Source organism: Dermacentor silvarum, chromosome 8, assembly GCF_013339745.2.
Source record: "Dermacentor silvarum isolate Dsil-2018 chromosome 8, BIME_Dsil_1.4, whole genome shotgun sequence".
Lineage (NCBI taxonomy): Eukaryota > Metazoa > Arthropoda > Arachnida > Ixodida > Ixodidae > Dermacentor > Dermacentor silvarum.
In genome coordinates this window covers 128,569,703-128,641,791 of record NC_051161.1, presented here as the reverse complement: position 1 = coordinate 128,641,791, position 72,089 = coordinate 128,569,703, and positions in this window count along the sequence as shown.

The window sequence follows — 72,089 nt, the reverse complement described above, 5'->3', positions numbered from 1 at the left end:
CTGCCTCAGGTTTTTCAAAGCTCTGAGATGGTCTTCCACTAACCTTGCCGCTCATTTTTCCTTCGTGGAAGCTTCTACATCCTTATGCACATTCCACGCACACAATACGCGAGACTTGTAGCTCCTCACTGCAGAAACCGACAGCTATGATTTGTGGCACGCAGCGGCTTAGCTCAGTGCTTGGATGATGAGAATACAGGGGGTGGTTCCTGGGCGCGCATGAGCTGATCCTACACTTGTTGGTGTGTTATGCTGCTACTTGCTTCGTAAATATATTCTTGCGCACGTCTCTTCACGACAGTAGTCTGGTACACTCTCGTGGTTACTTGTTTATGGGAGGGCACTTACTCCATTGTCCTTCTTGCTGTGGCTGACAGCAATTACATGTTTGTTGTTGTGGACGTGGGTGCCTATGGCAAACAGAGTGACGGGGGAGTGCTGGAGCAGTCCATATTTGGGAGACTACTTGACGAAGGAAAGCTGCAGCTTCCCCGGGACCTGCCACTGCCGAATACAGCCCTGCCGGCTCCTTGCGTTTTCATTGGCGATGAGGCCTTCCAGCTCAGAACTGATTTTATGAGGCCGTACCCTGGGCGAGGATTGGAGGCTCGCAAGAGAATATTCAACTACCGCCTTCAGCAGAGCCAGGCAAGTTGAAATGCTTACTATGCTGCTTTTGTAAGAACTGAAAGCTCATGATTTACCACAAACATTTTTTTACATCACGCAGAAGGTGCGTCGAGGATGCATTTGGCATTCTGGTGACCCGCTGGAGAATTCTGGAGAGAGCAATGGGAGAATGTCCTGAAAACGCAGAGGAGACGGTGAAGGCACTGTGCGTGCTACACAACTTCCTGATGGATGCCCGCACAGGGAGTGATGAGATTTACTGTGGGCCGGGCTATGCCGACTCTGTAAGCCCACAGGGTCAACGGCAGAGTGGCCAGTGACGGCAGTTAGTTGTACAGCCACCCACGCAGGTGGCCCGCACCAAGGCCCATAACTTTGCCTGCATGGCACGATATGTGATATATATATATATATCTGCAGTACTTCAACAGCGCTGCGGGGCGTGTGTCTTGGCAAGATGCTGTGGTTTGGACGTGCAATGCATTGATGCTACCACTGCATCATTTTCGCCGAGAGGCGAACCCTGTTGTATGAGGGGGTACCCAAAAGTAACCGGGATTGTTTTTAAAAAGCTATGTAGTTATTTACTTTTTACAAAACAACCTTACCACCTTCAAAGTACTCTCCATTACACTTATTACATTCGTCCAATCTGAGATTCCATTTTTCGAAACATTTTTCCAACTCGTCTGTTTTGATGGTTGACAGCTCCTTTTTTCCCCCTTCATCTCTTCTACATCGTGAAATTGCGGTCCTTTCATGTTCTGCTTTCACTAGCGGACAAGAAAAAGACAGTCGCACAGAGCAAGGTCAGTTGAGTAGGCGGCATGTGGCAAGGAAGTCGTGCTATCTTTTGCCAAAATTGCCGCACTGAGATGGCTGCGTGAGCTGGTGCGTTGTCGTCGTTGAAAACACTGTTCCCCGACTTCCACAAATGAGGCCTTTTCTGTTGCACACTGTTATGCAATCTCTTCAGTACTTCTAAATAAAAAGCCCAAATAACATGACTCCCTTACACACCTCACCTAGCTCCGTGCGAAATTTTTTGTTTCCTAGAACGAAGAAAAACATGAAAGGACTGTGATTTCACGACGCAGAAGAGGCGAAGAAAAAAAACAAGAAAGGAGCTATCAACCATCAAAACAGACGAGTTTGAAAAATGTTTCAAAAAATGGAATCTCAGATTGGACAAATGTAATAAGTATAATGGAGAGTATTTTGAAGGTGATAAGGTTGTTGTTTGAAAAACAAATAACTACAGAGCTTTTGAAAAACAATTTCGGTTACTTTTGGGTACCCACTCGTATTTCAACAAACTATGATAAATCAGCACTCACCCTGCGCCGAAAGGGTTGTTCGGGCTGTGGAAAACGGAACTTAGTCCTCAGGTGCCCTATCTACGTACCATTGAAAGCGGCATGGCCTGGACCATTAGCAGTGTTAACTGTGGTGGACTGGGTCAAGCCTCCCCAATTAAGGTTCGATCGTACCGCTGTTTTATCCTTGGGCTCTTGTCTATTTTCAATACATTCCACCCCACCGCATGTGGGTTGCTTAGGCAACAGGTCAGCATCGCTTTTCAGGCAGCAGCGAGCGATTGCGCTGGCACCGAGCCAGAACCCACGCTCTTCTCCTGCAAGTTCTTGACTCCGTATGGTGCACAATACCGTCCTTTCCTGTAAGCACTGATTGAACTCTGCCCAGCTTCCATAGGAGCGGACGTGTGCTGTTATCGTGCACAAGCACCATGTCAGTTATCCGGGTTTGTGTCCATATAAGAGGTTGTGCTTATGACCGCTACGACTTCACAGCAAACATTAGTGAGGGCCTCGGTGTTGAGACTGCTGCGCCCAAGTGAACGTGTGAATGCATATTTTGTCAATCTGATGAGCGCCCCCATCAGCCTCCCCATCAGGGAGTTCTATCTGCAATGAACTTCCCTTTGACCTTCGCCCTGACGATGCCACAGGCGTTCATGCTGCTCAATTCAGTAGGCCAACGGCTTCAGCTTGTTTGTTCTTGCTGAAGGGCATCATATCATGCGTGTTTCCTCTTCAACAGGTCTTGAAAAAGCAGCTTTGCGACAAGTGTAATTGGCGTTGAATACTCCAAAGGATTGTACTATCGTGAGCAATATGAGCTCGAACACGGGAGCGCGTGGAAAATAGCCTCAAAACCTAGATAGTGTCATACGTGGATGGCACTGCCGAAACCGGAGGGGAAAGGAGGGGCGCTCTTCCGCTAACTGTTGGCACTCCCGCTTCGCTAGCGTACAAAAAAATGATAAAAGTGGCGTATCCGAACGCTCAGCCAACACCGCCTAGATTTAATACAAGCATGACCTGTGCATCATGGCAGTCTACGTCACAGCCGATATCTCAGCAGCTGCATAGCCTGATGGGTCATTTGGTGTAGCTGTGCACGTTGATGTGAATTGAAATCACCGCTAGCGGCCAGTGACATGCTACAAGCTACCGTTTTGCAGCAATGATATCGAGGCGGGAGTGTGAACAGCCAGCGGAAGCGCGGCGCCCTTTCCAATTTGTTTCCAAAAGCGGCCGCTGCAAATCGGCCGATGTAGGGTTCGAGGCTATTTTCCACGCGCTCGCGTGTTCGAGCTCATATTGCTCACGATAGTACACCCTTGCTAATGTCTGAAGCACGATGCACTTGTTACAAGGGTTGTTCGTTGCGAAGTCGGATGCTTCGTGCGCAGTCAGGATAATCTGGTCACCTTCCCGTTGCCAAGGTATGCGATTACGGGAATCTCCACTTTCATCTTTAACAGCAACCTTGTCGCACAGAAAGCATTTGCACAAAGCATCTGAATTGGAGGTGCACTTGCACAGTTCTGTGCTTGCTTCAGAGAACATTTTGCACATTTCACTGTACACTGTTGCAACTTTATCCACATTCGGAAGTCCCACGATGAGGTCGTCTACACAAAAGGCTTTTTCCAGCAAAGCCAGTTTCCGGATATCGCTCTCGACAAACTGCTAGGTGATGGCGAATGGTAGCTGCTAGCAAAAAAAAAAGGACTGGATGAGGCTCAGAATGGGACCCACGTCATCCTCGTCACCACAGATGGAGATGGGTCACCATCTGGGGACAACCGGTCAACCTAGAGGAATCGCAGCATGTTGTAAACTTCCGGGCAAATAAGCATCTGCACTTTTTGATATCCGCAATTGGAACGACTGGGTGACATAGGAAGACGAGTAGCAGCTGCACAATGTCAATGCCTGGCTTTATACCCTTGAACATGATATCGTTCGAGCAGGGAGGACCAAGCGCGTGCAAAGCAGCTTTGTCGTGACAGCATCTCGACGGACAACTGCACGATGCAGCATATAGTAGCACTTTTTCAACTTGCCCTGCGTGCTCTTTGTTAAAATACGCTCAGACTGCCGTGTCTTAGTGCTTCAGGAGCGGAGACTTGTGAAAATTTATTGAGTTGGGCTTGCAAACGGCGCTCGACTAATCTTCGAGTTTCACTGCCTCAAGGTATCCCTGGAGCTTGTATCGTCAGCGGTGCCTGGTAGCGTCCATCAAACTTTGTGATGCTGTCTTGAAATATTATAAGTTCTGCATGAGCCTTGCCATTTTACACTGTAGATGGGTTCATTCCAATGACACTGTTGTGTGGGACGCGAGCGTGGCTGGAAATCAGCAGACAGAAGCGAGTAGTGCGTCCCTGAAGAACAAGCAACAACTTTTATTTCCTAATCGTACAGCCTCTACGGCTCGGTTGCGCACCCTCGCACCACTTCCCTTTCCCGCACACAACGCGATAAGATTTCACCGAGCCAAAGATGGGATGGGAAAGGGTGTCTGGCTGCTGCTGTGCGACCGTAGAGGCCGCCACATCACTTCCCCTCCTAGTGAGTTAACGAACGTTCACAGGACGACTTAATTTGTTCACAAGTCCATACGACGGGGCGCCCTGGAGGCTCGTCGACTGCGTGTCCTTGTGACTTGGGGTGTTTGAACGAGTAGAGCCTTGGAGGGTGGTGTCACAGGTGGCGTTGCATGTCAAACGGTGTCTGCATCTTCAATGTGCGCTGGCTTCAGCCGATCGAGTGATACCACTTCGTGACGACCGCGCACGTCGATAGTGAACTGCTTGTTACCTCGACGTAGCACTCGGAATGGCCCGTTATACGGTGGTTGGAGTGGCCGATGAACTGCGTCATGGCGCACAAACACGTGTGTGCACGAACCGAGTTCTGATGGTACGTACACCGCGCGTGGCGCTGCCCGTCGCGGTGGCGTAGCGCGAAGGTTTTCCATTATGTCTCGTAGCCTAAGTGCGTAGGCTGCGGTAGCTGTACAGCCGTCTTGCGGACTGCCCGTGAAGAATTCTCCTGGAAGGAGCAGTGTCTTTCCGTAGACCAGTTCGGCCGCGCTGCAGCCGGTGTCTGTCTTGACAGCTGTCCGGATTCCCAAGAGAATGAGTGGTGGTGCTTCCATCCAGTTGCGCTCTTCTGTTGCGGCGAGCGCTGACTTGAGCTGGCGGTGGAAACGCTCCACCATGCCGTTGCTATAATCGGGTGGTAGGCAGTTGTTCTGATGCGAGAAGCACCAATGAAACGTGTAATACTGGCAAAAAGTGATGATTTGAACTGCCTTCCACGGTCGGTTGTTATTATGGATGGTGCACCGAAACGAGCAACCCAATGGTGCAAAAAGGCGCGGGCAACCGTGTCAGCAGTGATATCCACTATAGGTATGGCCTCCGCCCAGTGCGTGAATCTATCAATGCACGTCAGTAAATAGGCATGCTCTTGGCAAGGCGGCAGAGGTCCGACAATGTCGAGGTGGACGTGGTCGAAACGCGCGTCTGGAGGCGCGAACTTTGCCAACGGGGTCACAGTATGTCGATGAATTTTGACACGCTGACATGGTATGCATTCTCTTGCCCAGCAACGCACGTCTCGGTTGATACCTGGCCAGATGAACCTTGCTGTCAGCAACTTTTGCGTAGCTTTGATTCCAGGATGCAATAGCTTGTGAACAGAAAGAAAAATTCGGCGACGTAGATTGGCAGGCACGAAGGGGCGTGGGTTGCCCGTGGAGGTGTCACAGCAAATCAGGTCGCCTGATCCCGGAATCTGCATCCACTGTAGTTTGAGGGCCGTTTTTCTTGTTAGGAGGCTTTTTAGCTCTTCGTCTTCTCTTTGGGCTGCCAGCCAGCGCGTCGAAGTTAGCTCCTTCTGGATCGTTGACGAAGTTTATAGCGCTCCGCGACAGGGCGTCGGCAACGACGTTGTCGCTCCCTTTTACGTGGCGGATGTCTGTCGTGAACTCGGAGATGTGTGCCAGTTGCCGAAGTTCACGGGCCGTGTGCGTGCCAGCGTCCGAACGCATAGAGCGGAGAGCATAGGTCAGCGGTTTATGGTCGGTTAAAATGAACTCCACGCCTTCCAAGAAATGCCGGAAGTTGCGTATACTTGAGTAGACGGCTAGCAGTTCGGGCCCGAAGGTGCTGTAGCGGCGCTCAGTAGGCGTCAGCTTCCTCGAGAAGAATGCAGTCGGGTGCCATGTGCCGTCGCTCAGCTGTTGGAACACGGCGCCGATGGCTATGTCTGAGGCATCGACCATTAAACACTGGGGAATTCCTGGCTGCGGGTATGCCAGGAGAGCCGCATTTGCCAAGACCTGCTTGCTTTGGTAGAAAGCCCTTTTCGCTTCTTCGCACCAAGGCAGGTCATTGGAAGATCCTTGCGTTGCCTTCAGCAGTCCGTGAAGTGGTTGTATGATATGTGCGCATTTGGGCACAAAGCGGCGGTAGAAGTTTAGCAATCCGAGAAATTCACGTAGTTGGCGCTTCGTTGTCGGCAGTGGAAAACCTTGTATGGCCTGCACTTTAGATGGGTGTGGCCGTACTCCCGAGCTCGAAATGATGTGGCCTAGAAATGATAACTCAGGCAAGCCGAGTTCACTTTTGGCCGCGTTGACGGTAACGCCGTGCTCAGATAGGCACCGAAAAACAATCCGCAGGTGCGCTTCATGTTCTTCTGGGATGGTGCTCGCGATAAGCAAGTCATCCAGGTAGGCGTGACAAAAATTGAGGCCCCGTAGAACACAGTCGATAAACCTTTGGAACGTTTGACCCGCGTTGCGAAGGCCGAATGGCATGCGCAGGAATTCAAAGGGTGTAGTGATAGCAGTCTTGGGGACGTCTTCCGGTGACACAGGTATCTGGTGGTATGCGCGCACGAGGTCAATTTTGGAAAAAATTTTGGCCCCATGCAGACCTGCCAGTATGTCGTGAATATGTGGCACGGGGTACCGGTCGGGCGTTGTAACACTGTTCAGCGCCAGTCACCCGATGATCGCTTAGGAACCATGTGAAGGGGAGAGGCCCAAGGACTGGAAGAAGGTTGGATGATGCGCAACTCCAACATATGGTCGAATTCCTGTCTTGCCACCGCCAGTTTTTCAGGCGACAATCGACGTGGTCGAGCGTGAACCGGTGGTCCAGTTGTGGTGATGTGGTGAAACACGTCATGTTTTACTGGGGATCCCACTTGGCGTTGGTGTGTCAGGTCAGAAAATTCGCTGAGTATGGAAGTGAAGCGAAGAGGACCTGCTGGCTTGAGTGGCGTATGTCTTGAAGGCTTGCCTTTTAATCGCTTTGTGACACAGGGTCCTGTAGCCTCCGGTTACGCACGTCGACTAACAGTCCAAAGTGGCGCAGAAAATCCGCCCCGAGGATGGCGATTTTCACGTCGGCTAGTATAAAGATCCATCGCAGCGTTCTCTGCAGGCCCAGACTGACGGTTAGGTAGCGGTTTCCGTACATGGCGATGGCCATGTTGTTGACTGCTTGCAGAGGCGATGTGTTCGGGCGCTTGCGGTCCGCGGGCGATGCTGGGAGTACGCTCACTTCTGCGCCTGTGTCGACGAGGAAGCGGAAGCCGCTGTTGCGGTCGGTTAGGAAAAATACTGATGAGCGACGTTCTTGCATGGCAGAAGCGCTGGTCGCCCTCAGCGCCTGCCCGGGGCGTTTCCCGAGAGCTCGCAGGGTATTACGCATTTGCGTGCAGCATTGCCGAACTTGCGATGGTACCAACATAGTTTTTGGCGTTTCGTAGGCGATTGCGAAGCACCCCGACTGGTTGACCGTGACGTGGTATGGAGGGCGGCCACGGAATCCACGAGACGCGATATTTCGTTCTTCATCTCTTGAAGCTGTTCATGGGGAGACGGTTCGCTTGTGACGGCCGCGACAGATGTGGGAGCTACCGCCATGAGCTTGTCGGCTAACTCGGCCAGTTGGATAGATCGTTCTCATTTGAAGCAGTCATGACCATTCTGACGTTCGGGGGAATTTTCTGTAGAAATATTTCTCAGAGCAGCAGGCTGTCAAGACTTTGCTGCCCAATAATTGCTGCATGTGACGCAGCAGCTGGCTTGGCGTTCTGTCGCCGAGGCTGGCTTCATGAAGAAGCTGTTGTAGCCGTTGGCTTTCGGAGGGCGTGATCCTGCGAATGAGCGTTGCCTTCAACGCCTCGTAAGCGTTGTCTGCTGGTAGAGAAAGCAACAGGTCTCGAACTTCGCTAGCGGTTGATGGGGGCAGACTGCTCACCACATAATAATGGTATTTCGTGGAATCTGCTGTGATTCGCCGTGCAGCGAATTGTGATTCTACCTGAATGAACCACAATGCAGGATCCGCAGTCCAAAACGGAGGCAGTTTGACGTCGACGCCGGAGAGTGTAGGAATGTCGGTGCCTTGAGGTGTGTCCATAGCCCTTAGCTGCTCGTCCGGGTCACCAATGTTGTGTGGGACGCGAGCGTGGCTGGAAATCAGCAGACAGAAGCGAGTAGTGCGTCCCTGAAGAACAAGCAACAACTAACTTTTATTTCCTAATCGTACAGCCTCTAGGGCTCGGTTGCGCACCCTCGCACCACTTCCCTTTCCCGCACACAACGCGATAAGATTTCACCGAGCCAAAGATGGGATGGGAAAGGGTGTCTGGCTGCTGCTGTGCGACCGTGAGGCCGCCACAACATCGAGACGCCAGGTAGCAGAAGGATCGCAGTCGGGAAGAGGAGTCGTGCTGCAAGTTAATGACAAAGCACTCGTAGGTGTTGAACCTTCTTTGAGTTCCACCATTCCCTGAACTGGACGTTGCATTCACGTTGCAGGTGAAGAGTCGCTAACCTCATTTTCTACTGAGATGCGAGATGTAGTGACTGTCGGCATTCGGTAGAGGAAAGTCCAGACTTGGGGCACTCGTTGCAGTCGATTGCTTTGCAAGCTCCCAAAGAACAATGCTCTGGACACCGGATGCCTTTCGGTTGTATTCGGCCGCTGCCACAAGTTCTTCCTTGTAAGCGTAGTCGAACGTTTCCTTGTCAAGGCTGACGAACTCCACGTTCTTTTGAATAAGCTAGCTAACATGAGTCCAACTGGGAGGCATCGGGAACAAAGGCTGCAATTCGTCAGTCAGGAGCGTAATTGTTTTCATGATGCTGGCCCTGACAACGCCATGGTTCTTGCTTAGCTGCTCCTCGGATGCCATTGAGGTTAAAACTTGGAAGAGCAATGACTGGGGGATTTTGGCTCTAACAGACATGTCGCTTAATAAAGACCCTAGCCCAAGCATTTATTCTCATGCACATGCCATGCCTCTTGTTCCCCCCTGTTGCCGCCTGTCGGCAATGATGTTCAACAGTGCTGCAGGTTGCCACGACAAGGTGGCCTCCTGTATGTTCAGACCAGTACCTTGGTGAATGGGCGTGAGATCACGCGCTATAGACATTAGGACCCTATTTGGGACAAACAGCAGATTTATATATCGATGCTTGTGTCATTACATTCCACAAGTTGTACCACTATAGATTAAATGCGTGATTTAAATTTGACAGCGCTTTATCGTTTAGAAGAAAAAAAGATTACGAGACAAAGAGAGGCGAAATATGGATGGCACCAACTGCTAGTTTTCAACTCCTGAATGCAGTGCTTGTGCTACATGTTGCGTCATCTCAATAATTTATTCTGTTAAATGATATTTTTCTTGTGCTTCAAGCAAGTTACACTTCAAAGTTGTAAATGCGAGAGCATAATTTGATAGTATTGTAACCGACAGTTACGACAACCGTTTCTAATAAAACTGATTTATTCTGGGCGAACCTGTGCCCGAGAACTCCAGAGACTCAACGCTCAACAAAAACGCCTGCGAGCGTCGCCTCTTCGAACGTTGTTCTCTTCTTTTTCACCTCCTGTCGCGTGCCATTCATCCGATCCCCGAGCACGAGCCACCGGACTGTCAGCACGTGGTGTGGGTACGTGCGGCGCAGCGTTGCCTTGCGGTGCCCTGTCTGACGCTTGTATTGTAGCGGTTATTTGAGACACAGATATGATGCGGCGGGCGTCTTTTCGGTCTCAGTATGCTGGCGGCAATATAGATACTTTTTGCATTATTATATTTGCTACCTTGTTACTTTAACAGTGTGATCTCTGATGTGTTTATATTTGATGTGATTTCTAATTTTGTCTCTGCTGCTCTGAACCCTTGTAATGGGGCCAGCGGGCTCATCAGGCTGCCAAATGCCAGCTTTTATTCGGCACTCCTATCTCTGTGGGACAAAATAAATGGACTGATTGATGAATGGACCCGAGTTTTAAATATTTAGATGCATACAATTGTAAACAATGCAAGTGCAGCTACCTGTCATGTTTCGCTAGAAATGAAATCTGATCAAGTGCCTTGCATATAAACCAGCCGTGTGCAGCTTTCTGTCTCAATCCATTTTTTTGTAGTGTTCTGGCAATTAAGTTCGCAAAGACGTTTTCCTTGACTATCCCACACTTCTACTTTGGAAAGGCATTGATAGAAAAGTAGCTCAGACTTCTGTGCCTGAAAATGCAATAGTCGCATATTCTACCGAGGCTCATCACCAAGTCGATCACAAAGCGCCACCGTCTGTGAAAGTTGTGAATTGTCACCACTGCCATGCAGCTGCAGTAGTTTTAGTGCGATAGCAATTATATGGATACTTCAACCGGATTTCTGCCGGCGGCGTCGCCATCAGGTTCCGTATAAAGTCCAAGGGCAATAAAATCGTCGACGCGCGCCATATATGCACTATCTTGGAGAGCGAACGCACTGCGGAAAGCAAATGCGACTCCCGTCGCGCGAAAGGCCGTGGGGGTATGGGAAGGAGGGAGGCGGGGTGACGCTGTGCTGCGGCACCAAATGCTTATCTTGCCACCGTGCGCAAGGGGAACTGGCCACTCGATCTCCCACGCGAAAGCAAGAAAGCGGGAAGGCAGCGTGGGAGGGAGGGGGCTTGTACTTTGCCTGACTGTGGCGGTCGCCCACACCGTCTCTTAAAAGCGATCTCCACACGGATCTGACCTTTGTACGTGCTGTGCATTCGCCGCTGTATCCGTTGAAGCGATAGACCGCACAAATCTTTGGCTTGCTGCCAGCGTTTTGACAGTCGTCTGTGGTCATTAAGTATGATCTACTTATGTTTGCTTGTGCGCGCTGACACCACGCTTGTTAATTCAGTTAGTAAGCGAATGTGTCCAAGTTTATGCAGCCGATAAAACTACTGTCCCTACTTCGAATAGCTCTCTACTAATTTGCTATCGCAAATGATGCTTCACCTTTCGGGCGAAACTACATTTTCCTTTAGTTCACATACAACCGCAGGTTGATCCATAATACAGGGAGCCTTTATTTAAATGCACCAAATAAATAACACAGGCAACAAGCAAAAATAAATAAACACAACATTTGCAGCCTAGATAGTCTCCTCTCCTTGAGGAGGCTTTAATGGCACCAAGCTCGTGGGTACAATTCCAGCTTCGTAGTGGTTCAAAATGTCCAGTATATGGATCTTGCATAATCCTAAAAGGTTATCTGCCACCTTATCCAACTGGTCCTTTGGTGATAATAAGAAGAGTTGATTGTTCGACATAGGTACGTGTAGCTCATTGTTAATGTTTTCGAGAAGTCTGTCTGTGCTGTCTTTCTTGCGTTTTGTTTTTGGTGTCTTTTCGAGGAAGAGGTGGGTGCGTTGAGTGAAAAGGCAGTAGAGACAGTCTGTGGAGAAGGCAAAGATGGAAAAGATCGTGGAGAGGAAGAATGAGATGCAGAGCCTGAAAGACCACTAGAGGTAGAAGGGAGAGAATTAATAGTGTTTGTGTGTGTCGTGTCTGTGTGATGTCCTTGAACCATGGGCAGAAGTATTTCCGTTGGGCCTTCGGAATATTGGCTCAGGATTTCTTCCGCAGAATCATCCCTAAATATGTCCATGTTGGTGGTCGTTCTGCAAAAGAACACACTTTAAGTTTCACTTTGTTGGTTTGGAAATTGTGCTTATACTGCACAAGTGTTTGATACATAATGCCTTTTTGACAAGCGGACTTGTCTTCACCAGGGCTACAGCTCAACTTGCTGCCATGATGTAGACAAGCCCAACTGTCGAAATGTTGACTCACTTCTTTCCCTACAGATACCTGCCAATTCTGTTCAACTTATAAAAATGCAAATAATAAAGAAATTGTGATGGTACCTGTACTGCCCTTTTCTGGCAATATAAGGCACTATATGGAAGCACTGCGTAATCAAGGAGCACAAGAGGCATACATGAATATCTTTGAAAATATCTAAAGATACTATAGCTACCTCGTTCCTGCACAACAAAACTGGAAAATTACCTATAAGAAGGGTCAGGCAAGGAGACAATCCAATGCCATTCACTGCATGCGTAGAGGAAATATTAAGGCTTATGAGTGAGGATCAGTGGCGAATATCTTGACAACTTTTGGTTTGTAGATGACACTGTCCTGTTCAGCAACACTGGAGATGAATTGCAAGAAATTATTGAGGACATTAAACCGAGAAAGTGTTACTCACAGGGACTCTAATCATGAAAAGGAAATTTACAGAATAATAAACGTATTTGAGTACACATGGCAGACATTACCAAATCTTGACTGGGAGATTTCCACTGTTGTTAAAAAGAAAAGTGTACAATCATTGCATTCTACTGGTGCTAACACATGGGGTAGAATTGTTGAGCTTAACAAAAGAAGCTGGACTCAGCTTCTCCCCTAGTCCAGCGGAGCCCTGGACTAGGGGCCCCGACCTTTAGCGATTCCCCATTGGGGCAAGGTAAAACTATCTTTGGATTAAAGTTTATCTATGTATCTATCTATCTGTATATATATCTATCTATCTATCTATCAGTCAGCTAAAACATAGCCTTAGAGATTTGTTTCTACTCGATCAGAGCCCCTCTGGAGCGTTGGTTAGGGCGCCACTTATAGCCCAAACAAAGCCAAGTCGCCGATTTTCAGTAGCCCAAATATAGCCACATAGCCAACTCGTCGAAGTCGACACCAATTTTTTTTCTGTAGCACAATTTGACTATATATAGCCAAACCTAGCAACACTGCGTCTGCGCCTGCGGACGCTACGTTTGCAGCATCTTATCTAGATGGCGTCACCAAACTGGCGGAGGCTCGAGTCGTGTCCCCCTGCGTGCTTGCCTTACATATGAGTATTTTTCGCCGCTCGATAGCAAGCGCTTGCGTTAGTGGTAGAGTATCCGGCTCCCACGCAGCGGACGCGCGCTCGATCGCGGCGGGAATCGAGTACTTTTTTCGCGTTTCCGGCGATAGCGGTTACGCGGCGGACGCCGGCGGCGACATCATCGCGACCCGAACGGCTATTTGAATGCGCCCACAACAGCTTACGCTCTAAAACTCCCTGTAGAGCTTTCTGTTGCTCAATACGTGCTACATAAAGGTTAAAAAAATTAAATTATGGGGTTTTACGTGCCAAAATCAGTTCTGAATATGAGGCACGCCGTAGTGGGGGACTCCGGAAATTTGGACCACCAGGGGTTCTTTAACGTGCACCTAAATCTAAGTACACGGGTGTTTTCGCATTTCGCCCCCATCGAAATGCGGCCGCCGTGGCCGGGATTCGATCCCGCGACCTCGTGCTCAGCAGCCCAACACCATAGCCACTGATCAACCACGGCGGGTCTACATAAAGGTGTTTTTCCGAGCGTGAAAGAAGCCCGCGAATGCACGCAAAGAGCCTCGAGCGGCGATAATGCGTGCATTCGCGGCCTTCTTCAACGCTCGGAAAAATACCTTGATGTAGCACGTATTGAGCAACAGAAAGCTGTATCGTGAGTTTTTTATGCTGCTCAACTACTTCCTTCCCTCTCTTTCCTTTTCATCCCTTTAAACCCCTACCCCCGTGTAGGGTAGCAAACCATACGTGCGACCGGTTAACCTCCCTGCCTTTAATTTCATCTTTATTCCTCCTCCTTTCTACAACTTTCTGATTTACATTTTTAATACAATTATATTTCAGAAGTTGATTATTAATTAGGACTAATTATGTATTGAGAGGAATGTACAAAATAATCTGAGTATTTTCAAGCGACGGCAAACAACATTACCTTGGTTCTGTCCAGCCCCGTGGCACTTGCATTTTTTTGAAATATTGCCGCAATATAGTTGGGACGCCCTGCATATGATGTAAGGGAACTCTCCATTTGCGGACGGCCGAATGAACAATCATTTTTAAAGCATTTTTACTCTATCTGGTAGTTTTCTATTTCTTCTTTTTTTTTGCTTCTTCCCTCATTAGCTATCCTGCTTTTATTCCCCTCTTGCATATTCGATTATGAAGTGCCTTATGTAGCATCCAGTCATAATTGATGTCAGAGTAGCTTCCCAGTATAGAGCTAGAGAGCTGATTATGCGGCGTTGCTGCTGCTGCTGCTGCTGATCATTATTTATTGGCATCCCCTTTGAAACGGGGCGGTGACAAATAGGCACCTATCCTGCTTGATTTAATCAGGTATAATATACATGTTGTTTATCTAGCATTTTTGTATACCTCTCATTATTCAAAAATTTACCTTGTACCGCTACCTATGATTTTAAGAGATCAGGTGGTATCCATATTTTCCCTGCTTTTTTTCCACCAGTACTCTAATCGTCTCTTGCTTATCTCTACGGCTGATCTGTTGATGTTTCCTTCCACTTTAAACCCAAGCGCTTCTGTGAGTTGCACGTTACCTAGGTTTCTCGCGGGGTGGATCCCGTCGCATTCCACGAGGATGTGCTGAGTGGTCTCTGGATCTTTACTGCAGCATACACATGCCTCATCTAGTTCCGAATATTTGCTCCGGTATGTTTTGGTCCTTAGGCAAACGGCTCGAGCCTCAAATAGCAAGGCACTGCCCTCTGTGTTATCGCACAGATTTTCCCTTATAATTTCTTTCTTCTCATTCTTGTAAATCTCCATTTTCCTTTTTGTTTCCATTCTTTGCATCCAATTCACGGCCTCTATTTCTCTCACTTTCTTTCTGATGACTCATGGTTGTCCATTTAAAGTTTCGATTACCCTGTACTTGGTTGCTAACTTCCTCTACATCTTCCTCCATTCTGTGTCCACGCTTTTCATGTAGAGATACTTGTGCACTTTAGCCGCCCATTTATTTTCATCCATGTTCCTGAGCCTTTCTTCAGAATTGATTTTGCTCTGTGCTTCTCTGACCTCAAAAGAGGCCCAACTGATGTCACCATGCACTGCCTCATTTGTGGTATTACCGTGGGCTCCCAAAGCCGTCCGGCCTACTGATCTTTGGTTAACTTCCAAACCCGACAAGATATCCGATTTTTAGTATAGAATGGAATTTGCGAATGTTAGCGCTAGCACCATTACTCATTTCCAGATTCCACGCACCACCTCATACTTATTGTGGTCCCACAGTAAGCTGATGATGATGATGATGATTTATTGGCATTCCCTTTCAAACGGGGCGGCGACAAATAGTCACCTAGCCTGCTTGATTTAATCAGGTATACTATACATGTTCTTTATCTAGCATTTTTGTATACCTCTCATTATTTTTCTTTTTCAAAAATTTACATTGTACCGCTGCCTATGATTTTAAGAGATCAGGTCGTATCCATCTTTTCCCTGCTTTTTTTCCACCAGTACTCTAATCGTCTCTTGCTGATCTCTACGGCTGATCTGTTTATGTTTCCTTCCACTTTAAACCCAAGCGCTTCTGGGAGTTGCACGTTACCTACGGTTCTCGCTCGGTGGATCCCGTCGCATTCCATTAGGATGTGCTGAGTGGTCTATGGGTCTTTACTGCAGCATACACATGTCTCATCTAGTTCCGAATATTTGTTCCGATATGTTTTCGTCCTTAGGCAACCGGCTCGAGCCTCAAATAGCAAGTTACTGCCCGTTTGTGTTATCCTACAGATTTTCCCTTCTAATTTCTTTCTTCTCATTCTTGTAAATCCCCATTGTCCTTTTCGTTTCCATTCTTTGCATCCAATTCACGGTCTCTATTTCTCTCACTTTCTTTCTGATGACCCCTGGTTGTCTATTTACAGTTTCGATTATCCTGTACTTGGTTGCCAACTTCCTTGACCTCTTCCTCCATTCTGTGTCCACGCTTTTCATGTAGAGATACTTGTGCACTTTAGCCGCCCATTTATTTTCATCCATGTTCCTGAGCCTTTCTTCAAAACTAATTTTGCTTTGTGCTTCTCTGACTTCAAAAGAGGCCCAACCCATGTCACCATGCACTGCCTCATTTGTCGCATTACCGTGTGCTCCCAAAGCCAACCGGCCTACTGATCTTTGGTTAACTTCCAAACCCGCCAATATATCCGATTTTAAGCATATAATGGCATTTGCGAATGTTAGCGCTGGCACCATCACTCCTTTCCAGATTCCACGCACCACCTCATACTTATTGTGGCCCCACAGTGCTCTGTGTTTCATTATTGCTGCATTCCGCTTCCCCTTTATTTTCAGATTATCTTGGTGGTTGCTTGAGTAATTCTTTCCTTCGTTTATGTGTACGCCGAGGTACTTATATTGCTTCACTATGGGTATTACTTGCTGTTGAATTGACACCACGAAGTTACTCGTGTGTTCATTAAAGATCATAATCCCTGATTTCTCTGTGCTAAACTTAAGGCCTAGATTTGTCGCTGCGTTCCCACAGATATTCGCAAGTATCTGTAAATCTTTTTTATTGTCCGCTAGTAGCACAATGTCGTCTGCGTACATCAGTCCAGGGACCTTCTGTTGCACCATTTGTTCATTACGCATGTAGGATAAATGAAAACCTAATTCGCTGTTTTCCAGTCGTCTTTCTATGCCCTTGACGTAAAGCGTGAACAACAATGGTGACAGAGGGCATCCTTGCTTCAATCCTTGGTGAATTCCCACCATTTCATTTCCTTTTCGGCCTTCCCATGCCACTTGTACTTGGTTGTCTCGATATATCTCCCTCAGCAGCTCCACGAAATCGTCATCTATGCCTTCGTATTGAAGAATATCCGACAACAATTCCCTGTCTACGTTGTCATCATCATCATCATCATCATCATCAGCCTATATTTATGTCCACTGCAGGACGAAGGCCTCTCCCTGCGATCTCCAATTACCCCTGTCTTGCGCTAGCGTATTCCAACTTGCGCCTGCGAATTTCCTAACCTCATCATCCCACCTGACTTTCTGCCGTCCTCGACTGCGCTTCCCTTCTCTTGGTATCCATTCTGTAACCCTAATGGTCCACCGGTTATCTATCCTACGCATTACATGGCCTGCCCAGCTCCATTTCTTCCGCTTAATGTCAACTAGAATATCGTCCTACCCCCGTTTGTCTACGTTGTCATAAGCTCCTTTAATGTCTAGAAATGCTATCCATAAAGGTCTTTTCTGAGCTACTGAAATCTCTATGCACTGAGTTAGTACAAACATATTGTCTTCTAAGCGTTAGTACATGTCTAGAAATGCTATCCATAAAGGTCTTTTCTGAGCTACTGAAATCTCTATGCACTGAGTTAGTACAAACATATTGTCTTCTAAGAGTTAGTACAAACATATTGTCTTCTAAGCGTCTGCCTGGCCTGAACCCATTCTGTAGTTCCCCCAATACACCGTTTTCCTCCACCCACTTCGACAGTTCTAATTTTATGGCTTGCATTGCCATTCTATATATCACCGACGTTACTGTAACTGGCCTGTACGAGCTCGTCTTATCCTTATCTCCTTTGCCTTTGTAGATGAGATTCATCTTGCTTTCACGCCATCCAACGGGAATATTCTTTGTTCTAATCACTTGCTCTATGGATTAGTCAGCAGTGCCTTGCTTTTTGGACCGAGGTTTTTGATTAGCTGTATTGGGATTTCATCGGGTCCTGCTGCCGTGTTGTTAGGGACATTTTCTGCTGCCTTTTTCCAATAAAAGCTTTCTATGCTAAATTTTGATCTCTCAGGCCTCTCTGTTGTTGCTGGATCTGTTGTCTGAACTACGCTTTTTCTCGTGCCGAAGTTATGCCTGATAACGTCTGTGATGTACCGCAGCGCATCATCACCTTCATAGATGTTACCGTCTTCATCCCTTATAGCCGTTTGCGAGTTTCTAGTTGGAGCTCCGAGTGCTTTTATATGGTTCCAGAATCTTTTTGGGGCGCCTTTGTCTCTTTTGTGAATGTTATGCACCCAACGTTCACTTGCGCACTTTAATTTTCTCTTGCACGAGCTCACTCGCAACCCTTTTCTTTTCTCGGTATGTATTCCATCTAAGGAGCACCTCTTCTTGTAATCCCAACTTTTTGGCTTCTCGATGAACCCTAGATGCCTCTTTACGGTCTTCTATAGCTTGTTTAATTTCCTTGTTCCACCACTTATGTGGTTTCCTCTTTCCAATCCAACAATTGTTTTGCCGTGTCCGCCTTATTTCATGCTGCATAACCTCCACCAGTTCCTTATATTCCCAGACTGCTGTAGGAAAAGCCTCAATTTTCTTCTCTATGTTGTTTGCGATCTCTGTTATTTGCTCGTCATTCATTTTTAAAAACTCTGAGGCTATTGGTTCATGTTCTGCGCTGGTATCTCGCCCAAACTTTAAAGCTAAACGTCTATGATCGCTTCCCAGGCTATTTTTTTCATTTTCGTCTATTATCATTTGGTCTAGTTGTTCGTAGACCATTTCTGAGACTAAGGCGTAGTCGATACATGACTGCCTGTTTCCGCATTGCCACGTTACCTGTCCATGACACTTATTCTCCCTGTTAACTACTATAAGGTTCTGTTCATCACACAAATCCAGCACTAGAGAGCCGTTGTAATCAGTATATCCGTCTAAATCGTCCATGTGCGCGTTCATATCTCCCACTAATATCACCTGGCCCGAGTTACTGAACTCATTAATATCGCTTCTAATGCAATCGACCAATTCCTTATTTTTTTTCTCTGCTATCACTACCTGTCCTTAGGTAAGCTACTCCCAGCCACGTCTTTTTACCTTGCCATGTACCACTAATCCATAAATGCTCTTTACATGTCTCGTTTACCCTTCGCCACTTCAGACCTCGCCTAATTAGTACGCCTACGCCTCCGCCTTTCCTTGACCCGGTCATTCTGTTGCACCCTTCCCATAAAAAGTTGTCAGTAACAGGCGGCTGCTCCAAATCTCGTAGATGCGTTTCGGTCAAGGCGTACACGCTAATCGCTTCATCATTCAGTTGCGTTTGAATTTCCAGCCATTTTTCCTGCTTGCGACCACCCTGCATGTTAATGTAGCAAATTTTACCTTCTCTATTCTTATCCTTTCTGCGTCTTTTCCTGACTCCTGGTCGCCTAATTCTGCCCTTTACTGGTGTTTCGCTATGTTCAATACTCAATCCTGCTTCCTGATTGCCTGGGGCCCGCCTAAAAAAGCTACAGCTCGTGCCGCGAATCGACGTCCGACCGGTGTTGCAACACTTTCACTAAAATGTATCCCGTCAACTGCGGCTCCTGGACATGCAGCGCCATCTGTGTTTCCGGCAAGCACTCATAGGTTGGCTGTTATCGTGTGCCTCCAGTGCGTCCTGTGGAAATGGCAGCGGTTAGCGACCACCGTGTGTTGTTTTGCGGTTTCCACAGGATAAATAATATTGACAGCTACTTCAAGAAGTGTTGCTTGTCGCATGGGAGGAAGCTGTATGCGAGTGGGCATGTGTATGGTGTCAAAGAGGAATTACTGAGCGCGACGGGGCCATCCGATATCGTCGGGAAATGCATAGCACAAATGAAATCCGTCGACTAAGAGGTGCTACTGCAGGTGCGCTTTTTATTTGTTTTATTTTCGTATGTGTCAGCAATTAGGCTACCATTGCTCTTTTTTTAGTTATCAGCAGGAGAGAGAATCATAACACAAGCGAGCTGCACATGCAAGGCTGGCTGCGCGAGCTGGTGCACACGCCGTGGCTGTGGCAGTGTTTGTAAATGATCACAAACAGACGGCTTGCACTTATTTGCCATGCGTGTGGAACAAGCCTTCCACCCGGCCGAACCTTCATGCCAAGAAATCTGTTGAGGACCTTTTCCAAGGTAAGAATTTTTAATTCCTGCTGCACTAAAGCGCGATTTCACATATCAGAATGCGATTGCTTACACAGGTCGGCCAGCGTCAGTTGCGATTCTGCAGCGGGTAAACCCCACAGCCATTCTAGCAATTTCCACACATTCAGCGTCCCTTGCGAGAAATTCTTGAAAAGGAGGACGCTCTGCTGGAGCTCGCATCAGAGCTGTTAGAGCAAGCGGCGGACGGCTCAGACAGTGAGCTCCTTGAGAAAATTTGCACAGTGACCGCCACTTACATAACATGACGGGAGGTTGCCTTTACTTGGCCATTGAAACTGAAAAAATGCGACATGCTGAAAAAATCGTCTGTTTTGAAAAAGCATTTTATGAAAAATTTTGTTCCATATACTTTGGACCAGATAATTGAGATCGCCGAGATGACAAAAAGGCAGGCTGCACTGCAAAGGTTTGGGAGCATATTTATACCTTATATTGCTCATTATATTATGTTTTTTGTGATACACACACAGACATTAAAAAAAACATTGGTCATTGCAGATGGCACGAGGAACGTCGCGTACGCCTTTCAAGCTCAACTGCATACCGTGTGAAGACGAGGGTTGCAGATTTTGACGGACTGGCGGAAGCAATGGCGTCGCCGCGATTATTTACAGCTGCTGCCACTGCTTACGGTAAGACATGTGAGAAAGTAAAGAAGAATTAAGAAGCTAGTGGCGGAATCTCGCGTACCTATCTTTGTGCCGCCAGAAGCTTTTTTTTTGTTTACCATGAAAGCGGTTCATTATGAGATATATGAATTTTCCATCCAATTAACTTGTCTGCGTGCCAGAAGAAAGACTGAGGATGAAGCAAGAGACGAACTATCGGCAGCATTGCGGCTTCAGATTTATAAGGTATTTGAAAGGTAATATACTGGGAAAGTATGAATAATTTTCGTAAATATTTATTGCAGGTTGGACTTGTCGTGTCCCCACTGCAGCCGTGGCTGTGCTGTAGCCCAGACGTCATTGTGAAGGGCAACGAAGCAATACACCTGGTTGAAATTAAGTGTCCGTATTCTCCAAAGCACAGTCTCCTCATTGACCACGAAAATCTGGTCAGCTTTGTACCTTACGTTGTGTACGAAAACGGGCGCCTAAGCTTAAAAAGGCGCCAAGCAGGTGATGCTTCAAGCAGGTGATGCTCATGTTTTATATTTTGGGGCTGGAACAGGCTTTCTTTTTTGTTTATTCCAAAAAACAAAGTATAATTGTAAATGGTAACCGGGATGACCGCTTCTTGGCCGAATGTGCCAAAGTTTCAGTAGTTTTATTTTAATTATTTCATAAAGCGACTTGCTTGCCACTGTTGCTGTATAAGCATTCACTTATCCGAGAAAAATTATGTTTGTGCTTTATACTGATAAATTTAACGCTTAATCCGTGGCTGTTCAACTCAGTTCAGGATGGCAGGAAAGTATACGAGGCAGCGTTTTCTTGTAAACTATCTTTGCAGTCAACCGGAGCTGAGTATTTACTGAGAGAGTGTGGTGCCTTAAACTCTTCGCAGAACGGCCAGTTGGGCGTGGCTAAAACCTCTGGATGAAGCAGCTCAGCTTTTCTGGAATGTTAACTTCTAACTTGTGGTGACACTAAAAAAAAGTGTTCCCCAGCTTCAACTTCTGTTGAGCCGAAAAAGCGATAATCGTGAAGTCAGACAGGTGCGCATGTGTGACTTCATTGTGTTGAGTATCTGTGTGTCCCCACCTCTTACATGTTTAGGGTAATCGAAGGTGCAATACAAATTTATTATAAAATGCGAGAGGCAGTAACATTGAGCTCTTCATTCTAGATAATGTGCAGTACGCAAAGCAACATTTATTAGAGCTACAATTGCTTCAAAGTTCACAAAGCCGCCACACTACACTGTGCATCTTGCGGCGATGTAACAAAAACAACTTCAAACACCTCGTAACCCCTGTCAATTGACGAGCTTTCCTACTTTTTTTCACAAATAAATGCAGGTGGCACACTGACACTGTGAGAGCTTACAATGGATCAAGTATTCGCTACAATAATTAAAGCTATTTACAAAATGCCTATCTTATGCTGAGTTACAGTAGTGAGCAGTGGAGTGAGTGTCAAGCATCAATTTTGATTGTTTTCATGCCTTTGTGCACTTAACATTGATGGCTGGAAATTCACGAGTGTGCAGCACATAGGCATAATGTCACTCATATGAGGTATTAGGTCATTAGGAACACGTGCGTTAACAATATTGAACATCTTGATGAGCTGGATTGCTCGTTCAACATGAATGCGTACTTGTGCAATATGGTATGTCTGTAGCAGCTCCTCATAAGCAAACTGCAGATTACTCTGGAAAAAGGGGGCGAGATAACAATTCCTTTACTGCCTTCCACTGGTGCTGCGATACCAGGAAAGCCTTTGCCAGCGAGGACGATATCTCCTGGTTCAATCTTTTCAAGGAAGCCCGACTCGAGTGTGATATGCGTGCATCTTACACACGACCTCCATAGGCCTTTCACACAAATGTCACAGCACCATTAGGCAAAATTGCAATGAGAAACTTTATCGTGTAGCACCCTTTGTAATGAGAAAATAAGCTATGTCGCTGCTCTACAGTGGGCGGCTCTTCTGTCCTCACTTCTGTGCAATAAATGATGAACCGGCAGTTAGGATAATGGAGCTTGAAACAATCTGAATTGTTGCTCTTACAATGCCAGCGATGTCTTGGGAATGAACTGTTCAATTGAGGACAGAATATTTATTTTAAAAAATTATGTGGCTGACAGCTGTTCGATGCAGGCCAAAAAGAACGACTATGCTTGCAAATGATATGCCAAGCTTCATATTCATTAAAAATATCACCATCTTTTGTTGCACAGAGACATCAACGCGCCGTACAACCACAGACGAAAACAGAGGCATAGCAGAGCATAAACATTTGTGTTCGCACCAAATAGTTCTCTGAAAGCGTCCACTCTTCCACACAAGGAGTCCTAACCAAGGAACAAACAACTGCGCTCCTCAGGGCCACTTGCTGTAGAGCTCGTTGCAGCTTCCGCCTGCGCACTTTTGTCGATGGTATTGACATGTGACACTTGCGTCCAAGGAGTACGCTGGGTGATGACAGCAAGAAATAGATTGCATGGTCCCAGAGACGAGTCTTTTTCTGTCTGAGTCGTCTAAGAAAAGAGATTAGGAAGGAACATGTTAGAAGGGGCAGATATACGCAGTTTACATGCAAATACACGCACTTTTCATGCACAGATAAAGAGGACAGGTGCGTCCGGACAAGCAAAACATTCTTTTGTACAGATGAGGAACATTAAATAAAGTAAGATACAGCAGTAGTATATCAATAAGTGGTGTATAATATTGAGCTGTGTGGACTCCGGAGCTGCGCCAAGGATTAAAATATTGTTAGCACAGTACTGTGCATATCAATTTGGAAGCAGCTTACCACGGAGACAAATCTGTCGGACGTGTTATCGGCCACTTCAGGTGCGTCTAGCGGTGAGCCTGCAACGGATTCCTCGATGTCTGGATTTTCAGGTGGATTTGCTGACGACGGTGCTTTAGCGATTAGCAGAGACTAGAGCACTGCACGGGCCCGGGCCGGCCCGCGGGCCGGGCCGGGCCGTCCGAAGCGTTTGTCGGCGGGCTCGGGCCGGGCTCGGGCTTGAGGCCGCGGGCCCGGGCCGGGCTCGCGCTTGAGGCCGCGGGCCCGGGCCAGGCTCCGGCTTGAAGCCACGGGCCCGGGCCAGACTCATTGAAGGGGCTAAGTAGGCCTTCGAACACACGCGACCGTTATGCATTGCATGGTTCAATGCATTCTGTGCCAAGCTGAAGTGACACGTGCAATATGACTGTCATCATCATCATCATCAGCCTATATTTATGTCCACTGCAGGACGAAGGCCTCTTCCTGCGATCTCCAATTAACCTTGTCTTGCGCTAGCTGATTCCAATTTGCGCCTGCGAATTTCCTAACTTCATCACCCCACCTAGTTTTCTGCCGTCCTGGACTGCGCTTCCCTTCTCTTGGTATCCATTCTGTAGCTCTAATAGTCCATCGGTTATCCATCCTACGCATTACATGGCCTGCCCAGCTCCATTTTTTCCGCTTAATGTCAACTAGAATATCGGTTGTCCCCGTTTGTTCTCAGGTCCATCCCGCTCTCTTGACTGTATATCTTATGAGATGACTATATCTTATCAAAGAAAATAGTAAAACAGATGAAGTTCTCATTTTTAACAACGGAGCTGTTTCAGCCGGGCCTAATGTGTCCGCTGAATCCAAAAATGTGGGCCGATCCTGGCAGCAGTGCAGAAAGGGTCCAAGCGCAATAGCACATACACCTGTGAACTAGCGAAGCTGAGCCTGATTAAGTCTAGCTAAGAATGGTGGGGACTAATTGCCTATCGATAAGAAATTGATTGCCAATCAATAGCTAATCGGTAATTAATCAATAATAAATAAATTCCGGGAAATGCTGGGGATGACTTGGTAGTGCTTAGCCTAGCCCAAAAGCCAGGACTAGCTAGGTGCCGATCATCTCCGCTGTCTCTTTAGCATTGCGCCGCCAGTACAAGCTACGCTATTTTTTTTTCTTTTCCGCAAAAACGAACAGTTTCCGCGTAAGGAAAAATAAATTATACAAAGAACCACTCCTGAAACCATTTCCATGTTACCGCTTTTGCCATCGCACTATTACCAGTTTCTATACTATGGCATTATTTTAGCGCTAAGGTCAGTTACTTTTGTGCTTCAATGCATAAAACAGCGTTTTCCTCAAAAAGTTAACTGGAACGCCCATGCATTTCGTCGGACACTTTGAAAATTAATATATTGAAACGGTTCAGTCCTGAGAATTCGTTCCAAGTGGATACGCCTTGCGAACTCAGCGGCTATAATTCGTAGATTGAAAGATGTGCCGTAAAATAATTAGAAAGTTAATACACGTAATTATGTTAAATATTCAATTAGGCGTTTTGACCATCCATTAGGCCATCCATGTCAGAATTAGCTTGGAACTACATAAAACAATTGGCGTCCTTAGAGCGTCGTCGCATTATTGCAAACACAAGAAATCCTGAGATATAGTCAATTACATACTTCAGAACACTCTATAAGCATCAGTCGTAAATACATTACTTACCATTCACTTTGAACAGATACAAAAATGGCGGTAATTTCAGCAAGAAAGAACTCAGCTGAAACTTTGGTCGCTTGTAGTGTATCTGATGTGATTATTATTCTGCCTTTGTGTATGGTTCTGAGTATATAATGTAAATCCTGCTTCGTTTTCTTAGCAAATGTTGATCTTGTAAAATTCAGTCTCATGCTATGTTGTATAGGTGGTGTTGCGTCGTTTTGTATAGCTAGTATTGTTATTGTAGTGTTGTTTAAAATGCATTCTGTTAAAATTTTTTTTGCAATTCTGTTAACTCGCCGTGACGCAAATATTCGTTGTCTTTCCGTTCATAGCTATTTCGTATATGAGGAATTCCAGCGACAGCTGGAAATATATGTGAATAATTGTGTATTTGTACACACTGTTTGCTGTACTATTGCCCCGCCTGGTCTTTTGGGTCACGTCAAGCTACATCATCATCATCATCATCATCATCATCATCATCATCATCATCATCATCATCATCAGCCTATTCTTGTCCACTGCAGGACGAAGGCCTCGCCCTGTGATCTCCACTTACCCCTGTCTTGCGCTAGCTGATTGCAACTTGCACCTGCAACTTTCCTAACTTCATCATCCCATCTGGTTTTCTGCCGACCTCGACTGCACTTTCCTTCTCTATGTATCCATTCTGTAACACTAATGGTCTACTGGTTATCCATCCTACGCATTATATGGCCTGCCCAGCTACATATGTACATATGTCAAGCTACATATGTAGCTTTTAGTCCAAAATGACCGTCCAGCATGAAAACTGGACAATAAATTGATTTGATTTGATTGATTTCGTCGGACACATTGAAAATTATTATCTCGAAACTGGTTTAGTCCTGAGAATTCGTTCCAAGTGGATACGCCTTGCGAACTCGGCGGCTATAATTCGTAGATTGAAAGATGTGCCATAAAATAAATAATTCAAACGTTAATTAGCGTAATAATGTTAATTCTTCAATTAGGCGGTTTTATTTCTCGTGTAAGTAATGGCCGCCTCATGGAGTAGTTTAGATCAAGGATTATAATTGCGCTATCTGCCACAGGCAATCTTTGAAAATTTGGTTCAGCTAAAATGAAACGCCCTGTATATTTTGGATGCTAAATGACATGATAGAACCACATCGCACAAATCAAGGTAAGTGCATGCGCACCACCAGAAAAATAGTAGCACAGCCAATGGGCCGGATTACGGATGTTCCCGTGGGAGAAACAACGATTTCGGCCTTTGATTGCTTCTATACTGCAGCTTATTAAACCTCTAGAAGGTGAGGCTGACAGATACGGTACAATCTGTTCTAAAAAAAAGATTTTGTTTTTCTTACAGGCCGGGCCTGGTCATGCACAAGCGGGCCCTGGCTAAGCTTAGTAATGAACGCCCGGGCCCGGGCCGGGCCCGGGCTCAGTAACACGGGCCCGGGTCGGGCCCGGGCTTGGAGCCACGGTCCCGGGTCGGGCCCGGGCTTGGAGCCACGGTCCCGGGCCGGGCCCGGGCTGGTCTCGGTCATGTACGCCCGGGCCCGGGCCGGGCTCGTGCTTTGTATTGCGGGCCCGGGCCGGGCTCGGGCCGAAAAATCAGGCCCGTGCAGTGCTCTGCCAGAGACGATCTGCGCCGCTGAAGCCTTCAAGAAAAAAAAAAGGTAACAAGCTACTGCGAAATTCTGTCCCATCTCACTAACGGCCGTGCTTCATACGTCCTGACTTCCTTATTTTATCCACTTTGTTGTTCACTCCTACGAATCGGGAAACAAGTTGTTTGCTATAAGCTGTGCTGACGCTCATCTTTGTTACCTCTCGAGCTTGTTCTTGGGCAACACGCCATCATTCTTTTTTTGTAGCACGAGGGAAATAATGTCGGCACGTACGCTGTGTGCTGAGCTATCGATCTCTTTTCGTTCCCAACAAAGTGGACGCTGGAAATGCGCGTCTGATTCCGCACCGGCTGCCACTGCTCGCCGTTCGGGCTGGCAAAGAGAAATTAATTGTTCATGCATGACTACAAAAGGCGAAAATAAGCACATGAAATTTAGATCGTTCATGGACGAAATCCGAGGCATTGTTTACCTTGCGCGCCGCACAGCCATGATGCAACGTTGTCTTCTTTCAGTTTCGTACAATTTCCATGGGAACCCGTAGAATTTTACAGGCGGTTGTTTTTAACACTGTTAATATAGCTATTATGGCAGCCATACATGCACCAGTACGGAGAAGTGCCGGACTTTCGCGACTTTTTCACGTGCTTTTGGCGAGCTGCCATGCTACTCTAACGTGACTGCGCGCCTGGGAGCGGCTAACAGCCAACCTAAATTTACCGCCGCCTACGACAGGTGGCGCTACCAGCTCAGCTGGAAACACCAGCGCACTAGCCCTATTTACCCTTTTCGCGGAGCAGTTTGTTCTAGAGAAACGAGATGGCGCTTACGGCGGCGCGCCATACGTCTCCTCAGCGACCGCTTCTACCTTGCTTCTGTGCGATCAGCTGTCGGAAATGCAACTGAGTTTTCGCTAACTCACTGTGCTCGAATCATGCTGGATTGAATCGTGTGGATTCAAGACCTGTGTAGTAGTTGGCTGCAAAAATATTGATTGGCATGTTAAGGAATGTAATGAATATGTGGGGCCAAGTTCGCAGACCACTGCTGCGTGTGTCCGTACATGTTTCCGGCACTTCGAGATGTACGGCTTTCCTATAGGATACGCAAATTTGCTCATCCACCAGCGTTGTATTGCTAACCTTCAAAGAAAAGGCCTCAGCCCCGGTACTTCGGCAAGAGAGAGTACCGCTCGTTAAACAATGATAACGGGAGTAGCGCCGCTTCCTGTCATAGTAGGTTTCGCGCACAGTATCTACACACATCTACCCCAACCGGAACGGAAACTTACGCCCAGTCTTTCAACGACGTGTCAAGAATAAGTGAATGGGCGCACACTTGAATATATGCGCACTATATACGCACAATAAGTGACGGTACTGCAGCGATAGCGCACGAATGGTCGAAGCTGACTGTATCGTGATGGTCCACAAGAGTAAGCGAGTTACTAGCGATAATATGCATTTGCTACAACGTATTACAATGTACAGAACAGCTACGTTTCAAGCCTTGTGCACAGCAAGGATAAATCCGACGGAATTGAGCACACCCACGAGCGATTAGGCTGAAAATGATCAGATAGTGACCGCTCCGAGGAACCTTACTGAGTCAGAAACGTGACAAGCCGCTGCTTCAAAATATTTGCCAAATAAACAACTAAGACCAAAATACCATAATCCTGATTTAATTCATACGCTGCTCACACCGTTTCAGCTCCGAAAGCTCCAAAAGCGCTTTCAGCTGTTCTCTGAAACTGCGGCCAAAGCTTCATGTCGCCCACCCAATCACCGTCTACGATATCTCCCAAAACAGAGGCTTGCTAAGCCGCACTGGCGTCATACACATCCATTGTAAACATGGAGGTAACGGCGGCAGTTGGGGCAAGCAATGGACGCGTCGCCACATGATCAAACATGGCAGCGCCCATGGTATCACCGCGAAAAGGGTCAATAGCATAGCCGTTGAAATCGAAGCGTACTCGTCGCCCTTAGGATTCGTACTGCGTTTGCGAAGCTGTCACTCATAGTGAAAACCATCAACTCTAATTGCGAAGGTAATATAGCTTTTCAGCGGAGCAATAAATCGACGCAGACGAGCGAACCCGTGTGCAATAACAAGCTTCCGCGCCGCGGCAGCAGCAGCCGACGCGGCCAACCGGTAGCCGGACTCGACCGCAGCGCCGATAGTTCGCGCGACCACCGCGTGGGCCACATGCTTGCACTGGCTAATGTGCGGAGCTGCGAAACTGAGTTGGTTCTAGTAACGTTGGCGTAGACCTGTATAGATTCCTTTTACTCGTCAAATAAGTGATGTAAAATTAATTGTTTCGCTGCTAATGTGGAAATGTCACTATTATTTTTGAGATCCTTCGATTGACGCTTCAGTGCCTGTAGAAGCAACGATGGCCAGCAGTGGTCTCAGTTGCAAAAACCTGATCGTGGAAGTTGTGATTTATGCTCTTTAAACATGACGCGCATCTGTGCACCTCGACTGTTCTCTATCTTTGAAAGAAGCCGGTGCACCGAATGCCGAGTAAAAATTCCGAAGAGATGCCGGCATGTTTCGTGGCTACGAAATACGATGAAATGTATTTCCCGCGTTTCCGCAATAGTGAGCTGACTAGATGTAGCTTGCGGAACTCCTAGACAGGCACGTAAACTCTGAGCCTGCAACTTCTGTAGTCGTAGTAGGGACGTCACAGATAATTTATGTAATACAGGGTGGGAGCAAGCAATTCCATTGTGGACAAGTACTGAGTGAATGTGGAGACGGGATGCAGTTGTTCCACCCCACTTCGTGCCTGCGATTCTGTGGAGAACATTTGTGACATAACTAATTTGGTCCGCCAGGGTGGTCAAATGATCATTCGATCGAAGATGGTGGTATAAACTCACGTCGGTTAAACACTGCTTCCGAACCAGCTCGATTTCATGGCCTTCTCTTGAAAGACCGAAATTTCTAAAAAAATTTTTCTCGTAAGCGGCATAACCGCCAATTTGGCATAAGATACAGGCGCCGTTCTCTTAAGTAAGCGCATATTGCATTTAAAGTTTTCTGCAGCCGATGCTTGACAACCTCTCTAGACCTGTGTGATGTCCATATGCAAATGTCATCAGCATACATAGTGTATGTGTGCCGGAAGTGCTGCTGGTAGCCAACTGTTGCTGCATTGAAGAGAAGTTGACTTATTACACTTCCTAGCGGCGTCCCTTTGTTTATGGTGTATGCATCGCTTTGTCCGTCATTTGCATATATATATTTCTGTCAATCAAGAAGTTAGCGATCTATTGGAGAAACTGAACGGTGAGGGTCTAAGCAGGACATCACGGTGGCGGTCCGAGTCGAAAGCCGTTTTGCGATCAATAAACACAGCAACAGCAATGTTCCCACCGCCATTTCATCGCGTAGACAATTGCTAGATTCCGTCTTCGTCCGTCATTTGTCATTAAAAAATTAAATTATAGGGTTTTACGTGCAAAACCACGATCTCATTATGAGGCACGCTGTTCTGGCGGACTCCGGAAATTTTGCCCACCTAGAGCTCCTTAACGTGCACCTAAATCTAAGTACACGGGTGTTTTCGCATTTCGCTCACATCTAAATGCGGTTGCCGGATTCAATCCCACGACCTCATGCTTAGCAGCCCAACACCATAGCCACTACGCAACCACGGCGGGTCGTCATTTCTCATTGTATATATATATATATATATATATATATATATATATATTATATTGTTACGGATGATCGCTGTTTATTTACAGATGAAGACCAGGATAGATGAGAGGTCGCCACGATGTCGCCACCAAAATGTAGCCGTGGCTGCCACCCACCGTGGTTGCTCAGGGGCTATGGTGTTGGGCTGCTGAGCACGAGGTCGCGGGATCGAATCCCGGCCATGGCGGCCGCATTTCGATGGGGGCGCAATGCGAAAACACCCGTGTACTGAGATTTAGGTGCACGTTAAAGAACCCCAAGTGGTCCAAATTTCCGAAGTCCCCCACTACGGCGTGCCTCATAAGCAGATCGTGGTTTTGGCACGTAAAACACCATAATTTTTTTGCCACTGAGCTCTGCGTTCTCCTCTTCTTCTATCTTCTCCTCTTCGCCCCGCTACAATCCCCCTTTCGCCGACGAAGCCCACTGGGAGAGTCACTATTCAGTGGCGGGGTAGTAGCGCTTAAGGCCTGCAACATGAGCAAGCTGAGTTTTCTTGGAACGCCTGTCTGTAGACAAAACTCGTGCAACCACGTAAGTTAGGTAGCTCAGGCGATCTAAAACAACGAACGGTCCCACATAATGTGACAAGAGCTTGCTGCACAAGCCACGCTTGAGTGGTGGGGTCCATAGCAGCACTAGGTCACCCCTTTTCATAATAAATGGCTTGATGGGGACTATCGTACCGATCCTTCGAGCGGTTTTGCCATGCCAATGTGCGGACGCGTGCTATTCGGCCGGCTTCCTCGTCGAGGCAAAGTGTCTTGGCAACGGAATCTTCAGCGTCCAGAGAAAACGGCACAACCGTGTCGAGGAAGCTCCGCGGCGATCGAGCATAAAGCAGATAGAAAGGGTTGTAATTCGTTGTTTCATGCTTCGCAGTGTCGTAGGCGTATGTTATGAATGGCAACACATCATCCCAGTTCTGTTGGTTAGAGGACACATACATGGATAGCATCTTCGTCAAGGTTCGATTCGTGCGTTCAACAAGACCGTTGGTTCGCGGACGGTATGGTGTTGAGTGACGAAATTGTGTTCCACATAGCCGACGCAGCTCTTCAACAGCGTCGGCCGCGAATTGACGACCGCGATCACTTGTGATCACGCGAGGTGGGCCATGGCGTAGGACGACATAACGCAACAAGAAAGCTGAGACGCAAACAGCGGTAGATGACGGTACTTCTGCGGTCTCTGTGTAGCGTGTAAGATGGTCAACACAAACGATGATCCGTGTATTGTTATTCGATGACCGTGGGAATGGGCCCAGGAGGTTTGCGCCAACTTGCTCAAAAGGTGCGTGAGGGGGAGTCAACGGCTGCAGAAGACCTGGTGGGGTGGTTGAAGGTCGCTTCCGCCGTTGGCATTGGTCAGAACTAGCCACATGTTGCTTTGTTGTTTGACGCATGTGAGGCCAGTGAAAATGCTCTTGCACACGCTATAGCGTACGGGCGAATCCAAGATGACCTGATGTTGAATCATCATGCATGGCATGTAGCACAGCACTACGGAGACTCTCAGGGACTTACAAGAAGAAAGCAGGCGCCACTTGCAAAGTGGTTGGTTTTATACAACAAGCTGTCACTTATGAAAAAACCACCACTGGCTTTCGGATTCAGGGCCATCAAGAGGTTCCATACTGACGTCGTTGCGTTGATCCTCCTGGCAGGTGGTGGCGTCCGGAAATTCAGGTGCAATATTCATTGAAAATGTCTTCTTCAGAATTTGGCGTTGCCAGTGGTATGCGGGAAAGACAATCGGCGTCAGCATGACTGCGGCCGCTTCTGTATTTCACTACAAAGTCGTACTCTTGCAGTCGTAAGGCCCACCGTGCTAGACGACCAAACGGATCTCGAAAGCTGACCAGCCAGCATAATGAATGGTGATAATTGACTACGCTGAATGGGCGACCATAGATGCAACAGAGAAATTTCTCAATAGCAAAAACATCTGCAAGTCATTCCTGCTCAGTGACTGTGTAGTTTCGCTCAGCATTGCTTAAGCATCGACTGACATAGGCAACAACCTGTTCGGCGTCGTTTCGCCGTTGAACAAGCGCTGTTCCAATGCCTGTTCGGCTGGCGTCAGTATGAATTGTGGTGGGGGAACACGAATCAAAGTGACGCAGGATAGGGTCTGACGTAAGTAAGAACTTAAGTTGACGGAACGATGACTCACATTCTGGTGTCCAGTCGAACGATACATCCTTTTGCAACAGACGCGTCAACAGGTGTACAACGTCGGCGAATTTCAGGACAAAACGACGAAAATGAGAACAGAGTCCCAGGAAAAATAGCAGTTCCCACGCTGAGTGCGGAGGATTGAAGGCACTGACCACTTTAATCTTGCGGCGGTCAGGTCCGACTCCACCTTTGCCGACTTGATGGCCGAGGACCAATGTCTGTCGCTCCCAAACCTACACTTTCCAGAGTCGAGAATCAAATCTGCTTTGTTCATATATTCAGAACCAGGCTAAGGCGCTTGTTATGCTCTTCAAAAGTGCGGCCGAAAATAACACCATCCGGGTAGCGAAGACATATTACCCACTTTAGTCCCTGGAGAATTGTGTCCATGAATCTCTCGAACGTGGCCGGTGCATTACAGAGCCTGAATGGCATAACGTTAAATTCGAATAAAACGTATGGTGTAACAAAGGCGATCTTCTGTTTGTCGACGGGATCAACAGATATCTGCCAATAGCCTGAACGTATATCGAGGGACGAAAAGTATGAGGCAGAATGTAGGCAGTCTATTACATCGTCAATTCGTGGGAGCGGGTACACTTCCTTCTTGGTAATCGAATTTAGTCACCTATAATCAATACAAAATTTCCACGAGCCATCTTTTTTCTTCTCCAGGATGACAGGCGCGGTCCACGTACTTGATGATTCTTGAATTACATTTTTCCTCAGCATCTCTTCTACCTGGTCGGCAATAATCTTGCGTTCAGATGAAGACACTCGGTAGGGCTTCTGCCGAAGAGGATGTTCCGATTCTGTGTCAATGCGATGACGAGCACGCGAGGATGGGATAGTTGTACGGTGCTCATCTTTCGAGAAGTCGAACACGGAGGCATACTGGGATAGCAGTTGCACTAAGGTGTCCCGTTCACGTGAAGACAAAGACTTGCAGACCATGCGTAGAATTTTCTGCTCTTAAGGGCAGGCGGCTCGTCCTCCAGTGGAAGCCTCGTCCATGACGACCAATGATGAACTGCACGTGACGTCATCGAAGACAGCAATCATGTGTTCGGGAACAGGCACAGGGACGGCAGAACAATTTAACGCCCACAAAAACGTGTTACTATTGTTCACAGATACGATACTACTAGGTACCAGGAGGTTTTCTTCCCACAAGAATCGCCAAAGGGTTGTACCACGGCATCAAATGAAGTGTCTGTACAAGATGCGCTGACGGATTCCGGTGCTAAAGACCACGGAGGCAGCGTCACTCCCTCAACAACGCCAAATGTCTTTTGTCCAGCGGGTCGTTGATCAACGAGTTCTGATAATAAGGGACCCTGACAGGCATCGACTCCAGGTTTTGCACTATTTATCGAAAGCTCGCCGGCACCACAATTGACTGAACCTCCGAGGGTCTGCAGAAAGTCTATCCGTAGAGAACCGTGTTGTCCGTGTTGCGTGGGGGTCGGGGGTACCCAGCACGTCGTGAGTGCAGCGTTCCAAAATCACAAACTCGGTTAAATAACATTTGTCTGCCAATAACACATTCCCAGCACAAACACTAAGGGGACACAATATTTCACCGCTTACTCCACGGAATTTAGCATGCATTTCAAGGGGAAAACATCACTTTACGTCGAAGCCGGTTCTTGAAAGAAAGACTCTTAACTGATCTCATAGCCCTTTCTTTCTCAGGATGACTTTGTTTCTCAGCATAGTAACCGGTGGAGGTATCTGTGTCGTGTCCAGTCTGGCGACCTCACCTCCATCGGTCGCGCAGCAAAGAAGCATGTAGGCAAGGAATTGTCGAAGTTACGACGTTCGGTGCCATAGGACGTTGTCTGTGACTCGTACCACCTCGGTGCCCAAAGACGTTGACGACAGAATCGAAAGATGTGTCCTGTGACACTGCAGCTGTAACACACGGGAGGCGCGCAGCTAACGTTGTGGTAGGATGGGTATGTGCGTGGCTCCGGGTAGGCCGTTGACGGGCACATCCCTCAGCACGCTTGTTGCCGGTTTCCCGGTGGTAGTACTGTTGCGTTCTCATTGGCCTTCTCGAGCGGTACTCCTCGACAGTCGTTGCACCAATGAAAAGGGGAGCTGGTGGAGGATTGTGCAGATGTTGACCATCACGGAACTCTGTTGAATTCCGTGCAACGACATAGCTCCTCTTTAACAATCTGTCTAATGGTCATCGCGAGATCGACCGATGGGATGTCGGCTTCAATGCTTGCAACAGTTGGTACGTTTGCTAGCCGGCCAAACTTCAGGGTTATGCGGCGGAAACCCCGAAGCCCCAAAGGTACGGCAATGACGTATTACGTCGGCGACTAAGCCAAGGTTCTGTTTACTGATGAGGAAGTTGTAAAGGTCCTCCGCGATTCCCTTCGACAAATGGCCAACTTTGTCCTCCTCTGACATACGAGGATTGGCCGTTCTGCATAGCTTGAGTACGTTTTAGATGTAGGTCGTGCACCTCTCGCCCGGAGGTTGAGCTCTTTGAAGGAGCATTTGCTCTGCCTGCTTCTTCTTTGCGATTGAATCGCCGAAACGCTCCTAGATTTCGGACGTGAAACGATCCCACGTTGTCGGAGTTTCCTCGTGGTTATCGAACCACACGTGCGCCGTGTCCATCAGAAAGAAGACTACGTTTGAGAGTCGCGTTACGCGGTCCCAACAATAGTCTTGCTCACCCGTTCGTACTGGTTAAGCCATTCTTCGACTGTCCTCACCGGGCTTCCCTCCGAATGTGCGAGGCTCTACCAGATGTCGGCGCTGCCACGGGCTAGCCATCGTCTGGGTCGTAGATGCCGCAGGTTCCGTGCGAGTGTTGGCTTCGGTGTGGGACATCTCAAACACCGGAAGTAATGGGGCAATCCAGCGATTTGGCGGCTTCGACGCAGATCAGGAGGTTGGAGAACCGTGTTGTCCGCGTTGCGTAGGGCTTGGGGGTACTCAGCACCTCCACCAAAAACTGTTACGGATGGTCGATGTTAATTTACAGATGAAGACCAGGATGGATGAGAGGTGGCCACGATGTCACCACTGAAATGTAGCCGTGGCTGCCACTGAGCTCTTCATTCTCCTCTTCTATCTTCTCTTCGCCACTTTACAATATATATACAGGTGTTCATTTTTAAGTTTGTGTCATAAAGTTATGAACTAGGAAGTTCATTAGTCAATTTTTGTTAATTACTTTATTATGTGTTTTGATTTCTGGTGCTACTAATGTCAGCCTCTTCGAATAACCCAGCTCAACGTTAAGAATTATGCAACCTCCCACAGGCAATTTTTAAAAATTTCGTAAAGCTTCATTTTGAACACCTGGTATATATATTCTTCTGCATTTAAAGAAGTTAGCGATGCATCAGCAATGTTCACACAGCCATTAGATCCAGTAGATAATTGCTAGATTGTATAGCCACCATTGCAGTCTAATATCGATCATTTTTTTCCGTCGCCTTTGGAACACTGCCGGGTAAGCTGAGAGGACTGAAGAAGTGAAGAGACAGGGGCGTATTACCAGGTTTTAGGGACGTGACCATGTTAGCAATCCTACATGTCAACGGGACATCTGCATCCTCCCAGGTCTTGTTGAAGACGTGTAGGAAAGTGGGCGTGTCTGCTGGACCAAGGTTTTTCAAGATGCAATACGAGATGTTGTCAGGACCAGTCGCTGCTCTTTGGCGTGTCTTCGAAAGAGCATGCTGCAGGTCTTCTAAAGAGAGCAGTACATCGAACTGGGCATGAGGTAAATTGGAAGCATGTTCAATCTGTTGCTTCACCAACTAGACAGATTGATCTTAAACGGAGACACGCTGTACGAAATACACTAGTTCTGCGCAGGACGCATTTGCAAATTCGCGTTCAGATGAGGGCTGTAGGAAGGCATTTGAAAGGGCTGCATTGTGTTACTGGTTGGCCAAGGGCGTTTATTAACCTCCAGATTTTTGTCAAAGGAGTGAGGGGGTAAGTGGGTAACTCATGCCATCGTTGCTGTCCCAGTTTTTGCATATCCCGGTTACATTTTCGGTGTGCCGCCTGACTCTCTTCATTATCTTCAAGCCGTCTGGAACGAATAAACCGACGCCCGGCTCTCCGTGTAAGTGCCCGAAGTCGTTCATAGTCTGCGCGAAACTGTAATGGCCTTCCGGAACAGCTGTGTATCGCGTAGCCCTGGAGTAATTACTAAGCGCCGATAACATGAAAGTATCCCCCTTGCCTACTTCGTTCAGTTCCGCAGAAGTATATTCTTGAAATGGTTGCCAATGAGTAAGTTTAGTGATTCTAGGAGATCTTGCTGGATGCATACATGAATGCGCTATGATAATTGCGTAGTCGTCACTTCCCCGTGTCTCATAATATGTGTACTATCAGTACCGCCGTAAGGTTGGAGGATTGAATTAAGTTCTGGGGTTTTACGTGCCAACACCGCGATTTCACTATGAGGCAGGCCATAGTGGGGGACTCCGTAATAATTTTGACCACTAGGGGGCCTTTAATGTGCCCCCAATGTACGGGGCACGGGCGCTGTTTGTCCCCCATAGAAATGTGACCACCCCGGCCGAGATTTGGTCCCGCAACCTCGTGATTAGCTGCGCAACACCATAGCCGCTAAGTCAGCGCGGCGGGTGGTCGGAGTCGGCTCTAGTCAGATTAAGACAACTAGTGTAATAGTAGCCTCTTAAAATGTTAGCGAACCGTCTTTAAGCTCAACAAGGCCGCATGCGTCTACATACTCTTTTCTAAAGATCTGCCTCTATAATCGTGTAGTCTACTTCCACAAATAACGTTTTGAGTATTGAAGTCACCACAGACTGCGACTGGTCCTTGAAATCTTTGAAAGAAATGCACGAAAGTTGACTCAGTACTTCTCACTGCAGGTTGCCTATGAACGCAAACAATGGTCACCAGCAGCGTTTTGAGCTGAACTTTACAGCCAACGAATTCAGTCACATCAGAATCCAACGAGAAGACAAGACAGGAAAGTAGATCGCGTCTGTGATAACATAGTTCTTCTCGGGGTCGATGCTCGTGAAGATCAGTATATGACATAGTTCGAGAGGCGAAAGTCGCGGTCTGCACCGGCTTCGTTGAGGCAGCCAATGGGGTACCGGTATTGTGAAACAAGCTTCCTGAAGTCTGCACTTTTAGATGGAATGTCATTCGCATATTCATTGAAATACGGTTGCGTTTCGAAAACAGTAATCTATCTGGTGAGTCATTATGCTATGCTGTAAGCTGTTTAGGCAGTACCAGTGGTTCTAACAAAAGAACAGCGGTCATCTCAGGAAGGTTGTACGCCAAAAGCCGGTATAATTGCTTTTAACGCAAAAAAGAGCGTAGACATCAATTATGCGCTTGAGGTGATTCCGGTTCACGTGTGACTTGAGTATACGTGCTTGTGTTCCTGAAGAGATGAATGCCTGCGGAGACACCTGTTAGTGGTCAGCAATACTTGGCGGCATCATTCCTTGGCTGTCTTTCGGGCGTGTATCGCCGTTCATCTCCTGTAAACCATTAGCAATCATCTAATACGTTTGCATGCGCTCTTCTGATTTTAACGGAGGAGCTGGTTTCACTGGTAGCATCATTGATAGCATCTAAGTTCGGCGGCGGCGAGCCTTGCTGCGCGGTCCGACCATGTAATATTTCTTGTCGGTGCAGGCTTTATAATCATGCAGATCTTGCATCGCATTTGGCCACAGCAGGACTTAGCAACGTGGCGAAATCACTGGCAATTGTAGCGGCGAGTTGCAGGCTCTAAATATTATTGTACTGGATGACTCATGAATCCAAGAAAAACGCGTGTTGGCAAGGGTTTATCAGGAAAGAATTGTAGGATGATGCTGCCAATTGCATTTGGTTCCATTACTGCATTTATAGCCGAAGCCATCTTGTCTCAACCACAATGGCAATGGGTCCGCTATCTTGTAAGTACTAAAATGGCGGGCATTCAGTGTATTCAACTGGAACAAGTCTTATTTTACAGCGGAGATGCATATGGCTAGTATCTCGGGATTTCTTCGTCTCCTTCGACAGAAAACTCAATCAATCACAGCGTCAGGCGCTCGCCACGTGCACCGCTGGGTTCCTTGCAGCACCACCAGATGACGCCCGCCTCCGCACACCCCCATTCTTCAATACGAAGGCATAGATGACGATTTCGTGGAGCTGCTGAGGGAGATATATCGAGACAACCAAGTTCAAGTGGCATGGGAAGGCCGAAAAGGAAATGAAATGGTGGTAATTCACCAAGGATTGAAGCAAGGATGCCCTCTGTCACCATTGTTGTTCACGCTTTACGTCAAGGGCATAGAAAGACGACTGGAAAACAGCGAATTAGGTTTTGATTTATCCTACATGCGTAATGGACAAATGGTGCAACAGAAGATCCCTGGACTGATCTACGCAGACGACATTGTGCTACTAGCGGACAATAAAAAAGACTTACAGATACTTGCGAATATCTGTGGGAATGCAGCGACAAATCTAGGCCTTAAGTTTAGCACAGAGAAATCAGGGATTATGATCTTTAATGAGCACACGAGTAACTTCGTGGTGTCAATTCAACAGCAAGTAATACCCATAGTGAAGCAATATAAGTACCTCGGCGTACACATAAACGAAGGAAAGAATTACTCAAGCAACCACCAAGATAATCTGAAAATAAAGGGGAAGCGGAATGCAGCATTAATGAAACACAGAGCACTGTGGGGCCACAATAAGTATGAGGTGGTGCGTGGAATCTGGAAAGGAGTAATGGTGCCAGCGCTAACATTCGCAAATGCCATTATATGCTTAAAATCGGATATATTGGTGGGTTTGGAAGTTAACCAAAGATCAGTAGGCCGGTTGGCTTTGGGAGCACACGGTAATACGACAAATGAGGCAGTGCATGGTGACATGGGTTGGGCCTCTTTTGAAGTCAGAGAAGCACAAAGCAAAATTAGTTTTGAAGAAAGGCTCAGGAACATGGATGAAAATAAATGGGCGGCTAAAGTGCACAAGTATCTCTACATGAAAAGCGTGGACACAGAATGGAGGAAGAGGTCAAGGAAGTTGGCAACCAAGTACAGGATAATCGAAACTGTAAATAGACAACCAGGGGTCATCAGAAAGAAAGTGAGAGAAATAGAGACCGTGAATTGGATGCAAAGAATGGAAACGAAAAGGACAATGGAGATTTACAAGAATGAGAAGAAAGAAATTAGAAGGGAAAATATGTACGATAACACAAAGGGCAGTGCCTTGCTATTTGAGGCTCGAGCCGGTTGCCTAAGGACGAAAACATATCGCAACAAATATTCGGAATTAGATGAGACATGTGTATGCTGCAGTAAAGATCCAGAGACCACTCAGCACATCCTAATGGAATGCGACGGGATCCACCCAGCGAGAACCGTAGGTAACGTGCAACTCCCAGAAGCGCTTGGGTTTAAAGTGGAAGGAAACATAAACAGATCAGCCGTAGAGATCAGCAGGAGACGATTAGAGTACTGGTGGAAAAAAAGTAGGGAAAAGATGGATGCGACCTGATCTCTTAAGATCATAGGCAGCGGTACAAGGTAAATTTTTGAAAAAGAAAAATAATGATAGGTATACAAAAATGCTAGATAAAGAACATGTATAGTATACCTGATTAAATCAAGCAGGCTAGGTGACTATTTGTCGCCGCCCCGTTTCAAAGGGGATGCCAATAAATCATCATCATCATCATCACCCCGGCAACAGCGGCGGTGGCCGCGCGAGGGAAGGAAACAAAAGAACCAGGAAGCTAGCCTTCGCGTATAGCGTTCCCTCGCAAGCGTTTCCCGGTAATGATTATAGTTAAAGAAGCTGCCGTTGCTGTTGCCGGGAAGCGGCAACTGTAGCATTCGAAGCAGGGAGTAACGTCCACTTCACACTCATATGTAAAAGAACCCGTCCAGCAACTGATCTTATTTGTTTTGTGATAGCGCTATGCCACACATATAGTTTGGACTACCGCAGAGCAGTGTGCATACGAGGCGCGGCGAATTTCTCTTCTCTCTGGCCACTCTTTGTAGGTGCACGAAGTAGCGGCGCAAGCCAATTCGCAAGCCGTCGAACCGTCTTAGACTAATAACTAGGTAAAGTGCACGTGAATGTCGCCACGTGAATAATTTCAACCTAGGTGTGCAATGGGTAATCATTATATAGTTGTCGTTTGCAGCCTCGCGTCGGGGCGTCTGCTCTCGATGTACTCCAAGAACTGGTGCTTTACATTCAGCGTGCCCGCAGGCATCAGTTGGACGAAATCATGCGTAAGTTTTGTAAAAACAATTGGCAATGAAAGAGGTTTTCTTTCGTGGTTTTAAAAGAAAAACGCAAATCTCTATACAAACCTAGGATATAGTGAACCATGAGAAAACGGTTCGGGCAACGAAAGATTATGTAGTAAGTGATGAGCGTTTCCAAAGTATTTGATAAACTTAGATAGTGGCAAAACCGACACCTAGGGCTGATCTCGATCTGTGAGTAACTCGGGTGCGAACGTTGTTTGGTGAGTCTAAGTCCGGTTAAGACTGGCCGAGTCTGCTTTTCTTGATTCTTAATTAGAGTGGGCCCGGCTGATTAGAATTTTAGTGAGTCTTAGTCGGAGCGTGGTGCAGCTGTGCAGAAGTCTAGTGAACCTGAGACCGAGTGAGCCTAGCTGTGTAGGTAAAATTTTGGTGAGTATGACCGAGTTAGGGCAGAACCAGAAATATATTTTGTAAATGAGTCTGAATGAGTACTGCTTTTCGCCAAAGGGGCGGGGGACCTATGGCAAAAGGGAACCTCACGATTACTGTCCACGTTAATGCCAGTGACATTCAATCAATGTAGTGACACACGGTAATGGCTACGACGCCTTTATCAGCGCTCTATAGTGGTCATTCTGAGATTTTGATCCATTTAAGAAATGAAGCGATACACCATACTGCTGAATACAACTTTTGTTGTCGCTATTGTAGCGGCAGCTGTAGCTGAAGATATTGTAGGACAAGAGCGATTAAAAAATATCACTCATAGGCATGTTTAACAGTAATAAGATAACAAAACTGTACAATACTCTTAGTTACAAGACCCTAAAGACACAGAAAGAATACACCAGCGTCTTTCCAATACAATTTCTACCGAGAGTCTCCGCCTTTCTCTGTGCTTAGTCTATCTGTTTTTTCCACGCTCTGTGTAATGTCTCTGAGCAGGTTAAACAGGATTCTTGGCATGTTTTTCACGGAGTCACACTGTCCAGACCAGCTGTAGTGGCGCAGTTAAACACGCCCGCAACGCTGCGCTAACACGATAGTTGGGTATGAGACTCTGTCCCAAGCTGACCAGATCAGGCTCTTCATTCTTAGCTTTTTATGTTCATTGCTTCTGTCTTCCTTGCCTCTTTCCTGCTTTACAGCCTTCTTACTCTTAGCTTGTTCAAAGGGTGAAGTACATTCCGGCAGAAAGAGGAGACACGACCTCTCGGCCCCAGCAATGATAGACTTCGAGAGAGAAATACAGAGTGATAAATCAGCTGTATCGGTCACCATAAGATGGATCCATTCGGGTAACATTACTAGGCAGGCTTTGGTTTGGTAAACATTTTCAAGGTATGCCTCTGTAATGCTGCCAATTATCCACATTTGTCTCGGTGCCCTTTCCTCGTAGATGGGAAGTAGCCCCCCTCTTCAACCGCCTCGGTTGCTCAGTTAGCTAAGGCGTTGTGCTGCTGAGCACGCGGTCGCGGCATCGAATCCCGGCTGCGGCGGCCGCATTTCGATGGAGGCGAAATGCAAAAATGCTCGTGTGCTTGCGGTGTAGTGCACGCAAAAGAACCCCAGGTGGTCAAAATTAATCCGGAGCCCTCCACTACGGCGTGCCTCATAATCAGATCTGGTTTGGGTGCGTAAAACCCCAGAAAGAAGAAGAAGAAGCCCCCTATTCAGAAATGCATCTTAAATTGAAGCCCCTGCCTGACTTCTTCTGTATAACACCTGGCGTGAACATGCCCAAGAGGCTGATTGAGTTTCCTTCTGCGCGTTCAGTGCAGGCCTCATTTTGATCAAGTCAAGCATGGGCTTCAATGCATTTCTTATGCGGAGGTTAGTCTCCATCATCGACGCTCTGAGTCCGAATATCAAAAGTTTAGTACACATGAGCGACAGAAGGTGGTCTTTCCTCCAACGATCCTCAATGTGCTCTAGCATTTGTTTTCTGTGTCACCAGCATCGCGTCACCACCTCCTTTGAGAATTAGATTATGGAATTTAAGCGTCTTTTTCAGACAAGCGTTTGAACTACAGCAACATCAGTGCGTCTCTGGCGTTTCTTTTGACAATTATTTGCAGAAAATATTGTTCGATATCCGCTATCAGAGATACCCGACAGGCTCTTAATTTTATCAGCAACGTGGGAAGATCTCACAGGAGACGTGGACCTGTTTCGAGGTGGTCGTTTAACAATGTAGCACCTCATTCACGAGACCAATCGTGAAATAGAGCTTGAAGCTTCATTGTTTTGAACCAGAACGCAGCACGGCGTGTTGCGACACAAAAGAAGATAGTTGACTCCATCTCTCTTCATTTTGTGCCGTTTCAGCTTAATTAATCGACATGGATCTTCACATGATAGCGTCATATTACGTGCCGAATTCTCGAGAGCGCAATGGTTTTTGGGCAAGGCTGATTAGCCGCTTAAGTGCTTGACCGCAGTTATCACAATCTTGCCCGTCTTTCCAAGGAAGTGCTACCTCATAACAGCCATCCTGTGCTTTGACTTGATGTTCAAACTTGCTGACAACAGTTGTCTCGTCAAAAGGTGCCCACCGTTGATCTAAAATTTGCCAAATGTTCTGCCAAAGTTTTCTGTCCCTTTGTGCAAGTTTTTCTGTTTCACAAGAGGCGCTAACCTTCAGGACGCAGACTTTTACAAAGATACGTAGTGAAGGTGCAAACGTTAATTGGGCTCTGGAACATTCAACCAAACACCGAAACCAGAGCAACCAAGGCAGCGGTTTTATGGTAGCATTCTTCGCAACTCTCTAGTGATACATTTCTTCATGTTACAGGCCCCAATGAGGAGTGTGATTCCAGGAACGGCAGGTATTCTATATAAAAAGCCTTTATTGGCCTTTGTCGCTATTGTAGTTGCAGCTGTAGTTGAAGATCTAGGATGTGAGCGATTAAAGACCTGAATAGTAGACATGCTTAACCTTAACGAGAACACAAAACTGCATTACTTTCTCAGTTACCAGAACATTAACACCAAGACGGATTACAACAGTGTCTTTCCAATACATTTTCTACTTGGCATCTGGCCCTTTCATTGACTGAAGAGTTTCTGTAGTGCCTCTCAACAGGTTCAGATTCTTTGCGATCGCTGCATTCACGAAACATTGACCTCGGTTTCACAAAGAGCGTACAGCAAGAATATATTAAATTGCGTCTCACACACAACAACGCGTATCGGGGAAATACATTATGGTAAATGCACAAGAGTGGTCGTGCATGTTAATTTGTGAAGATGTGGCGCCTGTAAAGTGTTCTGTGTTCAATTTTCCCCAGGACCAGTCATATAGCAGCTACCAGCATCACTTGCTTTGAATGCACTTAGAGAAATACCCAGGTGCGCGCCCACATGGGGCTTCATTTGAGTGCCGGCAAGCAAACTGTGAAGAGCATGCCGTGCTATCCCTTTTACCACGTCAGCGGCGCACTCCCTAAACATGGCGCCTACATGTGTCCTCGCAGCCAGTATGAACTGCGGACATAAATTCAGGCGATGTTGTGAGTAAGAATAAGCTTTCGCATGTAGAAACTTTATCCAGTTCGGGTGAATTGGCCTACTACCACCAGCATGCATAGCGCCACAGTAGTCAGTATTGCAATTAATGCTGCGAGTTCAATATCTCTTCTTGAGGCAAACATGCCGTGTATTAGTGTGTTTGGCCAATCTATGGGCTATTCGCGTCCCAGGAAACAATATTTGGTCGTTGTAGTAGTCAAAGTGGTGAATTCATATCCGCCATGTTCTGAAGCAAGACCTGCGATAGTCGAAGCTGTTCGGCCACCCTTCGGCAGCTGACATCCTCGTATGTTGAGGACATTTTACTGCGCCACCACATATGACTCACCGAGCCCCCCTCATTACCTTGGTGCCTTTCGTATGTCTGCTGCCGCTGCCGCCTCTCTTTTTGTCTCATCTCACACGTTTAAAGAGGGTGGCAGCTGTCTCTCCTTAAGACCGCACATTTGGTTGGCAGTGAAGTTCAAGCCACTGTTGTCCTCATAGATTAAGTAGCGCTGTCGTAAAAATTATCTGTGCCCCATCGCTAAACACGTTGTGCCGTACGCAATTACACTCGCACACGGTATACAGAAAATGTAAGAGATTGCAGATACTCTCACTTCATTCAAAAAGTGTAATCATGTGCAGGAAGAAATTGCTGCCCCAATAAATTATTTGAATGATTAGTAAACTGTACTCGATCACTTATATGTCACTTTCCTCGCATCAAATATTATAACTGCAGAAACACAGTTATTAGAAAAAGCTTGCTTTGCTTTTTCGGAGCATCCTCTGCAGCCGCTCATACGCTGTTTACGTTGACCAACAATTGCTTTTAAGGTTTTCGTCTGCAATCTTCCTGGTTTTCTTCCAAAGACATCAGTAGCGACACTGAAATCTCGCTCGTTGTGCGCCATGGAGCGAATGACTGTGCACTAACGTACGAACACCTTGCCCACGAAATTGCGGTTACTCAATGCCGTGGCATTAGCCTCTCGGCCTTCTATGCTAGGGCTCGGAGAAAGTACTCGCGACTGGGCCATTAAAACTTAAAAAAATATGTGCGTCGGTGATATTCTGTATCACCACCTAAAGTGTTCATCGCTATCGAGTAATATAGCATCGCTGGTTCAATCAATCGGCCAACATCTGGTGGAGCGTTGAGACGCAGAAACAAATGCCCTGCGCCCAGGTCAACGAGTCTGAAAATGCGCATCTTCATGGCTGCTGCATGGCGAGACCGCGGCCGTTTGCTTGTCATTTCCACTGAACTAAACAGTGGTTTCGCCTGGATCAGCTCCTCTCGCCAATGATTAAACTCGTTTCATAAAATTGGTTACAGAAAAAAAGTAATTGAATTAGAGTGCGTTTTACCGAGCATAATATGTAATCGAATAATTACAGAACTACGCGAAAATGCAAACGATCCCAAGTAATTACTTACATGTAATTCGTTACGTAAAGTCTTCCTGCAATCAGTGTCCTGGTGTCGCTGTATGTGGCGTGTAAGAAAAGCACTGAAAAAGCACGTGCATGATCAGACTTCACTTTTCACGAATAAATATGGAGTGTAAATATGGCAACGACAAAACAGGTGGTATGCGCAAAAATTGTGCGTTGTTTACTTTATCGTCCTGGCCTTTCTTGCACTAGTAATTAGCATGAAATGAAGCTACACGAGCTCATCTAGATTATCTCTGCGTCTCAAATTGTTCGTTTTAAATCTCCATTTTCAATTGATTAAAAACTTCGCAATTATATTTCTAAATATAAGCATTTCATAATACTGGAAATGGCTTGAATGCGCTCTATGTGTAACGCCCTGTGTTCTTGCCGCTTTCCCACTGCAATTACAAAACTTGGCTGGCATCTCAAAAGTTTCAAATCCGTGGCTGGGTTTTGAAATTGTGTAGAACGTGTCCGGCATGCCTAAACGAGGCTGAAATTGTATCGTCCTTGGCGCCAAACAAAAATAAGTACTGTTTGATGAACAACTTTGCTTGTTTCTTTGTCGTTAATTCCAACATCTTTTTTTTTATTGACTGAAGAAGCTACCTGCCACGTTATGTAGTCAAATTTGTTGCGCCTTTAGCTGAAACACGATGTTTCGTTGAGTGCTGCCAATGTTCCTCTTTTTGTCGTGCGCTCAATACAGCTCACACAAATCAGGTTTCCCGCTCTTCCGCATATGCCAGTTCTGTGAACTTATTTGGATGAATATTACCTGCACCCAGTCACGATGCGAATCCGTCATCACTTCCTCGGGGCTCGTTCTTCAGCTTGAGGCAAGCAGACATAAAAAATGGCAGGTAATTTTGGAGCGACGGCACATGTGGATTCCTGCAGCCTTTATCTAAGACGTCCTCCGCAAAGTACGAACCCTTACCAGAAAACTAACGACGAAGAACCAGCACGTTTGCGCCGCACTACAAGAATGAAGGCTGCTCTTTGTGTGGTAGCCCTACTTGCAGCAGTTCACCTACCCGGGCTGACAGAGAGTAAGTGAGAGCAGCGACTTCCTACCTTATCGTCAGGTTCTATGCTATTCGGGCAGAAGCTTACTTGTACAACTCATGTGGAATAAACAGGAACAAATATAATACATAAAATTCCAGACAGAAAGCTTCGTGAGAGCTATGCAGTTTTACAACTGGTCACATACACAAAACACGCACTTTCGTAGCGAGATATCTCTGGGGCCAAGTTAGGTTACTTAATGCAAAGGAATTCCACTAGGGACGCTCTGCTCTGTTTTCAGTATCCGCTGAATGGAGAGCTTTTATTTCTCTCTCAGATATTATTGCACGAAGAAAACACGGCACAAAAAGTACGAATGTGTGCTTGAGATATAGCAAGTGGTCAGAAGAGCTCCGCTGCGGCAACCGCCGATTTGTCAGCTTAGCATGGTGTAAAATTCCATGGCCGAATTCTTGAAGCTTTTCTTTCTCAAGTGCCCTTCACCATGGGCAGGTCGCTTTTGCTAATAATATCTGCACCATCAGGTTTTGCAGGAATTTTCTCTTACAAATTATAGCGTAAGAAGTTTTGGTGAATGCGGGCCCCGGTTCTTTTCTGGACACAATCATAACTTTAAAATAATTCGTAGTAAGAATGTATCTTTAGTTGTGTAAGATGTTATAAATCTTTAACCTGATTAAAGCTGGAAAATCAAGGAATGTGTGCGAATCGCAGCAATATTATGTTTGCTTAGAACACACCTGCACGCAAGAGAGGCAAAATCAACATTGTTTTAAACCTTCAGACCATTTCTTATAAAGAAGTTTACTTCCTTGTTCTTATTTATATCATTTGTCCTGTTCTGCCGACGTCTCACCCCATTAACCCCAAATTGTTACCCCATACTTTACTAAGCCCCGTCCTACCAAAGAACACCTCATGGTTGGCAAGAACTGCAGGCTGACAATATATTGTTTCAAGAACTACAAGAGACTCAAATCCCTACCTACCTCTAAAACAAAGAAACTGATTCAAGTACTTTTAAAATGCGATATCAGGCCTGATGTAAAAAAATGATGTGTCAATGGTGATTTGTAGGTGTTATTTTTTCTATGTTCTACTTACAACTTCAAACTATTGTGCTATGTTTCTGTTCTTTTTTGTCGGTTTTGTATTGCTTTGGATGTCCCACTCTATTTAATGAAGTTAAGCCCTCAGGGTACTGCAAATCAACAAATCAATAAAGAAAATAAATGTTAAGTAAACCCTAATAAACTCGGTTCTGTCATATTCAGTTGTCACTCTTTAACTAGAAAGTTGAAAAGTGGGCTGTATAATTGTGTATCTCCCATGAATAAATACAGAAATATGAATCTGCAACTGCTTTATGAGAACTAATGTTTAAAAACTGCGCACGGCCTTCTTATTTCCTGAACTGACGTTCAAGGGGGTGTCTGTAGTTTTCTAGTAGATAGTTTGCCGCGGCTACAGTTTTGGCATTGAGCGACCAGCAAAGTTTGAAATCCGTGGCTGGGTTTTGAAATTGTGTAGAACGTGTCCGGCATGCCTAAACGAGGCTGAAATTGTATCGCCCTTGGCGCCAAACAAAAATGAGTACTGTTTGATGAACAATTTTGCTTGTTTCCTTGTCGTTAATTCCAACACCTTTATTTTATTGACTGAAGAAGCTACCTGCCACGTTATGTAGTCAAATTTGTTGCGCCTTTAGCTGAAACACGATGTTTCGTTGAGTGCTGCCAACGTTCCTCTTTTTGTCGTGCGCTCAATACAGCTCACACAAATCAGGTTTCCCGCTCTTCCGCATATGCCAGTTCTGTGAACTTATTTGAATGAATATTACCTGCACCCCATCACGATGTGAATCCGTCATCACTTCCTCGGGGCTCGTCCTTCAGCTTGAGGCAAGAAGACATAAAAGAATGGCAGGTAATTTTGGAGGGATGACACACGTCGATCACTACAGCCTATATCTAAGACGTCCTCCGCAAAGTACGAACCCTTACCAGAAAACTAACGACGAAGAACCAGCACGTTTGCGCCACACTACAAGAATGAAGGCTGCTCTTTGTGTGGTAGCCCTACTTGCAGCAGTTCACCTACCCGGGCTGACAGAGAGTAAGTGAGAGCAGCGACTTTCTACCTTATCGTCAGGTTCTATGCTATTCGGGCAGAAGCTTACTTGTACAACTCATGTGCTATAAACAGGAACCAATATAATACATAAAATTCCAGACAATAAATACTTTCAGAACTACTGCAAACCTTCGTACCCACCCTTTTCACTGGCAAGTTCGCTCATTCTAAACTAGGCGGGGCTTCCGCCACCTCAAGCCATTTCTTGCTTTAAGACCCGCTGCGTTGCCTCCGTGGTGTTTCATTTCCCTGTCACGGCACCCGCGTTCTAATAGGGGTAGGATGGGGGAACAAATGCTCCTGTACGTAGATATGGATGAGCGCCTAAGAACACCAGATGGTCGATATTAAGCCAGCGCTCCCCGCTACAGCGTCCCCCATAACCGACTGTGCAGTACGAGGTAACAGTCCCAACATTTATTCTTAAATCGAAGCTTTCGCTGAGTTAAGCCCTGGCCCACATGGACCGAACTTTCACGGCGAACTTCGTGCGGCCGGCACCAGCGTGGCAGAAGCCCAGCGTGCCGCCGCCGTGCTGCACCCACATGCGGCAAACAAGAGGCGGCCGCCGCTGCCACGATTTCAGTGTTGCTAGAAACAGGCGTGATTCCATTCCCAGTAAAATGCAGCGGAAAAATAGTTTTGTATCTGCAACTGAACCATTATTTATGCAATGGCGGCAAATAAGACGACTTATTATCTAGGTTGAACTCCGTTTGACAATTTCTGTCATTTTTCATTCAAACATGGGCGGGAGGACGCGGAGAAATCGCTGGGGCTGGCCACGCTGTACAGTGGCAATCGGGATTGGGTTCAGCCGCGGTATCCGCGGTGTTGTGCCAGGTGCTGGCTAGCCGCTTCAAATGCGGCGGCAGGAAGGCGGACGCGACCGCGCCCTGATTGGTCCGCGCTGACAGCCTTCATTCGCCGCTTCCGGAGAGCGCTTGACCGCCTGCAAGCATATCTAGCCTATCTTGATCGACGGGGAACAGCCGCCGGCCGCCGTGCGGACGCCGCGGCCGGTGTTGTGCCAGGTGCTGGCTAGCCGCTTCAAATGCGGCGGCAGGAAGTCGGACGCGACCGCGCCCTGATTGGTCCGCGCTGACAGCCTTCATTCGCCGCTTCCGGAGAGCGCTTGACCGCCTGCAAGCATATCTAGCCTCTCTTGATCGACGGGGAACAACCGCCGGCCGCCGGGCGGACGCCGCGCGCGGCCGTTCGCCAGTTTTTCGCAAGAAAATCGCTCCATTAGGGTCGGGCTTTAGTATGGGCATTTTCGTACGCATCTGGCCTCTAAATCAGAACACGTTTGGCGCCACCTAGGAATGGTACAGCGAAGTAGTTGACCGTTTCAAGCAAGGACTTTCATACAATAATTACTCGAGGGCACTGTGGCAATATTGTATGAGGTATCTGCAAGCAGGGCGATTCAGCCAGCATGAGAATGGTGGTCAGTACGCGGATTCGCCTACACTTCGTAATTTTCGCTGCAAACGGCTTCGCGACTTTGCAAATTTCTCACAACGGCATTATAAACAAATAAACACTAAAGATTGTCCGACGGCAGGATTCGAACACAGGACCGCTAGCACACAAGTCTGATATAGGCATTTTTCATAGCGTTGTAAATATTGCTTTCATTTTCGTTTGCGACATAGCAGAAACAGTAAATAAAGAAAGAAGCTTACGCCACGGATTCATGAGTCGACAAGCGGCTAAGCAAACCCTTTCTCGCGGGCAAGTCAGCGCGTTGAGTCGCCTGGCGGGTTTCCATTTGGCCACTTCGGCAGGCGTTATCGTGGCAAATATCACGGATTATGTGTGTTTGCAGAACCTTATCGCTGTCTGCATTTAGAAAAGCATAGATGGCTTCGAACCTTTGGCCCATTAAAGCAGATAAAGCGTAATAAACAAACATGCAGCTCTTTGATGCTAATGTGTAGGCCTCCAAAACCACAGTTCGCATGCACACGCACGCACGCACGCGGCCGTGACCTCGTGCTTAGCAACGCAACACCATAGCCGATAAGCCACCGAAGCGGGTAAGATCAATGATCTATGAGCTCTCTTTCTTGTGCGTCTGTAAGCACGCGTCATTTCGATACAAGCGTTTTCTTACAAAGCGTTTGGAATCTTGAAATCTACTCTCTTCAAGTCATCGCGCATGCCACCGAAAAGCATCTCTCGGCACACCGAAAGTTTTCATCAAAGCGCGAATGCAGTGGTCCGCGCTCGGACAACTTCGAGTGTCCTTTTTATGTCATGTTTGACCCACGAAGCCCTGGATGTCTTACTCTTGTAAGTGTGCACCATCTAGACAAGGGGATAATACATTTATTGCTTGGCAAGTGATAATGAGCTCTGTAAAACTATTTTAGGCCTGTTCGGGCACTTGGTGCATTTTTCCCCTCTCCTAAAATCATAGTCAGATAGTTTTGGCATTGCTAAAGTTAACCATATCATGCTCATATTTTGATTAAGCCTAGTAATAAAAGGAAGAAAGGGCGAGAAAGGATGCATTGAAAGGCAGGGAGGTTCACCAGAGGAAGTTCCGGTTGGCTACCCTGCATGGGGGAAGGAGTAGGTGGATGAAAAGAGAAAGAGAGCGGAAGGGGGAGAGTGAGAGATAAAGGGAGACGAGCATAAATAAACCGCGTACACAATAGAGCTGTAGGGGACGGCGTTCTTAAAGTCTATCGTGAAGGCCCGTTGACCGCAGGTACCTTAGTGACACGAGTAAGGCTTTCAGCGTCGATGTTCTTTGGGAGCGCTGAGCTAAAGTTTTTAATTCTGATAGTGGACAAATCTTCTATTGGTCCAGCACTCTGCACATCACTTGCCTATCCGCACAATAGCGCGGGCAGACAGATATAATGTGTCTGCTGCACATGTCAGACATGGGGCTTTTGGCCATTCCAATAAGAAAGAGATACGAGTTCGTAAATGCAACGCCTAGCCACAGACGGTGCAGCATGATCTGTTTACGTCGTGGTAGCCCAGGCGGTAGATGCCTCCGTATATCTGAAGCGTTCGAGTCCCACAGCGGCCAAGTACATTCACGGGACATCAATCGCAGCCAAGCCGTAGCGTCTGCTCGCGAAAGCGGAATCAAGACACGTTGATCACTTTCATATGAAGATGATATGAAGGCTTCATCGGCGCGGTCAATCCCGCTGACGTTGCAATGTCCTGGAAGTCATTGAAGATTTTATGTTGTGTTTGTTGTCATGGTTGCGATGACACATCTCTCGTATGTCTGAGGCCAGCTGTTGCTTGGGTCCGTGGCGCATTGGGCTTCGTAGTTACTAGCCGCGTTTACATGAATGCGACAGTAGCGCATCGAATTTCGAAGCGCATTGGGAAAGGCGATGCGACGCCGTTTACATGTAGGGCATTAACGCTCCCGAGAAGGGAGTACCACGTGCGTCAGTCGACTCACGCCCGTAAATCTACCCTCGCCTGGCGAATTATTGCGATGCGCCTTTCTAGCGCATTACCACTGTTACATGAATGCGATACGCTAGAAATGCGATGCGATGCGCCACTGTCGCATTCATGTAAACGCGGCTACGGAAGGGCTGCCTTGGAGTCGCAAAAACTGTCCACTTCTTGCAGTGCTTTCTGGTTAATGAAATCAAGTGCAGCAAGAGTGCCGCAAGTTGTGCACCCATCGAAGTGCTAACACAAGAAGTTTTACAGCGGAGCTGTGCATGTGTACCCTCCCATATATTTTCAGTGTCCGCGTCTCGTAACTCCCGCGCCCTCTATGAGGAGTTAAAGCAAACCAGTAAGGCATGTGTTAAGACCTGGCGTAGCAAGAAGAAAGCTAATTAAGAAACATATAGATTTGCATACAAGAATTACTAGAGGTAACTGTGGTGCTATGGTGTCTACGGTAGCTAAAATCGGGGCACTTCAGCCAGCATGAGGATTGTGGGAAGTACATGGACTTGCCTAAAATTCGTCCTTATAGGCTTTGCAGGTCTCTTCGAATTTATAAATTTGTCATTTTCAACAAAGTACTGTGCAAGAAATAATTAAACAAACATTAAAATCATCCACCGGCATGATTCGAACGCAAGGCCTTTAGCACCGAAAGCTGACATTGAATCCATTACGCCACATACGCTTTTTTTTCTTTATTGTCTCATGTGTAAAATTCACTCATTTATCAACACCCTAGTTCAAAGAACTAGCACGTGAAAAGCATATGTAACATATACCAACCAGCATGATTGCAATCACACCAAAATTCTCTGAATGTTGCCAAGAGTTCAAACCTCGACAACCATTCCAGGGGGCATTCATGCGCTTTCTGCACCTCCAGAAAGGCGTTTATACTCTCTTGTGCCCGTCTGGTCGTGCCCGTCTGGGTCACAATAATAATACTCAGCCATTCTGGCGCGCCAGAGGCCGTGAAGGCCAACGAGCATTACCAGATCAAAAGGAAGCCCATCGTTGCTTTCTATCGCTAGTTATCTGATACCGTGGGGATCTAGAGGGAATTCTTTTTTAGCTGTCCTTTGTAAAACATCCCAAAAGAACACTCCTTCCCAACAATGTAGAAAAACGTGGTCACTTGTCTCGGGTTGATTACAGATTAAGCAATGTGTTCCACATGCTACAAAAAAAGCCCCTTTCTTTCAGAACTGTCTTTACTGAAAGCGCTCCTGTATGAACTTGGAAAAAAAATGTTTTTACCCCTGGTGGAATTTGCATACACTTTACCCTTTTTAGTACATTCTGGCCCTGGCTACCTCTGTAAAGGAATCTATATAAAGGAACAGAAAATTCAGTGTCGCACAGATCCCTATAAAGCTTTTTTCTTTGGACAGAACTCAGGTAATCTTTTGAAAAACGTATGCTTAGGAAGCGCACAGTGGTGACAACCTCCTTAAAAGCCCCGTATGTGTTCCGGGAATACTGCTTGTGGCAACAATAAAATCTGGTAGTGCTTTGCTTATTCCCATCTGACACACAGTGCGCAAGATAGAGTCCTGACGTCCCGAAAAAAATACAAATCTGTTTACGAGCTGACGCACAAAGAGGTGTCCCAGACCTACTCCCCCATCTTTGACGCGTCTGAATAGGCTCGTCCGACTACACCTCTCCCAATTCGAGGCCCACGCAAACACGGCAAATATGCAGTGAAATTTCTGAATGTTTAACCGAGAACAGTATAACACCTGCATTGTGTACCAAATCTTACTGATAAAGAACAAATAACACACGGTTGCTCTGGTGAAGATGGATAGATTAGCCACTTTCCATCTGTCCACCTTCTCACGCATCTCTTTCACTTGTTGCTGGCAATACCGATCATTATCCTTGTAAAATTCAAGCGGCACACCAAGATATTTTACCGGAATAGTTTCCCACCTAATGTTGGCAAAAGTGTCAGGGGTCGAAGGCCACTGACACCTCCATGCCCCTCCATGCCAAAACCCCAGGCACTTTCGCCAATTGACAGGACTTCCAGAGATGTCACTAAATTGTTTAACCACTCTAACTGCTTCAATAACACTTTCTTTGTTGTCACAGAAAATAGCTACGTTGTATGCATACGCCAAGAGTTTATCTTCTGGTGCATGCAGGCGAAAACCTTGAATGGCATCATTCTGCAATATAGAGTGACACAGTGTTTCAATATACACACAGAAGAGAAGAGGGCTGAGATGGCAGCCCTGGTGTACAGAACGTTGCACACTAATTGACTTTCCTATCGTCTTCTTCACCATCAACTATGTGGAGCAGTTCTGGTACACCATGGCTACACCTTGTCTGATAATAGTGCCGACATTGATGTATTCCAATATAGCTAACAAAATATCATGCGATACACAGTCGAATGCCTTTTCGATGTCTATCCGGAGAACCGCGGCACAAACCTGCATAGCGTCACAACAATCCAGAACGCATCTATCCTTATGAATGTTGTTTAAAATCGAACGACCCTTTATACCACAAGTTTGATGGTCGCCTACAATTTCGCTGGCTGCTAAGATCTTCATGGAGATCTTATAGTCGACGTTTGTCAATGAGATGGGTTTGTATGACGTGGGCGACCTTAGTCTTCCCGTTTGATCTGTTTTTGGGATGAGGACTGTATGAGATGTGCCATACGACGGTGGCAGCACATTAAGCTCATACGCCTCATTAAAGACTGCAGCAAGGACTGGGGTGATTTCCTGTTTAAAAGCTTTGTAAAAAGATGCACTCAACTCATCTGGTCCGCATTATTTACCCTTATTAAAGGCCGTCCAGGGTCGGAGGAGTAGCCTTAGACCACGGCCCAATGTGATGGACAGAAATCCTTGTGACAAGCCTCCTCCGACAGAAAGCGAGGCCGTTCAATGGGACAGCTCCGGAGGCGTCTAGCATTTCACTAGACGTGAAAGGTAACCGCCATGCTCCGGGGCCTACCTCCAGTTATGATCAGACATGGCTTCCGAAACGTCCCTGTGTTTATCTAGTTTAAACATACCAGGATTGACTGCTAAAAGAAAACAGAGTAAAAAATATCGCTTAATGACTGATCAGGACCTGGATGTGTTAGCCATCCAGGAAACAGAAATAGCAGGGGAGGAAGATACCGCGAGCATGGTGCAGCGTTTCACGTCACGGTGTTATGCCGTAGTCAGCCATGCAAATGGTGCGTCAGCTGGATGTGTGCGTTTTGTTAAAAAACTCTCGGGACTTGTTATGCAGGAAACTGTTTCGTCACCAACAGGAAGGCTGGGTTTATGTGATTTTTTGTTATGCTATAAGGAATGGCGAATTTTGTGTGTTTATGCATGCCCCAAACGAAGTTGACGCGAGAGAAAATTGCTTCGGGAATGTTAAGCAGTACTTGAGTACAAAGAAGCGCGTTGTTTTAATGGGCAATGTTAATTGCGTGTTGAATGGGCGTGATAAAACGAGCAGGAGTGCTTTCAGAGACAAAAGCACAAATTTGTTAACAGACCTAATCAAGGAATGTGACTTTGATGACGTGGCTCAATGTCTACAGACGGCTCATGGCGTGGAGTATACGCACTTTCAGGGCAATAGCCATGCTCGCCTCGACTGAATTTACGTTTCATTGGACGTGGTTCCCAAGTGTATTAATTACGAAGTGGTACCAATGTCATTTTCAGACCACTGCCTTGTTAAATGCCTGATAGGTACGAAGAAACAAAGCTGCAGTTTTAATTGGGATTTATGGAAAATTAATGCGAAGCTCGTAAGCGACAGAACTTTCATTGGTACAGTAAAAAATAAAATAAGTGAAATAAACTTTACATATGCAAGCAATATGGGAGAACAGGGGGGATGGAGCAAACAGTACATTACAATGAAGGCTCTTAAAAGGTCAAGCTGCATAAGATACGAAGAAAGATGTAATGAAAGCGCACTAAGAACAATGCTCAAGAAATTGATTGCACTTTAAAGTAGAACGCCTGGTGCATTTAAAGATGATGTTCTAAAAATTAAACAGGAGCTCCAAGTAACAGAAGAGGAGTAATACCTTGGTGCAATCGTGAGGGCGAGGGCGGAAGCTCTAACCACAGGCGAAGTGCCAACGAAAAGGGCGTTAGAGTTAGAAAAGACATACGCCAGTCGAAATCAAATTCATGTGATTGAGTGGAACGGTAATTTGGTAACTGATAACTTTAGCATAGCAGATGTGTTCCTCCAGCATTAGCAAGCGCTGTTTTCGCTCCGAAATGTTGCCGTGGATAAGTTTAAGAATGCTTTTTTGGGTGTCATGCCACAGCTGGTCGATGAAATAAAAGATTGGAGCAGCCGATATCAGAGGAAGAAGTTTATCGAGCTATACATTACGCCACGCGGCATACAACGCCTTTATGAATTTCTTGCAGGCAAGACAGCGCCTTGAGACGCTTGGCGCGTTTCAGTTTGGGCAATCCCGTGCAGAGGGTGTTGCGGTGTACGTGAGGAAGGGTACGCGTGTGCAGTCGTGTGTACTGGATTCTCTAGGTCAAGACGACGGTGCGTGTTGCGTGTGGGGGCGTGTGTTGTGTTCAAATGGACGATGGCACTGTTGTGTGCAGTCTACATAGCCACGCGGGCCGCGATTGTGGATGTGGATATATTTCTAAAAATTAAAATTAAATTATGGGGTTTTACGTGCCAAAAACCACGATCTGATTATGAGACCCGCCGTAGTGGGGGACTCCAGCATAATTTGGAAAGCCTGGGTTTCTTTAACGTGCACCTAAATCTAAGTACACGGATGTTTTCGCATTTAGCCCCCATCGAAATGCGGCCGCCGTGTCAAAGATGTGGAGAGATTTCTGCGCACTCACCTCATGTCCGTCGCACGGGACGACACAAGACCTGTTGTGGTTGTTGGTGATTTCAATGTGGACAACGCAGGAACAACGCTTCGTGCAGTTCGTTTTACGAGGGTTCGGGATGGGTTGCTACAGTGACGCTGCGCAACCAACCACGCAGATGCGTTACGTGAATAGCCTTGCTATTTGACAAGAACGTGAGAAATGCATCTACTATACCATTTCTCGTGCACCACAGTGATTATAAGGCTAGCATTGTCAGTCTCGGGAAGTGAGTGATAATATGAAGTAAAAAACAAAAACAAAAACAAATTGTGCTTTGCCAATAAACGTTCATTTCCGTAATTGCTCGCACAGTAATCTTTGTGTATAGCTTCTACAGCTCCGCTGGTAACCTACATTCCCAGAGGGTAATGGTTGGGATTTTTACAGCGTAGCTGTCTATGGATAGGATCGGGGATTTTATAGCATCAGCGCGGAAAAACTATCATCATCAGCAATGGCTCGAGCGTCGTCGCCTTCTTTCCCAGCTGGCTCGTTGGCGCCCCTCGGCGCAACCGCGCCACCGCACTCGTGCCACTGCTCACACGTTCGTCGTCGTCGTGTTCTTCCATAGTTGGCTCAGTTGCCGCTCATTATTCCGGCATAGAATTTCTCTTCTCTTCTGTCGTCGTAATGGGGAAGCCATGTTTACGGGGGTATGAGCCATTGTTTAAGGCGGAATGAGCCATTCATTGTTTTACGTGACGGACATAATTTATAGCAGAGGTGATACGCGAATGTGTGTGTATCGATACGATGACCACCGATCAGGACAAAAATATTGTTACGGAAGGATAGGAGGAAAGAGAAGAAGAAAAAGATCGAGAGACGCTTGCCGGTTAATACCATCGTGCTCTCAGATCCGAGTATTCGTAAAGTACAATAAATTTAGAAATGATTTAAAAGCACATTTGGCTCACCATTCTGAAGAGCGCTAAGAAACAAAACCTATGAAAATTTGTGCTGTAATCAAACGATCATACAAAGAAGCTGAATTTATTGTTGAGTCTGCCAAGAAAGCCTCTCATAGTCCTTGGTGGAATCCAGACTGTACACGAGGCTACAGACGAAGAAAAGGAGCTTGGAAGAAACTACTTTATAACCAGTCCCCCCAAAATTGGGTTGATTACAAAATTTACGCTGCTGTATTTAAACGCACAGTAGCTAAATCTAAAGAAGATTATGATAGGAAACACTATGATTTCCTTTCAAATCCCAAAAAGAAAAAGGCGCTGTTTAGATATATGCGAAATCGAAAAATTCTGCCACCACCAATTAATATTGATTATGTAACTCTATCATCTGATGAAATGATAAAATCACTAGAACAAATTGTAAAAGGCCTTGAGCGTAGATTCATGTCGTCTATGTCACATAACTTGCAAGAACCAGCCCTAACGTCAGACTTCAACGAAGTTACTGTGCCTGAATTAGCTCAAGTAATTCCAAACTTACCCTTGTCAGCTCCAGGTCCTGATGGAATTACAGTGCATATGATAAACATTTTATTCAAAATATCTCCTTGTGACCTCCTAAGCATTATAAACTATTCTCTAAACAACGCCTGGATACCATACGATTGGAAACTAGCTAAAGTAATCCCAATACCTAAAAAACAAGGATTAGGTTACACCATAGAAAATATTAGACCTATCTCTCTTACTTCTAATATGGTCAAACTCATAGAGAGGATTCTACATTACAGAATTACTGTCTGGATGTCGGATAATTTAATATTGAATCCAAATCAAATAGGATTCAGAGCTGACTGCTCTATATGGTGTGCCCATGCTGATTTAGAGAGCCGCATACAACTCGCTAGAAAAAGAAGACAATATTCCGTTTTAGTGACGTTAGACATAGCTAAAGCATATGACTCCGTGGAACATACAGTTTTACTGAATGTACTACGGAATCATTATGTCCCAAAATATATTATTGCGTGGTCGGCAGAATTTTTGAGATCAAGAGAATTTTATTGCTTTAAGGATGGCTGCTCTTCCTCTAAATTCAAACACACTCGTGGTGTCCCCAAGGAGCAGTCTTATCTCCAATATTACTTAACATATTAATGAGCTCCATTCCAGCCAATCAGGTCGTGCACGTTTACGTTTATGCAGATGATATTGCATTCTTCGCGGCCGATAACGACATATATTCTTTATACCAAAAATTGCAGAGATACGTGAGTATGCTTGAGGTATGGCTTCAATCAATTTGCCTGACATTAAATGTAAGTAAAAGCGCAATATTGGTGTTCCCACTAACGGATCCGGTTTCAGTCTCTATAGTTTACAATCAAGAAGCAATTCCCCAGGTTGAGTCTCTTAAATATTTAGGCATCATTTATGATGGAAAACTCAACTGGAGTCCAGATATAGAAAATGTAGCATCCAAGGCACAGCGTGCTTTAGGTTTACTACGCAGACTCAGCAACCGAAAGTATGGGCTACGCAGGGACGCTCTCATAATGATATACAAAATGTACATGCGTCCAATATTAGAATTCGGCTGTGTATTATTCTCAGGAAGCCCTGCTTATAAAACTAAGCCTCTGGTCCTTTTGGAGCGTGAAGCCCTGCGCCTGTGCCTGGGACTCTGTAGGTTTGTAGCAAACAATGTTCTTTATCAGGAAGCGCTCCTACCAACATTGCCCTGCAGATTCCGCATCTTAACGATACAAATATTTCTAAAATTTTACAGTTTTTCAATTACACTATCCGAGTATGTATTTATAAACGATCCAAACTCCTTCTTTCTAGCTCATTGGCCACGTTTTCACACCCCACAGATTATTTTTGTACAAAAACAATTAGACAGTTTAAATGTAAAAATTCGAGACGTTATTCCATCGTATGACTCAAATCAGAATTTAAAGATTGAATTCGATGAAATTTTCCCACAGAACCCTAAGTTTCATTCAGTCAGGTTATTAAAAAAGTTGTCGCAGTTTCACCTGAAAGGCGAAGCATCAATTGCGATAGCAAATTTGTAGAGAGCTATACGGAGTAATCATATTAGCTTTATCAGCTGTATAAACTTGGACATGCAGCAGCACCGGCAACACGCAGAACTGTTGTCGACACCGTCGGCGTTTTGTCCGCGTTCGCTCAAAATTCGTGCGGCGTTGGTGAATGTTGCCGGAGCCTCTGATATAAATAGGCACTTGGTGCCGCAGCTAAACGTCGCCTCCCTTCCCTCCCCTTCCCCCCCCCTCCCTCACGGCCTCTCGCGCGTCGGTAGAAAGCGCGTTTGCTCTACATATATGGTGATTGTAAAGGAGGAAAGAGACGCCTACTTCTGCACCCCTAAGGGAGCACGGCGCAGAACGCGCGTTTGTTCTCCGCCGTGCGTTCATTCCCCGTAAAAGCGCGCGCCCCTCGCGCTCTTTCACTCGCACATACAGCGTTCGGCGCGCGGCGCCGATTTCATCTCCATTGACGTCATACGGAACCTCACGGCGACGGCGACGGCGACGGCTACGGCGACGGCGACGCCGACGGCAGAAATCTGCTTTTGAGTGTCCATATAATTGCTATCGCAATAATAATATATTGCAAGATTACCTTGCGCACGTACACACAATTAACATAATAGCCACTGACGCTTCTGTGAACGACGATAAGGCGGGCGTAGGCATTTTCTCGATGTCGCTTGGCTCGTCATTCTCCTTGCGACTGCCAGATTTTACTCCCGTATTTGAAGCTGAGCTCTTAGCAATGATTCTTGCACTGCGTAAACTCCCTTTACATGAATCCAGCGCGGTAATTATAACAGATTCCCTTTCTGTCTGCTCTGCGCTTACAGCTTCAACAAATTCGCCGGCTCTAAAGACGTTTCTAACATAAGTTCCCCCCCAGCTGAATCTTGTAAAATTATTATGGGTACCAGGACACTGCGGATTACATTTAAATGAAATGGCCTATTCATTAGCGCGAGCATCCCTGAATGGACCAATAATATTGGTTCTTCCAGTGGTGGCACAAATAACCGCGATCAGGTATCGAAATTTTTCAATTCGTAGAGATATAACTGACACAATACCATCATGGACTGAATTTCAGCACCTAAAATTTCCGTGGAAAATAAATTGGTGTCCATCAAGACAATCGGAAGTAATAATCACAAAATTACGCTGCCGTGTCCCACCATTAAACTTATATTTACACAGGGCTGGTCTGGCGATATCGCCGCTGTGCCCATTCTGTCTAGAAATAGAAACCATAGAACACTACTTTTTAATATGTCGTCGGTATAAATTACAAAGAAAAAGACTTCTTGAAATTCCGCTCGCTAAAGTAGGGGTAAATTTAACATCAGAAATAGTACTCTCTTTCGGTGCCTCGGTATTCGGCTTTAGCCACAGGGACGTGCTTGATGCCGTTTGTGGTTTCATTCAATCAACAAAACAAATAAAATTTTAAATCCATACTTTTACAACAAGAGATATAGCACGACATTTATATTATAAAAAGTGCAGTATAGGAAAATTATTCTGTCTGTTCTGATTACTAAATTACACTGTAACAGTAGTTTCAAAAACCGTATCTAAAAGCTCAGGTGCCCAATTCTTGGCCAATCCCCCGGAGTGGGTACGAGCCATGCGCTGAGGATATCATCATCATCATCATCATCATCATCATCTGACACTGGCTGCTGCGTGTTGTTGCTGGTCAGCCATTTTGACCACACTAACCCTACTTGTGTATATATTGTAAATACATCAAGTCTATACTCCCAACATCCCCGTAACATATCGGTGAGAGGTGCTGGGTACCAAGGCTGGAAACGGAGCTCCGCAGTGGACGTCGCATCACCGTCCCCACCATGACTGGCGGTGAGCACACGGGTTCAACGTCGTTGCCGCCTCCAACGTCACCGTCACCAGCTACGTCGTCGTCCCCATCGGTTGGGGTTGTACAAGCCAAGGATCCCAGAACTTTCTGTGGGACCGATGGCGCCGACGTTGAAGAGTGGCTGGCCATGTACGAACGCGTGAGTGGAGTCAACAGATGGGACCCTACGCTTATGCTAGCTAACGTGTTGTTGTACCTAAGAGGCACGGCAAAGGTGTGGTACGAAAACCACGAAGAGGAGCTGACCAGCTGGCACCAATGCAAAGAGAAGCTAAAAGAGTTCTTTGGCCAACCAGCCGGCCGTAAGATTGCCGCAAAGCAGGAACTCGCCTCCCGTGCCCAATCCTCCACAGAGTCCTATGTTTCGTATATCCGGGACGTGCTGGCGCTTTGTCGTAAAGCCGATCACGACATGACTGAGGCTGAGAAGGTCGGGCACGTGCTGAAGGGAATCGCAGACGACGCCTTTAATCTGCTCATGTGCAAAGACTGTTCTTCAGTTGATGCTATCCTCAAAGAGTGCCGACAATTCAAGCAATCCAAAAGCCGCCACATCCTGCAACCATTCGCCAGACTCCCCAATGCTGCCGCAACGTCGACGTGTGAAGATCAGCCCACACAGCAGCATGCGTCGCCATCAGAGGACGTGGTGCGAATCGATCCACGTGAACTGGAAGCGATGGCGCCCGCAGCTTTCTGTTCACGTCGCCGTGACGCTACCCCTCTTTCAGTTCCTCTCGTTCAAGCCATCGTTCGCCAGGAACTTGAAAGCATTGGTTTGCGCTCTGTCTGTGCTGTCGCCAACCCCAGAGCCAACGAAGGCCCTTCTACTCTGTTTGATCCACCACGACGCTTCTCTCCGCGTTATCGCAACCCGACTGAGTGGAGAACTGCGGACGACCAGCCGATATGTTTCACCTGTCGCCGTATTGGTCATGTCGCCCGATACTGTCGCAACTCGTGGCCCTCAGCACCTCGCACGCCCACCAACCTGAACCGTTTTTATGGAAATTCCCGCCATGTTTCGCCCTCCGCCGAGTCTAACACTGCCGACAACTCTGCCAGGAACACGTGGTACGGTCGCTCACCATCGCCTCGCGGACACCAGTCTCGTTCACCACAAACACGTCGCCCATCTTCCCGTTCGCCGCAGCCACGTCGCCTTTCGTCCCCTGTGGCTTTCGACCGCGTTCCTTCGGAAAACTAAGAACTGCAGCCCTCGGAGGTGGTGCTGCATTGACAACTACTGCAGCAATCTCTGTCTGTGCCCACAAAGCGAAGTCTAATTGACGTCAAAGTAGACGGCGTACCTGTCCAAGCACTCGTCGACACTGGAGCCCACATATCTGTGATGAGTGCTAGCCGACGTAGACGTTTAAAGAAGGTCCTCACCCCAGCAGCTGCCCAAGTGCTTTGTGTGGCCGACGGTGGCGTGCTGGTTGTTCTCGGAATGTGTGCTGTACGTTGAAGTGTAGCCGGCCGCCCTACTTCTGTTCTCTTAGCTGTGATCGACAACTGCCCTGACGACGTTATCATTGGGTTGGACTTTTTATCCAACTATTATGCTCTCATCTACTGCGCAACCGGCGTCCTTCAGTTGGAACTGCCTCAACTCGCCGATGATCCTAGCACCGCGCCGCCCCCGCGCCTGTGCTCGTTTCAAGATGTGCGTCTGTCACCCGAGGCAGTCACTTACGTCGCTTTGACCGCACAGCCACAGGTTCCTGACGGTGAATATGGGCTTCGCCCCATCGTCGACGTGCTTTTGAACCGAAACGTTGCTGTTCCGCATACGCTGATCACGGTTACGAATAATGACGTCGTTCTCCCGCTTCTGAACTTCGGCCTGTGCCCTCAAGTGCTTCCGGCCGGCATGTTCTTGACCAGCGTTTCTAGCACGTCCGAATTTGACATTGAGAGTATGGATGCAGAGAGTGGATTATTAGCACCGATTGCAGCTCACAGCTCTGGTTCTTTCATGGATGACTTCGCCAAAATGATTGCACCTGACCTCACCTCTGCTCAGGCCAAGGACCTCCGTCTCCTGCTCGAATCGTACGGCGACATCTTTGATTTCGGCGACCGCCCTTTCGGCCAAACATCTGTTGTGCACCACCGTATCAACACTGAAGACATGAATCCTATCCGTCGGCGTCCCTATCGTGTATCACATGCTGAACGTAGAGTAATCCAAACAGAAGTGGACAAAATGTTCCGAAAAGGGGTCATCGAACCATCAGCCAGTCCTTGGGCTTCGCTAGTCGTCCTTGTGAAGAAAAAGGACCGTACCTGGTGTTTTTGCGTCGACTGTCGCCATCTAAACAAGATCACGCGCAAGGACGTCTACCCATTACCACGCATCGATGACGCCTTGGACTGCTTGCATGGAGCTACATACTTCTCGTCCATTGATCGTAGATCCGGCTACTGGCAGATTTCTGTTGATGAAATGGACCGCGAGAAGACTGCCTTCATAACACCTGATGGTTTATCTCAGTTCAAAGTAATGCCCTTTGGCCTATGCAATGCTCCTGCGACATTTGAACGAATGATGGACTCTCTTCTGCAAGGCTACAAATGGACCACCTGTCTTTGCTATCTTGACGACGTTATTGTTTTTTCTCCCGCGTTCAGCAGCCACCTTACGCGACTCGCTGCAATTCTTGCGGTCTTCCGAAAAGCCGGCCTTCAGCTGAACTCCACAAAATGTCAATTCGGGCACCGTCAGATTACCGTGTTGGGACATCTCGTTAACGCAACCGGTGTACAACCAGATCCGGATAAAGTTCGCGCCGTTCGCAGTTTCGCTGTGCCTCGTTCTGCTTCTGACGTGCGCTGCTTCGTCGGCCTGTGTTCTTACTTTCGACGTTTCGTCAAACACTTCGCCGACGTTGCTCGCCCTTTTACAGATCTTCTAAAGAAGAACACGCCTTTCTCATGGGGCCCGGAGCAGGATCACGCGTTTGCCGCTCTCATCGGCTTTCTGACCACCCCTCCCATACTTGCCCACTCTGATCCATCTGCACCGATCGAAGTCCACGCTGACGCCAGCGGCCACGGCATCGGTGCTGTTCTCGCCCAGCAGCAGAATGGTACCGTGTGTGTGATAGCTTACGCCAGCCGCCTGCTGTCACCTTCTCAGAGGAATTACTCCATCACCGAGCGTGAGTGCTTGGCTTTAGCGGGGGCTGTCGCCAAGTTCCGGCCATATTTGTACGGCCGCACGTTTTCGGTCATTGCAGACCACCATGCCCTCTGCTGGCTGTCTTCCCTCCGGGACCCGACAGGACGACTTGGTCGCTGGGCTTGGCGGCTCCAGGAATTTTCTTTTATTGTCATCTACAAGTCTGGACGTCTGCACAAGGACGCTGACTGCCTCTCTCGTCATCCCGTGGATCCTCCTGATCCTGTTGCACATGAGCCGGAGACCTGCGTGTTGGCTTTCACTGACATGTGCGACATGCGTGACATGCGCGCTGAACAACATCGCGACGAGTCCTGGCAGGCCATCATCGCCGGAGTGCAATCTGGCAGCACCGACGGCCCGTGCCGCATGTTCGTACTGCACGACAGCATCCTCTACCGCCGCAATTTCAAACCTGAGGGCCCTGAGTTTCTCCTTGTCCTTCCTCCTCATCTAAGATCCGTCGTTCTCGAACAACTTCACGATGCACCAACGGCGGGACACCTTGGAGTTTTGCGCACATACGACCGCGTACGACGCGGTCGGTTCTTCTGGCTGGGACTCTACCGCTCTGTGCGTCGTTATGTAGCAACTTGCGAATTGTGTCAGCGCCGGAAAAAACCTCCCCTGCCACCTGTCGGCCGACTCCATCCAATTGAAGTTCCCTCTGAACCTTTCTATCGCGTAGGCCTTGAGCTGCTTGGCCCTTTTCCGACGACGACTAGAGGGAATAAGTGGATCGCCGTCGCTACCGATTACGCGACACGCTACGCGATAACCAAGGCGTTGCCGACTAGTTGCGCAACTGACGTCGCAGATTTTCTCCTCCATGACGTCATCCTCCACCACGGTGCACCTCGACAGTTACTTACCGACTGCGCCCACTCGTTCTTGTCTCGAGTTGTTGACGACCTCCTCCGCTCTTCTACCACAGAGCATAAGCTGTCCACCGCCTACCACCCACAAACGAACGGTCTTGCGGAACGTCTCAACCGAACACTCACAGAGATGATGTCGATGTACGTCTCCAATGATCACCGCAACTGGGACGCCACGCTGGCCTACGTCACTTTCGCGTATAACTCGTCCAGACATGACACCGCAGGATATTCACCCTTTTATCTTTTGTATGGTCGCGACCCTACATTGCCTTTTGACACCATCCTACCTTCTGTGCCACGTGTTACAACTGAGTACGCTCGTGAAGTCATCGATCGCGCTCACATGGCGCGTCAAGTCGCCCGATCTCGTCTGTTGGCCTCTCAGGATATACAAAAAGAGCGGTACGATCGACGCCATCGCGATGTCAAGTTCGCCCCAGGTGCTTGGGTGCTCCTCTGGTCACCATGTCGTCATGTCGGTCTCTCCCAGAAGCTTCTCTCTCGCTACTCAGGGCCTTATGAAGTCCTACGTGAAGTTAACGACGTCAATTACGAGATCTCGCCGTTTCAGTTTGATCCGTCCTCAAGTCCGACGCCAGTTGACATCGTGCACGTTTCGCGGTTGAAGCCATACTTCTCTCGCAGTTCTTCGCCTGACATGCGCCGAGACGGCGCTTCAGCACGCGGGGGTCCTGTTACGGAAGGATAGGAGGAAAGAGAAGAAGATCGAGAGACACTGGCTGCTGCGTGTTGTTGCTGGTCGGCCATCTTGACCACGCTAACCCTACTTGTGTATATATTGTAAATACATCCAGTCTATACTCCCAACATCCCCGTAACGATATGTTCGTAGCTTTGTTCAAAATTCTTTTTCACCTCTGTGTCGTGCGCTCAACAGCTTCGCTGGTCATCCACCTTCAGAGAGCGGAATGGCTCATGAATTCTAACTTGATTGCTTCAGATTTTGTCGGGATTATGACTGCAGCAGCAGGCTGTTGAGCTTTACCGAAAGATCTGTGTAGGCATGTTGCCGGAATCTGTGGATGTTGTAAAGGTGTTTCAAAGTTGCTTGCTCCAAAGCTTGCAACAAGCGCTGCAGCTTTTTTGTTTGATGCCCGGAATTGTCAGTTGTACGTGCGGCAGGTGCAGACACCACAATGGGGCTGGTAATTGTGTAGCAGGCGTGAATTGTGATGCCAAGTAGGACTAATGCCTTACATTAGTTTTGGCAAATGTTGAATGTGGCCGCTTCCCTGGCAAGCAAGCAAAATGGCGTGAGGAAATCAGAGTCAGATGGCGGATGTGTGCTATCAGGACATCTGTAGCAATATAGTCTGTCAAGTATCTCCTAGTACAGGTAAGCTGTACCGCAGGAATCCCAAATATTGTACTTTATATAGTTGCAACTTTGACGGTACTGTTGCGCCCCAGGACTTCCCGCCGAGAAATGCGAGAAGGTCCACAATGACGGCCAAACACACTCTTATCTACGAGACGTGAGGGCTGTACGACAAGTCTGTATCCATGATGATGCCAGGAAATGGTGCGTTCATCTGTATGGAACAGTTTGGTGATTAATAGTCAAAGCATACGAAGCCATCGCTTTGCGGCCTTGCCTTCTTTTGCTATGTTGACGCGGCCGTTGAAACCTTCTGAAGTCGGGCGCGGACTTGTACACGTCTCACTCCTGAAGCAAATATGCAAATGTCGTCTGCATATACGGAGAGCTGTACGGTTTGCGGTAACGAATTGGCGAGACCAACGAGCACCAGGTTATACAGGGTAGGGATAAGTACTCCGCATTGCGGTACACCACGACTTATATACCTAGACGGTGTTGGTCCCTCTTCGGTCAAAATAAAGAAGGATGTTCCAATCAAATACTTGCGCATCCAGCGAAAGACGTGTCCACCAATCCCTGAAGCTTCTAAGGCATCCAGAATTGCATGATGATGTACATTGTTGTGGGCACCTTTACATTAAGGAATAAGGGAAGACATAAAACAAGAACTTACGATGCCGCTTCAGAATACCGAGACTGCGGTGGGCAGCGGCTAAAAAATATTCACCGACGATTACGATACTGCATAATGCGAAATTTGAGCGCAGCTGTATATGTACGAGGGAAAGTAAAAAAGTAAAATGAACTTTCAATTTCTCGCACTAGGGTTTGGTAACACTGCTGGTATCCAGCGCTTAATTAGTGGGGCCTGTAACACTTCTATGGAACGTGTCACTCTTATTCCCGCATTAGTCGTTAGAGTGTAGCAGACCGTTAAACCTGACAGCTTCATTGTCGATCTGCACCAAGGATTAAATGATGGAAGTGATTCGCTTTTTGTTTGCGGACGGTGTTAAACCTGCGGAAATTATTTGTCGAATGCAAGCGCAGTATGGTGACAGTTGTTTATGGCGGCGCAAGGTCCACGAATGGATATAGCGTTTCAAACACGGGAGAACTTCTTTATGTGACGAGAAATATCGGGCAGGCCATCGACGTCAACGACTGAAGACAATTTGAAAGTCGTTGGGGGTATGGTGATGGAAAACAGACGAATCACAGCGGACGAAATTGGCAATACTTTACGTATCAGTCATAGTTCAGCGTTTTCCATCTTACACTACAGGCAAAATTTTCTGAAAGTGTGTGCAATGTGGGTCCCGAAAGAATTGTCAGCGCAGCATAACGCACACAGGTTGGACATCTCTCGTAAACATTTGGCCCCTTATCGGCGCGAGGGAGATGGATTTTTACAGCAAATTGTTACTGTAAATGAAGCTTGGGTACATCATCACAAACCGGAAAGTTAGGCTGCGAGCGTGGTTTGGAAACACTCATCATCACCGGAAGTGGTAAGATTAATAACACAGCTGGTAAGATTAAGCTAACACTATTCTGGAACATGGAAAATGTGGTAGCCGCTCATTTCACCCCAAGAGGGGAAAGTGTGAACAGTGAGAACTATTGTGATGTGTTGCGGACTAAACTGAAACCTGCACTCCGATCCAAACGTCGAGAAAAACTACGAAAAGCTGTCTTCCTGCAGCATGTAAGCGCTCGGCCACATTTTGGCAAATGGACGGCCGAAACAATAAAGAAGTTGGGATTTGAATTGCTGGAACACCCGCTACACAGTCCAGACCTGGCTCCAAGTGATTTTCATATGTTTTGACCGTTGAAGGAAGCGCTCAGGGGAATAATATTGGCAGCCGATGCAGAAGCGATTGATGTGGTGCAATATGTGTCACAGGCGCAACCCAAAAACTTCTTTCCGACGGAATCAAGAAACTTGTGAAACGTTGGGCAAAGTGCATTGGAGTGCAGGCAGGTTATGTAGAAAAAATAATGTATGCTTCGATTTTGTATCATTACAATAATTATCTCCGAAGTCCCTTTACTTTTTTCGTTCCCCTCGTATTTTCAATTCGCGATATATTGGCTGGCGCGGACAGCCGTTCTCGTGTGGCACGTTGCAAACGAAGCGAAGTTGGGCGCGACTACCTCGCTAATCTGGAAATCGCGAGAGCCAGCGCGTGGCGCCAGCTCGTGGTTGACGCGTGGGCGCGATTCACAGAAGCCGCCGCCGACAGACCTCCCAGACGACGCCATAGATGACGCGCGCTACTCTGGTGCCATTATCGCCTCACTCACGCTTTCGCCATACCCTCCTCCGCTTTCCGCCTCATGGTCCTCTTCGCGTTCACCCTCGCGCCTCTTCGCTCCCGCCGCTTCTTTTCATTCCCCGGTGTGCGCCGCGTGCGCCGCGTGCGCTCTCATTTTGTAGCGTTAGCTACACTGGCCTAGCCAAGCCCGTTTCACGCGGCACATCAAGAGCCGTGCTGCGCATGCGCAAGGATCAGTGATGTCACACTGCAAGCACCGGTGGCTCCGGTGCTTGCGCACCGGAGCCACCGGAGCCGGCACCTCTCGCGCACTCCGCCGCCGCCGCGCGCGACTCACCGCCGCCGGTCTGCGCATTCCAGAGGAGTGACGTCGTAGCCGTGGTAGACGCACTGGCGCCGGCGCGCGCTCGCTGTGCAGTCGCCGTCTGACACTGCGCTAGAGCCGCTGCGCTTCTGACTGGCGTTTGCCAGTGTGGTATAGCCATGGAGAAGGAGAGCGCAAATGCGGCTCAACAGCGCAGAAGAACGGAGAAGCTTGACTCATCGGATCCCGAAGTAGTTGCCTAGCAATTAGCGGTTGAGCGTAGGAGACAACCAGGAAAGCTAATAATAATCAGCTCAACCTTTGCTAACGCTACGTATATCCTGGCATAGCCGAGCTAAGCCACTGCAACTTTTTTCGTTGTGCTCCTTCGCTCGGTTACGCCGGAAGGCCAATGCTCGCCGTAGGAACGGGCGCCTAAGTGCTTGAGCTGATTTTCGATTCCCGAAAGCGGGATTTTCCTCCAGCTTTCTTTGACCTATTGTGCATTGTGCATAATAGTAAGGTTAGGTTATAATAACCTTTAACAGCCGCTTTCGAATCAGCATGATGATGATGATGATCGTTTAACGGCATCCCCTTTGAAACGGGGCGGTGACATATAGTAACCTAGCCTGTTTGATTTAATCAGGTATACTATACGTGTTCTTTATTTAGCATTTTTGTATATCTCTCATTAATCTGTTTTTTTTTTTCAATATCTACCTTGTACCTAGATCAGGTTGTATCAATCTCTTCCCTGCTTTTTTCCACCCTAATCGTCTCTTGCTTATTTCTACGGCTGATCGGTTGATGTTTCCTTCCACTTTAAACCCAAGTGCTACTGCAAGTTGCATGTTACCAACGGTTCTCGCTTCGCATTCCATTAGGATGTGCTCATTGGTCTCTGGATCTTTACTGCAGACTACACATGTCTCATCTAGTTCCGAATATTTGTTCCGGTATGTTTTCGTCCTTAGGCAACCGGCTCGAGCCTAAAATAGCAAGGCACTTCCCGTCTGTGTTATTGTACAGATTTTGCCTTATAATTTCTTTCTTGTCATTTTTGTAAATCTCCATTGTCCTTTTTGTTTCCATTCTTTGGATCCTATTCACTGTCTCTATTTCTCTCACTTGCATTCTGATGACTCCTGGTTGTCTATTTACAGTTTCTATTATACTTGGTGGCCAACTTCCTCGATCTCTTCCTCCATTCTGTGTCCACGCTTTTCATGTAGAGATACTTGTGCACTTTAGCCGCCCATTTATTTTCATCCATGTTCCTGCGCCTTTCTTCAAAACAAATTTTGCTCTGCGCTTCTCTGACCTCAAAAGAGGCCCAACCCACGTCACCCTGCACTGCCTCATTTGTGGTATTACCGTGGGCTCGCAAAGCCAACCGGCCTACTGATCTTAGGTCAACTTCCAACCCCGACAAGATCTACGAATTTAAGCATAAAACGGCATTTGCGAACGTTAGCGCTGGCCCCATTATTTCTTTCCAGATTCCACGCACTACCCCACAGTGTTCTGTGTTTCATTATTGCTGCATTCCTGCTTCCCCTTTATTTTCAGATTATCTTGGTTGTTACTTGAGTAATTCTTTACTTCGTTGATGTATACGCCGAGGTACTTATATTGTTTGACTATGGGTATGACTTGCTGTTGAATTGACACCGCGTAATTACTCGTCTCTTCATTAAAGATCGTAATTCCTGGTTTTTCTGTGTTAAAGTTAAGGTCTAGATTTGTTGCTGCATTGCCCCAGACATTCACAAGTATCTATAAATCTTTTTTATTGTCCGG